We start from the raw sequence: 72,089 nt of genomic DNA on the forward strand, positions 1-72,089 counted from the left end.
TAGCTTACTGCTCTACAAAGGGTTCACATTGGGAGCGCTAGCTTGTCAGCTGAAGCAGATTTCTTACTTTGACAACGTATCTCTGCCTGTTGTCATTATTCAGAATGACTGAGCTGCTAAAAACCTATTGGATGTTTGCAGACGTAGCACCTGCATTCTCAGATTACACAGCCATTATAACACACACATAATGCCCCCCCCCCAAAAAAAAAAACAAAGATTTGGTAACTTTACACTGGTAACAATACGGTCCTTTTCTTCTTTGGCCTGGAGAGCATGATGTCCATTATTTACATAAACAATCTGAAAGGTTGATTATGTAAATAATTTCCACTGAGCATCAGTCTATTTCAGATGAGCTCAAGCCCAGAGAAGTCAGCGGTGTTTCTGGGCGTTGTTGATATGTGACTTCCTCTGTGCAGAGTTCAGCATTAACCTGCATTTGTGGACGCAGTGATGGATGGTGTTTATTGACAACGATTTTTTTTTAAGTATCCCTGAGCCCATGTGGTGATATTCATCAGGGAAACCTGCTGTTTTTTTCAATCAAGTGCTGTCAAAGGGGTCAGAGGTCACAGGCATTTATTGTGTTTTTTGGCCTTTTCCTTTATCCACACAGTTTTCTTTGTATTCTCTGAATCTTTTGATGATATTATGCACTGTAGAGGGTGAAATACCTAAAATCTTTGCTGTTCCTTGTAGAGGAACATATTTTTAAACTGTGGGATTTTTTGCTTATGCATTTTCTTGGTCATGTGGTCTCGACCCATCCTCCCTCATAAAGGACTCGGCCTTTCCTGGATGCTCTGTTTATAACCAAGCATTGTTGCATCATCTGTTTAAGATTTTTTTTAGATTTCAATGTGTTCCTAGTCTTACATTGCAGGTTGATCAGATAAAACTTTAAATATCTTGTCTTTATACTGTTTTTGTTCAAATACAGGTCAAAGTAGATTTACAAGTCACAGCTTTCTGTTTTTATTTGCATTTTACCGACTGTCACAATTTTTTTGGAACTGGATTTTTAATTTAGGCCAAAATAAATCATTAATGAATAAGTCATAAATGAATCTTTTATATGTGGTCACCAATGGCATGTCTTTCTCTTCTCTTGGTAGTCGTCATTTGTGGTGTTTTTTCAATGGATTTGATGAATTTTCAAATCTGTAGCTATTGGTTGAAGGAAAAACCTCTTTGTTATCAATTACTGAGTTAATGTTTGACTAACTACAGTCACAAGGCACATTATACTGTAACCCAGTCTGTAGATACTGCAGTGTAGGTACTTTAAATGTGCACTTAGGACAGTTTGTAAGTTATTTTAATATGTAGTGTAACTGTTTTTTACATTGTTAGTTCATGTCGCTGGTCATATTAAACATTACTCCTCATAATAAATCATTTTAAAGGCAAAATTATTGTTTTTCCTGTAATCTTTGATTAAGGTGTAATGACTTTTTGCCTTTAACGCGTTTTCTGATTTTTAATTAGAAAAAATGCGGCAAAGTATGAACCAGTAATACCATATTTCATTCATAAATATGATACGGTACTGAAAGAGAGTGAGTTATAATTCACATTCACATTGATATTTTAATGTATTTATAAGTAATTAAACATATTTTTAATCATTTTGCGTTAAAAGCAGTTATTCCTTTCAGTACAATCAATTACATGCTTCTGATCAACAAACAAAAGCTGTGCTCTTCTTGGCCACTAGATGGCAAAGTGGTAGGCAGAGGGCTGAGAGTTGGGACAGTCCATGTTGTGCTTACTGGCAGCAGGCTGTGATTTTCTGGAGAAGGAGAAGTAGGCTGCGTGTTTTGATTGACCAGTTAAGCGGTTTTCTCAGTTCCAGTGTTTACAGACACGTGCTTTGCTCGAGTAACTGTTGTCCTCTGTTCTCTCTCCAGCTGTTGGAGCTGTGCAGGTCAGTTAAAGACGATGCGCTGAAAGTGGTGGCGGATTTCAACATACCTCCCTGCTGTATCCAGGCGCCCATCGCTGGGGTGGCCAACCCCAGAGCAGAGTGGGGCTTCTACCCGCAGCCACAGAGCCCCACCACCCAGCCCCACACCCAGCAGAGGGCCACGTCCAAGCTTTGAGCCACCGGACAACCAGGGAGCTCACCAGCGTACTGCCAGCACTGAGACCCAGATATCGCTGTTGTCAGAACAAAACCTCGTATCTCCAAAACGGTAACTTTACAGGAGAAGGAAAGGAACTACTTTACTTTTAATGTAAGTCAATGGAACCAGACGGGCGGCACGGTGGCGCAGTGGGTAGCGCTGTCGCCTCACAGCAAGAAGGGCCTGGGTTCAATTCCCGGCCGGGTGACCAGGGTCATTTCTGTGTGGAGTTTGCCTGTTCTCCCCGTGTCTGCGTGGGTTTCCTCCGGGTACTCCGGTTTCCTCCCACAGTCCAAAAACATGCAGTCAGGCTGATTGGACATGCTAAATAGCCCCTGGGTGTGAGTGTGTGTGTGTGAATGTGTATGTCTGTCTGCCCTGCGATGGACTGGCGACCTGTCCAGGGTGTATCCTGCCTTCCGCCCAGTGACAGCTGGGATAGGCTCCAGCACCCCACCGTGACCCAGAAGGATAAGTGGTCTAGATGATGGATGGATGGAACCAGACATTTTTTCCAAGTCATTTTGGGTCATTTCTGTTGGTCCAATCATGAAATTACACAAAAAGTAAAGGACAGTTTCACATTATGTCAAAAACTGAAAAATGGCAAAAATGGAGATACAAGGTTTTGTTCAGACAGCAACGATATAGTGAAGGGGACATTAGACTCAGTTACAGCTCCGTCCAAGCCTCGACCAGTCTTATTTACTCTCACAGTGGTCAGCGTGAAGATTTATTTAACAGAAATGCATAGAACCACTTTATTTCGCCATTCAGTGAAGATTGTGTTGTGTGCCACAGAATGGTGGTCTGTTGAATAGATTAAGAGAACGTGGTGGGCTTAATTTGCCAATAATAGCATCATTTAAGACCATTCTTAGACTTACATTCTACATTATTAAGAGAGAATCCTGAATGAATCACTGTGGCGAGTTCCCAAAATCAGCGTGTAAATCGGTAGAACCAAAAGATGGTTCTTCAAGAGTTCCTCTGTAGAGGGAATGGTTCCATATAGAATCATGCTTAAAGGGTTTTTACTTGGTGAAATGGTTCTTTAGTTTAATTGGGGAATGCATATGGTTCCATATAAAATGTTTCTGTATAGCACCAAAAAATAGTTCTTCCACTGTTATGATGTCAAGCTTGTATACAGTAGAAGAACTATTTTCTGTATAGAACCATACAACACATTCTTCATCAGTCTATGTAGAACCATCTATAGCACATTCCGAAGAACCATTTCACCATGAAAGAACCTTTTAAGCGTGCAAACGGTTCTATATACACTCTTAAACAATGGTCCTTACACTCTTTAAACAAGGGTTCCTTAGTATATAACAGTGAACACTCAATGAACCTAAGCATGATTAAAGGGTTCTTTGCATCATGAAAGGGTTCTTCAGAATGTGCTATAGATGGTTCTATGTAGAACCTTTTTGAACCCTTTTTGGTGCTACATAGAACCCTTTTTCAGAAGATCCAAGAACCATATTCATCACATTCTTCATCAATCTGAAGAACCATTTCATGACAGAAAGAACCATTTAATCCATCAAAGGGTTCTTTGAGTGTTTATGGTTATTTACAGAACCATTTTCTTTACTAAAAAACCCTTAAAAAGGACCATCTTTTTTAAGAGTGTAGAACATTTTTGTAAATGGTTCTACATAGCACCAAAAAAGGGTTCTGCTGTTGTTACAATGTCAAGCTTGTAACAATAGAATAACTCTTTTTGGTGCTATATAGAACCATTTACAAAAATGTTCTATACAAAATCATATACAGCACATTCTCCATCAGTCTGGAGAGCCATTTCACCATGCGGAGAACCATTCAAGCATGCAGTGGTTCTATATAGAACTCATCGTTCTAAATAGAAACATTCCTTTTACTAAAGAACCTTTGAAGAACGATTTTTTAAAGAATGTAGATCGGTGCCAGTGCCAGTCCACCCAAAATGCAGTCGAAACTCAAAAACAAGCAGAAGAAAAGCATTAAAAGTGTAGCATTATTTATGGGTAAATGGTAAATAGGGATCTAATATAAGCATCTAATAATCATTTTCATTGCTAGTTTGACTTCAGAAACCAATAATTTGTGACTGCATGAAAGTTTACACTTTTCCTGCTTTATATATGTTTATATATTTATATATATAAATATATTACAAATATAAATATAGAGTACAAATATTAGTATTTTACCTGCTTTGTTATCTATTAAAAAGGACTTTTTAATTAGAACATTTTGAGAAGTTTAAGTATTTTTAAATGCATTAATCCATAACAACCCTGGAGGACATTGATGTTCAAGGCTTTCAGCATCACTTAACATAGGTTGTGATGCTTCTTAACACAAGGATCACTTCTCTTTGTCCACAGCCATGTTTTGAGGGTGTTTTTAAGGCCTGACCGCTATTTCGGTTGACCGATGTTATTGGCCGATATTAGCAGCTCGCGGTACTACTGGTATTGGTCTATAGCATTCTGAGTAGCTCCGCCCCCAGGTCTACAGTGTGTAAATCACTTAAGAGTGTGAGTTTGTGCTGTTTAGTTGAGTTTAAGTGTAATAATGAGAACTGACAGTCATATCAGTCAGTAAAGCACTGTTTAACTAACACTACTGGAGTATAAAAATCTAAAATATATATGAATCATTCTACCAAATGTGGAGTTCAAAACACATTTGAGACTTTTAACCGACTTGGACTTTGTTTGAGTGATGATATGCCTTAATTATGTTTATTTTATTAAAACAAGTGATTGAACATTCCATTTTATCACTACCAAAACAATCATAAAGCCGCTGAAACCTTTCAGTTGTGACTTGAAAATGTAGGACAGCATTTTTTGAATAAAGTTAAACATTAAACTTATGATCTGTCCAAACCTTTCATTTCCACTTTAAAAGAAAATAAAAATAATTAAAAATACAAAATACAATGTAAGTGTAAATTTAGGGGTTAGGGTTTGGGACAGACATCTCCCAATAGAAAGTAGCCCATAAAAGATGATTGTGTATGTATTTAGCTTATTACTATCTTTATTAATATCTTGGGTTTGAATAGATCAGAACAAAATCCTGTAAATATCTAAGATCTGAAAAATTAAAATTAAATGTTCATATCGGTTGGGCTCTGGCTTTTACTGGTGACTCCTGCTTCCACACCTGGATTATGTGCATCTGAGTAGGTCCTCACACCTGGAACTCCAGCTTTTATTGCTGAATTTGATGATGACACACTGGAGTATGGATATCTTCCCGCCTGACCTCCATGGGGCCCTAAGCAAAATTCTACAAAAGGGTCCTCCTACCTGACCCATGAGCGATTTGCAGTCGCCGCACAGTCACACCTGAGACCCCATTGCTCCCACTACAGTCCTCCCTTCTTTAAACCAGTCTGCTCCGTCTGTGGCTCTGAGAATAAATAGATCTGAACAGTACAGAATGAGCTACAAACAATATTTCTATATTAATCAATTAATTACTCCTCTATTGACACACTTAAGCACAGCACCTGAAACATCATAGATAATACTATTATTAATATGATCAGCTGCATCAGGCCCATTCACATTGGCTGCCCCAGATTTCCTTTATACATTTTTAAATATAAAATACTATTTAGCCATATTATTTATGGCTCGATTGATTACTTGGTTATCATTTATGAGAGATGTGCATCTATATTGCCCAGTATGCCCAGCTAATTAACACTTTAAACTCAATATTTAATCAATAGTCAGTGTCACTCCATTGCTTTCCATGCTACATTAGTCAGAGCTGTAACTAAACCCTGACTGAGAGTCCAGATCAGGGGTCAGCAACATGCTGCTCTGGAGCTGCATGTGGCTCTTTTACTGTCCTGTTGTGGCTCCACAGCAGAATCAGATTTGTAGGTAAAAATAAAATAATCCTCCTTTACAGTAAAATAAAGCTCTGCTGATCGTTCAACACAGTTTAACAGTAAATGGTCTTAAACTCTGGAGTTAATGTAGAACTGCTAATTCACCCTTTAACCCTGAAGATCAGCGCAGACTGCTGGTCACCATAGCAACACAGACAACAGTCTCTCCTAGCTAGTAGCTAACGAAACGGCAAAGAGAGAGATTTAAGACGAACATCGATAATTTGGAGATGAATGGACTTATTTGTGTTTAGTTGTGTTTACTTCAGCCTCATAAAAAAAACAAACGTTGAGAGACATTTTACAAGAAACTGTTCTACTTTTGAGGAAAAGTTTCCTGCTGGAGATGTGAGAAAAGCGGCTACAGCTGAGCTAAAGAATAAAGTAGAGCAAAGTAAGTCTGAGTTTTGGTTTATATTATATTTTAGCCTATACTAGGACATCATCACATACTGAGACATATTTATGGCCAAGATGGTAAATTGGATATAAAATGTTGTGGCTCCCAAGATGGTTTGATTTTTGTTAAAAGGATAAAGTGGCTCTTCTTAACAGCTTGCCGCCCCCTGATCATCTCTGTGCTGTTTTTAAATGATGAGCTTCTAGGAGTGAGCCATCATGCCCAGTTACTGTCTGGACTGGACTCCACAAAAGCTCCTGCTGCAAAGCGTGAGCTTCATTTCGCAGTGATGTTTTTTTTCAAGCTGCAATCTTTAAACACTTCCCGCTGGCGTTCATCGAATGCAGCACATCAACTTTCATTTGTTAAACGTTGCTGTTATTTGCTGACTTCAGACTCGGAGAGGAAAGAACACATTAAATGAAATTAATAATAATACTCTTTAATATCAATAAATGATTTTAAACCAAATTTCCTAAAATTTAGAGAACTCTCTATTCTCCCATTGCTGTGAAATGGAGAGTTTCCTGTCGGTAGACTGTGATGATGTAAGAGCGGAGGATGATAAATCTATTTAATATTCGCGTCTGCGTAACGACGGCTCACCAGGTTCATATAAGATGTGATATTACGTGGCCGGAGTGTGATTTATGATACCCATTAGTGACGTCACAGAATCTGAGATGATGTAATCTGTGTGGGGCTGCGAGAGCCTCCTCCACTGAACACCAGGAAACCAGAGCGTTTGGATTCAGCCAGGCTGATAAGACTGATATGTTTCGGTTCCTGATGAGCTTCAGAGCAGTTTTACAATCCTGACTCTGGAGGATCCGTCCAGTGTTTGCTTTAGTGCTGTTATTAACACAGTTATAACACATTTAATTCAAATCATGCAGTTTTAATGAGTTGAAGGATCACTTCACATCACAGATCACAGATTAGAGCGAGGACAATAAATGCCAATCATGTAAGCATAACCCGGCTGGACCTACTGGGCAGCATTAATGTGATCAGTGTTAGTTTTATGAGGGGGTTTAAAGGGCCTCTACCTCAGAAAAACACACTTTCCTCACTTTTTTTTAATATTATAGTGTGATATACTATGTAAAATTTAAAAACATACCACTCCTCCATTTCATACATCAAAACTAAACTGCAAAAATAGGCCGTTTTGACTTCACCGCTTCTGTGATGTCACAAAAGACTTATTCAGAGATAAAGCTATCCAGCCTACAGCAGTTTAGCTCTGCTCACTTACACTGATGTTACAAGTAGTGTTTCAGCCTGCACTGCTTTTTAAATGAGGCACGGCCAATCAGAATAGAGCTCATTTGCATATATCAGTCTTAAAGGCACAGTAACAAAAACAGCCTGTTTAATTCTAAACATTGAACATTATAAATGGATCTTCAGCAAAAAGGTAAAATACAAGAAATATGTAAGATATGGGCCGTTCAGGTAATAACACGATTCTGCTTGTAGATTTTTTAAGTACTGCAGAATTAATCTGTCACTTTTTTCTTTCAGAGCTGCTTTATCCAGTAGCTGTTATGTTTAGGCATTAATTTACAGGTTAATTTAACAAGTGAGGTTTTGTTTACCTGTATTTTTGGGGACCTATACCCCAGTAGATTCCATAACGTACAAGTACAACTATCAACTTACGAGGAACGTTTCTTATATTGAAGTCTGTTTTTTTATTTCTGCCTGCAATTTTGTTACACTGATTTTTGATAATGATGGCAAGTAGACGGTAAAATAATTTGGAATCAGGGCGGAATGTGAGTCTTGACTGCACATGCACATGCCAGTGTGATTGTAGATACTGGAATGTTTTATAAACCACTCATAACATTGTTATACACTTTATATATTCTTAGCATGAAGAGATTTTAATGACTTTCTGGCCTGGATTCAATATACACTGCTTCCAAATCCTGTATTTTGTCAAATGCGCTAATTAAAGTGATTTTATCTGTATTAGGAACTACCTTAAGCACAAAGTTATTATTATTAAACATGGTGTGGTTTTCTTGTCGTTCTTATTTACCATTTGAACTGAAAATGTTTTGCATAATCAGCTATAGACACACACAGATATAGCGGTTTTGGTTCTCGGCATCAAATAATAGACACGGTTTTATGCAAATGTTCAGGCCCCTCAGCCAAATGACAGATTTTTTTCATTTCTGAAGTGAAAAGTCTCTTATAGTAAACTATTAAAACTAGTTATTGTGGCATGTGCAAAAGTTTGGACACCTTTCTAGTTGTAAAGTGTCAGAACACAGAAATTGTTAGGCTTTAATTGATTCGTTAGGCCTTAACTGACTTGTTAGGACAGGTCAGGCAGGCCAAGAATTGCCATTAGGAACTGTATCTGTAACTGTAGCTGGATGAGGATCCGAAAATGAAGACAATTGATGCCTACAAAGCGCTTCAGGCTCACAGTTTCCACTGTCCAAATTGTTGTTAAGAAACAGCAGTTCTAGTGATTTTGCAACATTTCTGTGTAATTCAGTGTTTGAGATGTAATCAGAGTGATTGTGTGATTTGGTGTGAAACGGTTCAGATGTCTTTACAGTGGTGCTGATAGGAACCAGGGGTCGCCATGACTACAACACAAATATAGACATTTTATTTACTATCCAGAACCACCAGTGAACCTACACGAGTCTTCTGAGTTTATATGGAATGTTGATGATGGAAAATAGTGGAAAATCTGAAATAATAAGTTTTCTTTGGGGACTATTTTGCCTCACAGCGCCCTGCATGTATCCCTCCACCATGAATGGAGTTTAAGTTCTCTAAACTATCATGAAACAGTGTCTCAGTCATCAGGCAGTGAATTCATAATCCTTTCTGTGAGGGAGCTTTTAGAGGTGGACGTCTGGTTCCTATCACCACCATTGTGAACGGTATGTTCAACGTTACGCTGCTGGGTGGTTCTGGTTTCCGTTGAAAGGCTTGCAATCATTATTACACACTATTATTACATATCTTTACTATTACACACTAAATTCATACTAATATCAGAGCATCAGTGTTATTGGAAGGCCTAAAGTCATTGGTGGGCTGTCAGTTTGAGTCTCTGCTCAGAGGACAGTGGGACAGTGCAGGGCTGAAGGGGGGGCTTCTTAATATTTACCTAGTTCTCAAACTGGATGGAACAGATCTCAGATGCTCAGACGTTTGCAGAAATACATGCAAGCATGACTCAACAAATAAAGTTCGGACGGTCATCTCTGAATATGACTAAAACAGCTCAGACTGTTACATCAAACACACTTTAAAAAAGATGGTTCTTCAAGGGTTCTTTAGTAAAGAAAATGGCTCTGCATAGAACCATGAACACTCACAGAACCCTATGCATGATTAAATGGTTCTTCAGATTGATGGAGAATGTGCTGTAGATGGTTCTACACAGTGGGTTCTTTTATTGTTACAGGATTGACATCATCATTATAAAAGAACCCTTTTTTGGTAATGCATAGAACCATTTTCTGAAAGGTTCTATATAGAACCATCTACAGCACATTCTACATCAATCTGAAGAACCCTTTCACCATGATGTGCTTAGGTGACTAACACATATGACTGTAGTCCATCTGTTTCTCTGCATACTTGGTTACCCTGTTCTTCAGTGGTCAGGACCCCCATGGACCCTCACAGAGCAGGTACTATTTGGGTGGTGGATCATTCTCAGCACTGCAGTAACACTGACGTGGTGGTGGTGTGTTAGTGTGTGTTGTGCTGGTCTGAGTGGATCAGACACAGCAGTGCTGCTGGAGCTTTTAAACACTGTGTCCACTCACTGTCCACTCTATTAGACACTCCTACCTTGTCGGTCCACCTTGTAGATGTAAAGTCAGAGATGATAGCTCATCTGCTGCTGCACAGTTTGTGTTGGTCATCCTCTAGTCCTTCATCAGTGGTCACAGGTTGCTGCCCACAGGACGCTGTTGGCTGGATATTTTTGGTTCTCAGTCCAGCAGCAACACTGAGGTGTTTAAAAACTCCAGCAGCACTGCTGTGTCTGATCCACTCAGACCAACACAACTGGTATGTAAATGTTTTATGTGTATATCTGTACCTACATCTATTTATCTATATATTCACTTTGTATATAAATTGCAGCATATGGGCTCTTTAAAGCTACAGAATAAAGCATTTCAGAAATCGCTGTATTTTGCACACAGTAGCTCTCGTGGAGAGCAGACCTGCACAAGGCAAGAGACTTTTAACCAAACTTGAAACTTTAAAGAGGAATTTCACAGATTGTTCAACATCTTAGGATGATGAAATGCTTAAAGGGGAACTCCATCGATTTTTTGAAATTCCTGCATGATTAAGTGGTTAAGATGTAAACAGAGTCATTCAGAGTGTTTTAGTGTGAAACGCTCCGTTCTAGATAAACTTACGAGTCAGAACTGTTCACAGTGGTGGTGATAGGAACCAGACATCCACCTCTAAAAGCTCCCTCACAGAAAGTTACTACATGAAATGGTTATGAATTCACTGCCTGATGACTGAGACACTGTTTTATAGTAGTTTTGTGATAGCATTTTAATCTATTGATTTTAATATATTCATGGTGGAGGGATACATGAAGGGTGTTCTAAGGCAAACTTATTATTTCAGATTTTCCAGCATTTTCCATCATCAGCATTCCATATAAAACTCTTGTAGGTTCACTGGTGGTTCTGGATAGTAAATAAAATGTCTATATTTGTGTTGTAGTCATGGTGACCCCTGGTTCCTATCACCACCACTGTAAAGACATCTGAACCATTTCACACCAAACCAAACTGAAACAGAAATTTCGGTGGAACTGCCCTTTGTGCGCCACAAGTCCATTTGCGCTTGAACAAACACGTGTGGGCGGGGCTTCAGCGAGGATGTGGTCGAAACGCCCAGCTCCGCCCTGCGCGCGCAGAGAGAGTGTGTGTGTGTGTATATGTGTGGTGTGTGTGTCTGTGTGTGTGTGGGCGGGGCCGAGCGCAGACGGTGTTTGTGGAGAGCGAAGCGGCGCTCAGCACAGAGCTTCAGGCGCGCGGACTGCGAGGAAGCTCCCCTCGGAGCGCACGAGCTAACAAAAGAGTGAAAACACCGCGCGGACCTTCTTTAACCGGACTTTGTTTTTTGTTGTCTCTCCCTTTGTTTTTGTTCTGCGCGCTCGGGGCGGCTCGGCTCCTCCTCCACTCTCGGACCTGCTCGCCTTCTGCCCGGGAGAAAGGCTCTTTTCAGTTCTGACTCGTTTCGTCCTCCGGAGGATCGTCTACATCGTCGGCTTCTTCATTCTCTTTTGCTGGACTTCTGATTCTTTAGGACGGATTTTCAAAGCGTTTTCAACGTGTTTAGTCTTTAACCGCGCGCCTCAAAGGCGCAGGATTGACCATGTCCAGGTAAGTGCGCGAGACTCGAAACCGGCCGCAACTTTCAGGGACTTTTACTGAAGAACCAAAAACCTTGGAAACTTTTATTTTTTTTCTCCTTTATCCTCCATTAATTTGGGCAGCGCGAGCGTGCGCCGCCTTAGTTTGCTTTAAAAAGTCTGCGCGTGCTTTTTCGCGCTTTTTAACATTTGCAGCGCGTTAATTATTTTATTAATTAATTTTAATTAGTTTATTAGTTTATTAGTTTTGGCACCTGAAAACAAATTCGTGCGCTTTAGCCTAATGAAAACAAACAGAAACTATCTCTGCTCTTTCCGCCCCTCACCGGCCCTCGCGCTGCGTACTAAACCCACGCCTCGCGCTACTAAACGGACCTGAAACACCTGAGCACCTGAGCACCTGTCCGGCTCGTGCGGCTCAGTGCTGGCTCGGCAGCTCAGCCCGGAGCTCAGAGTAACTCCTGCAGTCTGTCTCGAGCGCCGCTCGTTTCGTTTAATGCGCGAGTGAAACAGCAGCTGTAAGGTACAGTAACTAAAACACGCGCCTTTGTTTTGGACCGAATGCACGCGACGCGGTGCGGTGCTATTTTTTTCCGCCTGTGTGTGTGTAGAGCCGCTAGGGGGCGCGTCACACTCTCTTTATTTAGCGCACTCGTTTTGTTTTTGGCTTCTCGGCTCTCACACACATAAACACTAACCCGGTCCTGGCTGGAGCCCACACTCTAAAACAGCTGGTTCTGAAGGGTTCTTTAGCAAAGACAGTGGTTCTGTTTGGAACCATGAGTTCCGCTTGAACGCTGAAATGGTTCTCCGCATGGTGAAGCGGCTTTTTGATGGAGAATGTGTTGTACATGGTTCTGTATAGCGCTTTTGTTGGAAATGGTTCTGTGTGGCACCAAAAGGGTTCTGCTACTGATGCGATGTCAAGCTTAGAACGCATTTTTGGTGCTATATAGAACCATTCTCAAAATGGGTTGTGTATGGAACCATATATAACACATTCTCCATCAAAGAACCATTTAAGCATGCAGACTCTTTTATACAGAACATATGGTTCTATATAGAACCAAAAAGCGTTCTGCTATTGTCACCCTTTTTGGCGCCACGCAGAACCACATGCAGCACATTCTCCGTGCATTGCTCTAAACAGAGCCGTTCCATTTGCTGAAGAACCCGTGAAGAACCGTCTGTTTTTAAAGTGTGTACGCTTTTGTAAAAGCCGCGAGCGTGCTGCTGCTGGGCGTCTCGCGCTCCTCTCGGCGCTCGACAGCGTGTGTTTTCTTCGGCGCGCGCTAATGAATCGCTCGCGAGGCGCTTTGTCACGCTGAGGTTGAAAGGGAAAGAAAAGGAAAGAAAGAAAAGGGATGAAAACAAAAGCAGAGCCGGGTTATTTGTAGGGTTTAGTGGGAGATGACGCGGCTCTTTCAGGGATTCTCATCGAAGGAGAGAGAGAAAGAGAGAGAGAGAGAGAGAGAGAGAGAGAAATAAAAATAAAAAATAGGAAGTTGGGCTCGAGCTGTGACGCACTTCAGCCGGCGGCGCCGCTTCAAAGCACCGCGAGTCTCGAGGCCGGCGGTGTAAACACGGCGGAGCAGACGAGCCTCAAAGTTTGGCTTCCTATTCGCCAACTTCGTCTTCGAACTTTCCCGTTCCACCTTAAATAGTGCAGCAGTTACATTAGTGCAGCCCGAGGCGCTAGAATGGAACTGATGCACCATTTAAGGTGGAACGCAAAATTCGAACTCGAAGCCGGCGAATATTTACTGGAGAACTTTTTTTTCACCACTCGACGCCCTGGAACTCTCGCGCACGCACGCGCCGTGCCTCGCGCTGGCTCCAGTGCGCGTGAACCCTCCCCACCCCTGCCCGCACCGCCCCCCCCAGCCCGTCCCGTCCGTCTCTGAGTTTCAACGTCAAATTAAACTGCAGCAGCCTCTACACTCCTAACAACGACTGGTTCTTTAGGGTTCCTTAGAAAAGGCAGTGGTTCTGTGTAGAACCATGATTTCTAAACCATTTGCATGGTGAAATAGTTCTTTAGATCGATGTATATGATTCTACATAGAACCAAAAAGGCTAACAATAGCAGAACCCTTTTTGGTTCTGTATAGAACCATATGTTCTATTTAGAACTATTTGCATGTGTGGTTCTTTGCATGGTGAAATGGTTCTTTGTTGCATGCAATTCTATATAGACCCATTTTGAGGATGGTTCTATATACCACCGAAAAGGGTTCCCTTGGGAACCATATACAACACATCCTCCATCAAAGAACCATTTAAGCACGCACATGGTTCTGCATAAAACCATATGTTCTATACAGAGCCATTTGCATGCTTAAATGGTTATATGCATGGTGGAATGGTTCTTTGATGGAGAATTTGTTGTATATGGTTCCATATGCAACCTTTTTGAGAATGGTTCTGTATAGCTCCAAAAAGCGTTCTTCTGTTGTATACAAGCTTGACATCGTGCCAATAGAAGAACCCTTTTTGGTGCTATGTAGACTTATACACAACACATTTTCCATCAAAGAACCACTTAAGCACACAAATGATTCTATATAGAACCTTTAAGAAAATGGTTCTGTATAGCATCAAAAAGGTTCCAAGCTTGCCATCATAATAATAGCAGAACCCTTTTTGGTACTATATAGAACCATATACAACACATCTACATCAATCTGAAGAAGCATTTCACCATGCAAAGAAGCATGCAAATGGTTCTGTACAGATCTCATGGTTCTAAATAGAACCATCGCCTTTGCTAAAGAACCCCTGAGGAACCATCTCTTTAAGAGTGTAGCTCTTCTTGCCCAATTCACATGCAGAACAGTAATTACTGCTGTTTTGTTTGTCCCGCAGGCGGTCAAACCGGGCCGGCCGCCCAGCCTTCTTAAAGGAGCAGGGGGAGAGCGGTCAGAGCGGCGGAGCAGCCTCCTCCCGGGCCGCCGAGCAGTGCGAGCAGCCTGAGCCCGGCGAGGGGGACCCGTTTAGGGGAGGGATTGCGATGCCTAATAGCCTTCTGGGTTACCAGTCGCGCTCGCCGCTCTTCCGAACCCTCTCCAGGTCCTCCAGCGGATATTTCTCGTTCGACAGCGAGCCCAGCTCTCCGCTCGTGACGCACAGCGCGTCCACACAGACCCCCAGCCCGTCTAGTCAAGTGATCACTCACGCCCTGCAGCGCATTGCCGAGGCGCGAGGGGACGCTCAGAGTTTCGGTAAGAGTGCTGCTGCCCTAACCCTTCAAACTGTTTCTCACGTTTGCGTGCGATGCAGCGTTGTGGCACACGCGAAGAGGCGCACGCATCCCTTCTGTTCACTGGTCTAACCGAGGCTGTTCAGTTTGGAGAACGTTTCAGACCATCTACCAAAATCAGCTTCAGTTCGAAGAATCTGAAACAGCCAAAACATTTACTTAGCTTACAGAAATTAAAGGGAAATTCCACCAAAATTTCTGTAACTATAACTCAGCTTTTAGAGGTGGACGTCTGGTTCCTATCACCACCACTGTGAACAATTCTGACTCGGTAAGTTTATCTAGAATGGAGCGTTTCACACCAAACCACTCTGAACCGCTCTGAACCGCTCCGTTTACATCCATCTTAACCATTTAATTATTTGGAATTTTTGAAAAATTGTTGGAGTTCCCCTTTGAGGTTAGCATCATTTAGCTACAGCTAGACGTTCGCGTTATAGGGTGACAATATAATATCGCGATACTAAGCAAGCAGTGTTCACGCAGTGACCATATCCTAGAAAAGCATGTAACGGTTCTTATCACAATAACGATAAACATCATTATTGCCCCCCAGCCAGAGTCATACAAAAGTCAATGGAAATAGCCCACGAAGGCAGGAATACAAACCTGTAGTGTGTTCAAGCCCTTATGTAATGTGAATGCAGGTCTTTCAAACCTGTTTAAGGTGTTTTGTTGATGTCAGTCAAAAGCTTTTTGGGCTTTGTAGCAACAAACTGTATAGAGGAAAATATACAACAGCTCATGTTTACTCCAGCGTACAGAGGCTTGTGTGCCCTGAGTGCCCTAAGCTTTGGGGATGCACTGATACGGCAGTTGTGGGCTGATATTTTTCATGTACGCATCTGCCGATCCTTATACATTAAAGGGGAATCCCACCGCTTTTTAAATTTTTTGTAGAATTTTGCAATCTAAATATCAGTCCAATATGTTTAAGTCATTATTTACAGATGCCGATATGATTCCGATATCGCCATGCATCCCATGTTTACGACTAAGTAGAGCTGGGCGATTTGACAGTGTTTATCGTTTTCGTGTTAAATTATGTCACTATATGCATTTCTGAGTGAATCGTGGTATCGTCAGTACTTAAAACTGCTTCCCAACTGCATGTTTGATTACAAAGAAGAGTCTCACGTGTCCTAATTTATTTTTAAAGCCAATATCTGCCGATGGGAATATGATTCCAATGTCATCGTGCAAGTAGAGCTGGGCGATATGACAATATTCATCATTATCACGATAAATTATGCCACAATATGCTTTTCTGAGACTTTCGTGGATATCGTCGGTCCTCAACAACTGCACGTTTGTTTACAAAGAGAGCTTCACGAGTCCTCTTTTCTTGGATTTAGCGCAGCACAGCATGTGAAATGTTGAATATTAATCACTAAATTCATAGTTTTTATTACTTTGTTTTTCCAAATTCTCTGATATCAGAAAAAATAAATGTCATGACTAAGCATTTATCGTGAAAACCTCTTAGTATCGTGATATTACATTTCTTCTGTATCACCCACCCCCACAATTAAGCATGTGCGTGCATCTGATGAGGCAGGAGGTCTGTTTAGCTGTTCGCAAACCCGTCGTAAACGTCCTTTTTGCAGCCCTCATGTTTAAACCGTACAGCGAGCCACTGTCTCCTCACAATGCCGAGTGATGGAGTGAGCTGATTTGCTTGTTGTCTCTTTATTATTACTGTTGCGGAGGCTTGAGCCGGGCAAGAGAGGCAGAAGCCCAGTCAAAATAGAGCGCCGTGTCTTTTGTTGTAGGCTAGACACGAGATCTCGCCGTTCCTCTCCCCCCCATTGAGAGCCAGGAGATGGGAGAGGGTGATAAACTGTCTTCCTGTAGCGCCTTGCTAGCGCCCTGTCTCCAAGAGGCCACTCTTAATGGAGAACTGACTTATCAGGGCTCTCATCTGGCAGAGTTCGCCCGCCAGAAACTGCTTGTTTGGATGTCTTGTTTGGCTTCTTTGTGCTCGGATCGGCACAGACCGGATTGCGAGATGCTCGGACAGGTTCAGCGCGATCTGTTGACACTCCTCGACTCCGTCGCACGTTTGAGTCATATGCAAAGGCTCGAATTACATTGTTCTGGTCATTTTCTAAGTGAAAATAAGTTAACACATCCTCTATAGGGAACACACTTGAAGGAAAATTCCAACCATTTTTCAAAGTTTGTGTATAATTCAATAGTTCAGATGTGAACAGAGTCAGTCGGAGTGGTTTGGTGTGAAATGAGAAACCAGCTGAAGTACTGAGGCCTTATGTCCCAGTCCCAGCGTTTATGAGGGGATTTTAAATGGATTTTGCAATTTTTGAAGTCAAGGGCAAAGAGGGGTTGTAAGACAAAGTAGTGTTGTAGACCCCTGATTCTTGTCACCACCACTGTAAAGTTCCCTACAATGCACCACTTCACGTCACACCACTCTGACTGACCTTGTTTACATCTCAGGGACTGAATTATACAGGAAGTTTTCAAATCTGGCGTTATTTCTGCAAGTTTCATTGATTTATTTGATGAATTTAACATAATGGAAAGCACAATATTTAAAATCGAATCTTTTGCCCAGGCCACGCTATGTTTTATTTTTACTTTTTCCAATAAGCTAAACTCAGCGAATGAACATTAACACTGGCTAACATGCGCAGTTCTCTGTAGAGCCTGTTCTCTTCAAAATCAATAAAAAGTTTGACCAGAATGTTTGCATGCGACTCTATTTTTGAATCGGCGCAGCTGGCAATTGTGTTTGAGTCTAGGCTTAAAACATAGGGAGTGGGTAAGCAGCGGCACGGGTGATTTGTTTGACGTAGACAAAGAAGCAGCCGGTAGCATGTTATCGTGTAGGCGCTTGACTAAATTCATCCGTCTGCAGGAGCAGCCATTCAGCTCTCATGCAAACAAATGAGCATGTTATCGCCTGACAATATTGCTGCGTGTGATGTTGGCCTGTGGCGAGCCGGTAATAGCAGAGAAAGTAATTGAGTAATATCTTGAGTGTGATTTATGATATTTTATAGTGAAAGTCTCAATGAGTCGGGCGTAGCTGTGTGTGGAAATGAGTAGCATATGGTCCTAATATGATTGGGCATGAGAAATAACAGTAAAACTAGTTCTCACTTGAGTCATAGCTGGAGAATCAGTGCAAGTTCAGCCAGATTGTGGTTGTATTATTAGCGCTTAGCCTCAGCGCACTCTCTGCAGTGGCGCTCAGACCTGCTGCATGCCTCAGAGTGGCGTTTGCACCACTGTGCAATTGATCTTTATGTCACAATCATCAATGCTGGTCAAATCCAAGAAATCCAAAGTTTATCAAGGCTATAGGAAAGTTTATTATTATTTTTGCCCATTCAAATGTCTTCAGCTAGTGCAGTCTGAATGATTGGCTATCATCAACCAGAAATAACACAGCAGGCATGCTAATAGACTGCGAATGTTATTTAAAGGGGAATTCCACCAGTTTGTTAAAATTAGTGCAAAAATTAAATGGTTAACCATAATTGGTTTGGTGTGAAACACTCCATTCTAGAGGAACTTTCTGAGTCAGAATTGTTCACAGTGGTGGTAATAGGAACCAGACATCCACCTCTAAAAGCTCCCTCACAGAAAGTTACTCCTTATAATGGTTATGAATTCACTGCCTGATGTCTGAGACACTGTTTTCTGATCATTTTCAGAAGAGTTTGGCCTAAAACATAACTTTTGAAATCCATTCATGGTGGAGGGATACATGCAGGGCGCTGTGAGGCAAAATAGTCCCCAAAGAAAACTTATTATTTCAGATTTTCCACTATTTTCCATCATCAACATTCCATATAAACTCAGAAGACTCGTGTAGGTTCACTGGTGGTTCTGGAGAGTAAATAAAATGTCTATATTTGTGTTGTAGTCATGGCGACCCCTGGTTCCTATCACCACCACTGTAAAGACATAAAGACATCTGAGTGTCTACAAAACCATTTCACCGTTTCACACCAAACTCCTCTGTTTACATCTCCACCACTGCTTTACGCAGAATTATTTCTCCTGCATCTGACCGCAGCGTTGTCTTCGTGAGGATATTAAGACTGAATCGCAAGTTTCCATGAAACTAAGCGCTAAGATACAGATCAAAAGAACAGGTCCTTTGATGATGACGCTTTTCTGAAACATGAGCTGCTACTGCGAAAAGTTACGACCCCTGATCACATTTACACCTTAAGACGTGGTCTTGTTTAGTGGAGAACTGAACTGACTTGAACCGCCGAAAACTGAAAAAAGCTGAAAATAAATAAAAGCAATTAACATAAAAACTTATTACAGTATTATTACAGTATGTAGGCTACAGTATGAGAACGGTTGGTCGTCCAAGTCCATGAATTCAATTATTTCATTATTATATTTTACTTATTGTTGTCACTTGGAGTTAGAACGCTAGTGGGGACTTTCTGCTTGCGTCATGTCTGCTTTATGTTGTGTTTTGATGTGGAGTGAAACCTATAGTGAAGAAGCTCTTGGCCGTTGTTCTCGGGCTGGGTGCTGGAAAACTTCACGAGAAGATATGATACAGTACGATGAAAAACAGACACTTGTGCGACAGACATTTTTGGTCAATGTTCACCTTAAAATTAGTTTAGGAAACTACAGTAACAATGAATGAATAGATAAATAAATACGGCCGGGGAGAATGATGAGGCCAAAACCCAAGATGTTGTAAAAAATACCATAATAATGAATAAATAATGCTGAACGGAGCTTAAAAGAACTCTGTTAAAGCTGTGGTTCACTCTATCAATGAGCAACAAACATACAGCACATTAACATCATCCGTTCAGGTTTTAACATCGCCGCAAACACAGAGCAGCTCCACAAACGTGGCCAAAATGCTGACGGTTGATGCTGATAAACCAATAACCCACTACAACCACCAACAAGTGCATCTTCGAAAGTGAAACTAACTAAGGCTGCGTTCACATTACCAGGCTGAAGTGGCACAAATCTGATTTTTTGCCCTAATGTGACTCAGATCTGATGTTTTCAGGGCTGTGTGGACACACAAATCCAACCTGAGTCACTTTTATATGTGGTCCTAGATCAGATACGTATCTGATTCGTGGCCATGTGACCTTAATGTGATGCTCAGATCAGAATCCATGTGCTTTTTCCCCACTGTGCATGCGCCATCATTCAGCGTTACCATGGCAGCAGCGCCGAACTGAAGTTAAAGCCTGTAAACGGTGGAAAAGCAGCTCATCTCACCTTTTTCACCTTCGTCTCTACGTTTCTACTAATGGTTACGCTCAACCAATCAGATTGTGCCGTTGGAGTGAACCGTTGTATGAAGATGAATGCAACCATGGTTGTGTTTGAAATAGCACACAGTGTACTGAATACCTTGTAACCATAAGTTCTATATAGAACCGTTTCATGCTTAAATGGTTCTTTGCATGGTGAAATGGTTCTATATGCACACAAAAATGATGGTCCTTTAGTAAAGACAGTTGTTCTACATAGAACCCTGATCACTTAAAGAACCATTTGCATGCTTAACGGTTTCTTTAGACGGTAAAGTCGTTCTTCAGATTGATGGAGAATGCGTTGTATGTGGTTCTATATATAGCACCAAAAAGGGTTCTGCTAATGTTACAAGTTTGACATCGTAACAACAGAAGAACCCTTTTTGGTGCTGTGTAGAACCATATACAACACATTCACCATCAATCTGAGAATCATTTCACCATGCAGAGAATCATTTAAGCATGCAAAGGGTTCTATGAGTGTTCATGGTTCTTCTAAAGGACGCTTGAAGAACCATCATTTTAAGAGTGGGATACTAGCTGTGGTTCTGAGTGTTGATGCTCTTAACTGATCTGTCCTTCTCTGTCTGTGTGCTCCACAGAATTATGGCCCCCCTATAACCACCATCCGCCCCACGGAGCAGCGCCTGCGGGGGACATGCGACCGGAGTCGTACGTGGCGCAAGAGCTGCGGCGCATCGGCGATGAGTTCAACGAGCTTTATTTTCAGGGGGTGAGTCGGCTGCATGAGTGTGTTGCTGATATGCGAGCGTTGAGTGCTTGAGATCTGCATGATCAAACGTTTGATGTGACACCGGTAGCGGTGGGCGGCTTGGTCCGCGCTGCCTTATCTGTCGGAGCTCGTTGTCAGGAGCTGGAGGGTGTGAACGTGAAGGGACTTTCATGTGTCGCTGCAGGTGAGGGCTGCAGCTCCGGGACTGTTTACCTGCGTTCGTTCAGACGGATTTATGCATTTTCTGAACGTTGCATCACTTCATTTACAGTCGGAAATCAAGGTCCCCTCCGGAGGGACCGGCTCTGATGGGGCGCGCTGTACGCCCCTGCCCTCGCCTCCTTTCCTTCCTTTTTCATAGATTTATTCGAGCTTTCTTTGTTTTTATTTACTGATTTGTCACACGGTGCTTCAAAGGAGCTCATCACACATGTATTATGCCTTTATTATACATCACAGAGCATAAAACGCTCAAGATTATGTTCATCATGAGCTCCTACTTTATACCAAAGCTATGCAGTCTGAAATTAATCTTCAACTACACTCTTAAAAACATGGTTCTTCAAGGGTTCTTTAGTAAAGACAATAGTTCTATATAGAACCATGAACACTCAGAAAACCCTTTGCATGATTAAAGAGTTCTTTGCATTGTAAAAGCGTTCTTCAGATTGATGGAGATTGGAGTGGAGTGAATGTGCTCTAGATGGGTTCTTCTATTGCTACAAGCTTGACATCGTACCTATAGCAAACCTTTTTGGTGCCATATAGAACCCTTTTCAAAAAAAGTTCTATATAGAACCATCTACATCACATTCTTCATCAGTCTGAAGAACGCTTTTATGATGCAAAGAATCTTTAATCATGCAAAGGGTTCTAGAAGCTGGTGAATGAGAAGCTGAATTCAGCCTTGTGACTTTTTAGTGTTTGACAGTGTTTCAGGGTTAAAGGGTAAATTAGCAGTTCTACATTAACTCCAGAGTTGAAGACCATTTACTGTTAAACTGTGTTGAACGATCAGCAGAGCTTTATTTTACTGTAAAGGAGGATTATTTTATTTTTACCTACAAATCTGATTCTGCTGTGGAGCCTCGACAGGGCAGGAAAAGAGCCGCATGCTGCCGACCCCTGGTCTAAAGCGTCACACTTGACTAAGTGAACCCGTATGTTGTCGGCGTATGAGTTTGTATCAGATAGTAATACACTGTGAGCCTTCAGCTTTAGTTCCAGCTGCCTTTCAGTGTAAACATGCTGTTTGATTCTTGGCCAAAATGCGAGTCCTTTATGCAAATGGATTCTTATCTCACAGGGGCGAATCTCGCTCTCGTTCATCACTGTTTAATTTGTTTAGCTCTCTGAAATAGATTAGTTATTGTTTCAGGATACAGTATCTTAAATAAATCAACTCTTTGGCAAAGCATCCTCCATTGTTTTTGGTGACAGCTCTATTAAATGATTATTTACAGCTCTGCCACATTTACAGCTCTGTCACATTTACAGCTCTGCCACATTTACAGAACAGTTTAAATTTTTTGAGAAATTTTACAGCTTCCATTCTTTTCAGGAGACTCACTTTCAGTTCCTCAAAGAATCTGCAGACACACCTCCAAAGTTCAGTCTTAGAAGCTGGTTGATGATTTTCTGAAGTAATCAAACACATTCAGTGGTGTTGAGGTCTGGACTCTGGGGTGGTCAGTCCATCGTTCAGCTTCTTTGTTTGATGTGTCCGTCTCCTTTTCTCAGTGAGGTTCTTCTTGACAGCTACACATCCTTTCAGACCCACAGCGCTGAGTCGTCTTCTCACAGTGGAAGGATGGACAGAAACACCTGTGGATGTTTTCAGATCTGAAGCAGTTTGATTTTCTCCTCTCTCTCAGAGATGAAAGCTTTAAGTGCTGTTTATCTGATGGGGGCAGTTTTGTGGTCGACCAGCTCTTCCAGGTGGTTGTTAGGAGCCTCATATTATCTGGAGCTTTTAATGTTGTGCTTAATGGCTGTTTTGAGAGAGAATTAAATAAGTGAAAGGTGGTCTTCTTGCCTGTTCAATCCAGGGGCGTTTTTTTTTTGCAAGCTTTAGACTAATCAACATTCCAGTCGTTTTATGTGGGTTTCCAATAAATGTGTGATAAATTTGAGCTGAACTAACGTCATATTTTACGCTTTAAACTTTGGTTTGAATGCATATAGATGCATATAGGATAAATATTACACAAACTACAGCTAATGTGGCGGGTAAACTAGTGGGCTCTGTACACATGTAACTCACTAACTTACTCCTAATACGGGGTCTTTATGTGAACACTTACATTACATGAGCAGGAATTAAACCCTACCTTAAGCAGGTGTAAACTGAGCATAATATGAAGCTTTAGGCTAAAACAAACTGTAGTTTTTGAACGTATCCCTGCTGAACACTGTATCCCATAGAAACCATTAAGTCTTTCTTTTGGTTTCTGATGGTTTTGTAGTGTGTTTTAGTTTATGGTTTAACCGGTTACCAATGGCTGGTCTGTATATTGTCAGCGGCCTCCCTTCCTGAACGGTAATGTGTGTGGCATTCTCTGTTTACATCAGAGACGTTAGAAATGAGTTACATGGCACAATCACACTGTCCTACTGCGCATGTGTTCCACTGGCCTGAAACCACTGTAGCTCTGCAGTCAGACTTCTCTCAATGTATCCGGTTCTGCTTTGATTCACTTTTTAGCCACGTTAGCAGTTTAATGCATTCATTTAAGGAGCTCACTTTATTTCACGTATTGCACATCTCGATGTGCGAGAAGCACCAAATGTGCTGAAAAACAGCGCTCAGTCCTCGGCCCAGCGAGGGGACCATAACGTCCATCAAGGTTGTTTGGTTTTTAGTTGTGTTTCATGCAGAATTAGCTCAGTTGTGGCTGAGTGGATTTTCCCCACAGCAGAACGCTGAGTTCCACCTTCTGTGTTCCGTGTTTGGTGCTGGTGTTTGGCTCTGCTCGGCGTGGCTGTGGTCTGGCTGGATGATGACTCTTGAGTCACAAATGTAAATAACGACCACAAATCTCTGACCAAAAGAGCAGATTTATGTCCAAGCTGCTAGAACATATTACACATTTCTCTTTCTGCTGTCACTTAATCATATAAACGCTGTGCAGAGTGAATCATTGTCTGCTTGGTTTGGCCAAACATGTATTACACACATACACACGGTCACAAAACAGCGTCCATCGCTCTTTTGTTCTCACAAGTTGCTTTAAAGACTCTTCAAAACAGGCTGTTTGGTCCCACTTTATATTAGGCGTTTGTTATAACAGTGCAGTTACACATTAACAACATTGTAACTACTGGTGATGTATACACTGTTACAGATGGATAACAGTAGCATAGTTTATGTAAATGCATGCATGTATCAACAGTATTTACTCATGTAATTACACAAGTGTATGTTCATAGCTGTAACAGCATATTTTCTCTTATGTAATTACACATTTGTAATAAAGCAAAGGTAAGTAAATTTGTATAAACAGCTATTTTTCAGATTTTTCATGATTTTTCTAATTACGTACACTCTTAAAAAGACTGAATACGGTTCTACATAGAACCTTTTTGAAAATGGTTCTATATAGCACCAAAAAGGGTTCTGCTCTTGTGACAAGCTTAACGTCTTTACAGTACACATTTAAAAAAGAGGGTTCTTCAAGCGTTCTTTAGTAAAGAAAATGGTTCTATATAACACCAAAAAGGGTTCTTCTATTGTTATAATGCCAAGCTTGTAACAATAGCAGAATTCTTTTTCGTCCTCTATGGAACCATTTTCAAAAAGGTTCTATATAGAACCTTCTACAATGCATTCTCCACCAATCTGAAGAACCATTTCAAGATGCAATAGTTGTGACATGAGAACCAGAAAGTTCTGGCTTTAGACTATTAATGCTATTAGAAGTTTAGTTGAAAAAACAGCAGTTTATACAAATGTAATAAACCTCACCTTATTACAAATGTGTTATTAAATAAGCAAAAAGATGCTGTTACAACTGTCACAGTACATTTGTGTAATTACATGGGTAAAAAGCTGAAGTTGATAAACATGCTTTTACATAAGCTGTACTGCTGTAATCCATCTGTAATAGTGAATACATCACCAGTAATTACATTGTTGTTGCACGTATTGTTAATGAGTAACTACACAGTTATTAATATGAAGTGGAACCGACTTTTTTAAGGTTCTTAAACTTGCAAATCTTTCTCATTCTATAAAGTTAGAATCAGGGATGCGCAGACCATTATGAGAATTGTTGATATCCCATATTTTTCATGTATATGTGCCAATAGTGATACATAAACATTTCATTAAACAACTACATCTAACAGGATTAGCATTATAATGTAACATTCAATTGTGCAGTAAATTATTGTGAATGAAATGCAGTAACCCAGCGTCACCTGTACATTATGCTAATATGCAAATAAGCAAATATGAACATGCTCACAAAGAGACTTTGGCATTAAATTACAATGAGGATTAATGCATTAAGCTTTGCCTTTAATCAAAACTCAGATATTAAAAACATGCATTTTGACATTATAGTAAGAAAGCACTGGCCAGCTGTTTGGGTGAATTAAATTATTAATGTTTTTGAATGTGAGGAATTATTCAGATAGAGAAATGGTCTTTGAACAAACCCTATCATGTATATGAAGTACGAATGACTTTCTTATGTTTTCCCATAAATGTTCTAGATGTACTATTTTACATCAGTTTTTTGGATGCTGTCTATTTATGCATATCGCAGTTGTCGGAAGGAAACCTCGTATCTCCAAAAATGGTAACTTTACAGGAGAAGGAAAAACCATGCTTTACTTCTAGTGTAAGTCAATGGAACCAGACATTTTTCCAAGTAATTTCAGGTTGTTTCTTTTGGTCCATTCATCATGTAATGTACCTACAATGTAAAGAATAACAGGCTTTTTCAAATTATGTCAAAAACTGAAAAACAAAACTGGAGATACGAGGTTTTCCTCCGACAGCAGCGATATGTCCTTGGATACTAAAGGAATTGTTCAGGAAAGATTGAATGTGCACAGTTTTCCACTTAATGTAGATACAGTTGATCTGCTGAGATGTGTTTTGGGTGCAAACTGTGCTTCTTTAGTTTAGTGCTGGAGCTACAAAACTAACGTTGCCAACACTAGAAGTCAATAGTCACCCAAATCTTTTCTGTAAATACATCATCAAAACTCTCAGCTGCTCAAACCTCATCCAGCTCTGTCTTAAGGTGGTTCAGACTTATAGATGTGGTTTAGGACACAGTATGACTCATATGACACGTTCTCGATTTCTAATGTTTTTAATACTCTTCGAGTCTTCTATCTGAACGTACATGTTTATAAATAGAAACAACCGAAATTAGAAATCTATTGCCCATCTGCCTGCATGACGTGCTGTGGTTTGAGTGGGTTGAAAGTTTTGGGGATGTGATTACAGAAAAGATTTCGGTGACTATTGACTTCCAGTGTAAGCCACAATTGCCTCCTAACTCCGGCGCTAAACTAAAGGAGCAAAATTCAGACACCAAACGTGTCTTAGCTGATCGACTGCATCTGGAGTGGATAGTAGATAGCTCATCTGCTGCTGCACAGTTTGTGTTGGTCATTGTAATTGTAGAACTACAAAGTGCACCTATATAGTAAGTAGAGCTGATAAAATGGACAATGAGTGTAGAAACAAGGTGGTCAGAATGCTATGGCTGCTCGGTGTATATTAGCGCAGCGCTGGTGCTAATGGACTGTGGAGCTGGTGGTGGTTTGCAGGAGACAGTGAGAGGCTCAGAGTGTCGCATGGCAGGGTTTGTGTGTGACTGAGACGAGCTGACTTCATTATGTTTACCCTGTGGTTAGACTCTGGGCTCTAATTATCCTCTGGGTCATTCTGCACAGCGCCATGGAGACGCACTCAGAGCCCAGCTGGACCTGCTCTTAGCTGGGGTCAGAGTGGAGCTGGCCCATGACACAGCGCAGTGGCGGCGTTTGGAGCTGCTGTTTGGTTTATTTGTCTTCTCACGTGTCTGTGATGATGTCAGTGCTGGAGGGTTGTTTTGTTTGATGGACACAGGGGTGAGAATCTCTGACCGCCTCACGATTCAAATCGATTCTGACCGGGGCTACGATGCAGTTAGAAAACTCTACACTGTGATGCTTTCTAATATTAACTGATTATAAAAATATTCCCTCACTTTTTTGGAAACGTAGGATTTTGAAGTTGTATATAAACATTGTAAAACGTACCGTTCACTCCCATTCAGACCATACGTGCTTTAAAAACAGCCTGTTTTGAATTAGCCACAAAAACAGCACATTGGAATATATACCCATCTGTTTAGCAGCAGTTTAGCCACGCCCACTCATGCTGAAGTTATAAGGAGCGTTCCAGTCCAGACTGTTTTTTGAATACAGGGCAGCCAAGCAGAACAGAGCTCATTTGCATATATCAGTCTTAAAGGCACAGTAACAAAAGAGAGGGTGGAAACTGGCCATTTAAAAAGAAATGGTGAGCATTTTGGCACATAAATCTACACAAATGGAAAATAAAATACAAAAAAATTGACAGTATGTATTCAGGACATGCTGCGTTTAAACTTAAATAACTTTTTTGAGATGTCAACAAACGTTAATTCCTCCTCAGTCTAGAGAAGCTGAGCTATCCAGCAGTGTGTCATATGTGTAATCTGTGTGTCATATTTCCCTGTAAAATCCCCAGACAGATCTACTCTACTTCTGAACGCACCACACGGCGCATTTTAATGATCAGACTGGCTGCTGCCTTGTAAAACCCGCATCTCAATCAGATAAAGTCGAGAAAAGCTCATCTGTTTATCACTCCCTGTGCTCCACACTGCTGATGCTCCACCACACAACTCCATAGAAATGAATGAGGGGAAACGAAAATGGCCTCGATTTGCTGTGATGTAAAGGCAGCACTACCACACCATCTCCTCTCTCAGCGCCAAGTTGGTCAGTGTTGCTTGAAGAAAAGAAAATGTGAACAGTTTTGGCTGAGAACCTGTCATTTGAGGGTTTAGATATATAGAACTTTGTAAAGGTTTTAGGCTCCTGAGAAAATCAGACGTAAAAGCTGTTTATCTGAGCAGAATGTTTTTATTTACTCAGTAAAAAAAAACACAAATATTACCGTAAATACAAATATTTTTACAGTAAGCAGTGATTTTACATGTCAGTGTGTGAATTTAACCATTTCCAACCCTTCCTCGAGGAAGCCGAGTATTAATGTCATAACAACAACAGTATTAACATCGTAACAGTGGAAGAACCCTCTTTGGTGCCATATACAACCATATACAACACATTCTCCATCAATCTGAAGAACCATTTCACCATGCAGAGAACCATTTAAGCATACATATGGTTCTTTGAGTGTTTGCAGTCCTGTATAGAACCAATGTCTTTATAAAAGAACCCTTAAAGAAGGGCGCTAAGTGTTCTTCTAAGGGTTATTCTAATGGATCTTTATAGCACCAAAAAGAGTACATAACAGTAGCAGAACCCTTTTTGGTGCCATACAGAACCCTTTACAAAAAGGTTCTATATAGAACCATATAAAACACACTCTCTCTCAATCTGAAGAACCTATTCACAAAGCAAAGAACCCTGTAATCATGCACATGGTTCTTTGAGTGTTCATGGTTCTAAATAGAACCATTTTTTACTAAAGAACCCTTGAAGAACCATCATTTTTGAGAGTGTAGTTCACTGTGAGTTCATTAAGTTCTTTGCATGGTGAAAGATTGATGGAGAATGTGCTTTATATGGTTCTATGTAGCACCAAAAAGGGTTATTCTATTGTTACAGGCTTGACATCGTAACAGTAGAAGAACCTTTTTTGGTGCTATACAGAACCCATTACAAAAAGGTTCTCTACAGAACCATAAAAAACACACTCTCCATCAATCTGAAGAACCTGTTCATGAAGCAAACAACCCTTCAATCATGCACATGGTTCTTTGAGTGTTCATGGTTCTATATAGAACCATTTTCTGCCAAAGAACCCTTGAAGAACCTTCATTTTTAAGAGTGTAGCTATCATTAGAGATGCACTGATCATTCATGTTTATGGCCGATTTCTTTAACTCCAAATTGGCTGATTTTTATTAGCTTTTTTCAGCCTGAAGCTCACACTGTGTGGGGTAGATGAACACAGGAATCACAGTAGCACGTTCCCAGCACTTTCTGTTAGCCAAAGGTCCAATGTAAACAACAACATTTGCATTATTTTACATTTTTCCATTTCAAATCAGTTGTGTATTTAAATAACATGAATCAAATGAAGTGTGTAACTGAAAGTAAGAGTTGACTGGCTGTTTAGTGCAATAATATACAGTAGTGTAGTATAATTGAGCTACAACATTTTGGTTCACGTATAGCAGAAGCATTCAAACACAGCGCGAGTGCTCTTCACAGCCTCACCTTACTCAAAACTGCAACTCAGATCTAAAATCAAAACAATGAAAAGCTGATTTGGTGTTTTTAGCAAAAATCTGACGATCCTGGCTGATTCCTCATTTATCAACCAGGGCCTAGTTTGGAAAATCAAAACATTGTGTTGAATCACATGGCTGGTGATGCAAAGTCCTTCTCGTTTTTACTGTATTTATATTTATTTCCATCTGTTCTAATGAGATATGTGTTTATCGCTGTTGTCGGAAGAAAACCTTGTATCTCCAGTTTTGTCGTTTTTCACTTTTTGACATAATTTGAAAATACCTGTTTCCCTTTACATTGTGTGTAAATTTCATGATGAATGGACAAAAAAATGACCTAAAATGACTTGGAAAAAACTCTGGTTCCATTGACTTACATTAAAAGTGTAGTGTGTTTTTTCCTTCTCCTGTAAAGTTACCGTTTTGGAGATACGAGGTTTTCTTCCGACAACAACGATATATTTTCCAATCAAATACACACTTAAAGCCAAGACAAATAGTTCTAAGCATTGTGTTTAGGTGGCTCAGAAGTCCTCCTGGACTCACTTCACGTTTTGTGAGGGCTCAATCAGTCGTGTGAGATGCTCTGCTATAGTAAGCAAGCCCTGCGCTAATGCAGAGCAGACGTCTAACGTCTGCATCCCGGCCCGCGAGCGCGCATGACGGACCTTTGTCAGCGCCGTGCATCAGTGCTCTTTTGTTGTGAAGCCTCTTCCCCCCTGAGAGCGGAACAGTGCGGGTCATTGTAGCTGCTGAGTTTCTACTGACTCACACGGCCACCTTTCAGGAGACGAGCGGAGGCGTTTATGTTCCAACATGTTGTTTGGCAGCATGCAACAAACTCGGTGTCTCCACTCGAACATGTTTCACCACATGATTGACAGCAGAGCTGCTCTCGTCAGGACGGAAATTAATGCTATTGTACTTCAGAACAATCGGCGTCTTTATTGATGGTAATATTGTGAATAACCTGTGAACTGCAGGGATCATCGTCCTGCTGTGTAAATACAGCTTCTCTTATTGGCTTCTATTCATGTGCTGCTTCTGCTACTGGTTCTCTACACTGAGTGGTGGAGATTTGTCGATTTTACCATATAACACTGTTAGAAATAAAGGTTCTGTGCAGGTACATTTTTCATTCATCGAGGTACAAACAGTGTAAATGTTCCCTCAAAGCTCCAACAGTGGTTTTAAGGTCTGATTGTGAACCTTAAATAAGTTTTTCCAGGTGAAAAGTTCGTATTTGTACCTTTTCATAACCGAATGTTTTAAAACAGAACAGTAAAATAAAAGCCTGGAGACGAGACGGGGTGTGTGGAGTCAGTACAGCTTAGAACATATCATTCAGTGGATTATGGTTCAGCTATGTTCCCTGACTAAAGGTACTGAGATGGACCCTTGAGGGCTCCACCCCAGTGACAGTCTAGTGCCTTTGTTTCTGAGAGTGTAAATATGTTGTAACAGAGCTCTACAATGCGGCAATATTGATACGACACACCACACATATCGTGATACAAGCATCACAGTGCAATAATGACAATGGTCAGTGTTCACCTTGACATTTGCTTTGAGACCAACTTTAATAATGAATAAATTAATGAAATGATTCTATTGTTCCAGCATTAAGTATACAACAGAAGAGCCCTTTTTGGTGCTGTACATAACTATTTTCAAGAAGAACCATTTCACCATGCAAAGAATCATGTATGCATGAACTGGTTCTGCATAGTACTCATGGTTCTAAATAGAACCATCCCCTTTACTAAAGAACCCTTGAAGAACAATCTTTTTTAGAGTGTAATGTCCATTTTGTCAAATATACCCACAAAGAATCATTACAAAAGGTGAAACCAATGCGTGAACCCACACCAGAAGGATCTTACACAATGTTGCTGCCAGTTTTTATTTCAATGGTATGTTTTGATTTGCGCTTGCAACAATATGGGAAGGACAAGACATTTGGTGTAGACCATTTGAGTAAACTCAGCAAATAGAATTTTACAGGGTGTATATATATATATATATATATATATTTATGTATAATATACTATATAATTGAGAGCAAATCCAAGCATGTTTGCTTTTTCTTGCATGCAGAAAGCCTAAAGAAAGTGTTTTCTGTTGTGTCACATGGCATTCCTCCACATAAACTGAAAGCACATGCGCTTGAGCCGTTACTACATTTATATTTTATTTATTTTTTTCCTCTGGCAATTGCAGCCATCTGCGATCGTATTAGTGTGTTAGTTAAAGTGCACATCGTCTCGTCCGCGCTGTGGCGGTTAGCCCAGTCTGAGAGGATTGTTTTGCAGAGCTCTGGCTTTCTTCGCTTGTGGCTTCTCTGTTTTTCTTGCATGTGCTCTCGCGCAGCTCTCGCCCGTTGCTCTGTCACACCAGCTCCCATTGTCCCCGAGTAATGACTAAGAGTGAGTCTGATACCATCAGGCCACAGTTTTCTTACTCACCTTTCTCTCTCTCTCTCTCTCTCTCTCTCTCTCTCTCTCTCTCTACAGAACAGCAAGGGTGTTTTTATTACCGTCCACTTGTTTTTAAGAACCATGCAGATGAATTGATCCCATATGGTGAAGATGTGTGCAGATAGACGCAAGTACAGCGACGGAAAACAAAGTCCTGTAGCTGCAGTTTTTCACTGTGTTCTCTCCACAGTGGTGCATAAGCTAATTGAGCTTGATTAAAGGGACGTTCCCCACCCCCTCACCCTCCCCCGTCATTTGGCGCTGTTTTGGATTTGTTTGCTGCTTCTAGAGATGAGCATTAACTGTTTAGACATTCAGACATAACTGTTTAGACCTCAGAATGCTCTTAGTCATGGCTTTCCAACAGGTCAAAGAGTGCATGGAACAAAACTCTGTTTTTGCTGTTTTTTTATTTATTTATTTATTTATTCTTCCAGAATTTGAAAGTGCCAGCTGCCCTTTACAAAGTACTAAAATCTCATGATGAATGGAGCTTCAAAACTAATTCCAGGAAAATCTTTTTTCCATTAACTTCCAAAGTTAAGAACTTTTTTCCTTCTCCTGTAAAGTGTTTGAGAGATGCATGGTGCAATATACAAAACGCAAACATGGATAAGAAACAAAAGCTAGCTGATGCCAGTTCTGCTCGTTATGCATGATGCAAAGTGCTCATTACTAGTGTTGCATTGTTTTCGCTCATTGCGAAATGCCAATATTTTGAGGGGGGGATGCAACCAGCAAGGATCTTAATACATCAGCTTTAATAAAGCATATAAAAAAAACCATGCCAAAGAGCACAGCGACTTTTCATAACTCTGAAACTATTCAGATGTGCCAGAAGTGCCATTCATGCACACTTAGCATGTTTTAATTGTATCACAGAACACGGCTTTCATCAAAATACAGTTTCTAAAAAGTGGAATGGAGTAAATATCAGGATTTATAGGCACCCTTTGAGTGATTTGGTGGGATAAGCTTAGTATCTGTACACAATACATGAGGAGGAAAAGTGATATCACTTAGAGCAGCAAAATAAATTGTATTTTTATTGATGAGTTTTCATGATAAAAGCATTGGTAAGTGCTACAATGACATAACTGATCAAATTATACATGCACAGCACCAGAGAGATGTAATTAGATTGGTGAAGTGTGGCATCTCTGCACTCTCACTTGCAAAGCAAGTTACTTAACCATTCAGCTATACAGCTAACAGCATAATGCACATGTGCACAGTTCATAAATAGGGGTTGCCTAGAGGACGTGTTGACTTTTTTGCTCAGCGATTGTGCTTTAAGCTTGATGACGAATCACTGATCACATGATTATGACACTAACAACATGGACACCTCAGGGAAGACAGCAGGTGAGGAGCCTGGTGATTTGGGGTCCGTATCTCTGGTTTCCTGAAGGCCAACAATGCGATCCATTGGAAAGGGCACTTCATGCTTTACTGACCTGTGGAGTTTGGCTTTTAAAGTCAGTTGCAAAGCTTTCCCTTCTCCTGTGGTTTCATTCATGACGTCATCAGCAATTAGTCAGCGTCAACTCGACTTTCATTACAGAACTGTCAACTTAAAAAAAATGTAAAGTCGTGTAACCGCTACTTAAAACCGCTCTACTAAACTTGAACTGCTAGCATGAAAACATGCTTTAAATGTGATGATTCTTCCCGCGTGAAGCAGTAGTGGCTACTGTTACAACAAACGTGCATCACCATAAGGAAGATTTTGAGGAAATAAATATATCTGTGTTTGCTATTGTAGCTAATATAGAAAATAAATCAATACAAAGGTGTTCATTATAATGGCTTTTATAGAAAAAGCTGAAATGCTGATTCACAGTGCACAAAAATGTGCTTGCAGTTCTCTGTGTTTCATTATATTTATTTCACAGAGTAGTATTATGAATGGTGCGTTTTCTAATTGGTATTTGCTGAAAAGAGTCTGCAGTTAGAGGCAAACTGTTTTATTCAGAATTTATTGCTTCTCATATCTGCAACGTGATATCCAGAAGCATTTTGTGTCCGTACTGCGCAGCCCGAGTATCAGCTTTGTCTTTAACAGAAGTGTAAGTATGATATTTTTGGTTGTGGGTGTTGAATCATTGGTGTTTTGAGGGTAAACCTCAACTTACAGGTGTATTTGGTGCATTAGGTAAATAGAAATGGCTACGCAAAGCTTGTGTTGGCGTGTGAGGCGAAGGTGTTCTTTGAAACATTGACAGAAACCTGTCTGTATCTTGGTTTGCTTGGTTGTGAATCTGCTTTGAAAGTCATTGACTCAAAGTGATATGCGGCTTGGCACCGAATCACTCAGTCTGAGTAATCGAATGTTACCCGAGTGACGTTAGGAATTAAAATGCTCCTTCTGCAAACCCAGTCATTCATGTGGTGCTAATGAGCCTTCTCACTCTTGCTCTCTCTGTCTTTCTCTAGCTCTCGCTCTCCCCCTTCACCCCCTCCCTCCGTCCACACTACAGGGTTAAAGCTCCCTTCATTTTTACTCCACTTCCTCCTCACCTGTTTCCTCTGGCAGCGCACACAATCGCTCCTTGGGCACGTTGTGGTTTTTGGCTCAGCTTTTACTGAATCAAACCTCCCTCTTGTTTTTCACCCTCTGCATTTGTTTATTAAAACCCCTCTTTTAGCCAAACGGCATCGCAGAGGCTAATTCGGACCACATGCTCCGGGTCAACGTCCTCTCCGTTTCCTGTCTTTTTCCCTCCAATCACTCGCACCTGCCTTAATCCAGAGTTAATTCTCTTTTTTTTCCCTTTATGATATCTCCTTGATTGTTACCGGCTTTTTTAGCCAACCTCTTAGCTGCAGGCAGTAGATTCTTATCCTGGAGGTGAGGTAAAGGCGGCCCCCCTGAGCCTGATGTTTTTCACCCTTCTTTTATTCTGTACAGGAAAAGGTTTTTTTTTCTTTTCCTTTTTTCATTCTGGAGTGTGTTTCCTCGCGGGTTCCTGCCAAGAATCCCCAGGGGGAAGTGCCCTGTTCTTATCGCGGTCACTCTGTGCGCTCGGCACGAAACTAGGCCAAAAGCACCAGGCCAAATGAGGCCACCTGGTTCAGCCGGGCTGCTGCCAGGTCTTCCGCGGCCAGTCTGTCTTTAACAAGGAGACTCCGTTTCATTAGCTGGAGTACCGCTGGCTTCTGACGCTGCCAAAAGCCCAGTCTGAGAGAATGACACAAAGCTGGCAGCGAGCGCTAATGGCTTTTATTCCGTACCGCTTCCATGTTGACTCCGAAACATCCTCTTGTGATCTCAGCCTGGCTAATTTGTTGTAGCGGAGCTCTGGGGCCAACCATGAGAATTCCAGGCTGAATGTGGGTGAGAACGTCCACTTCTTATGGTGGGAACAAACCCAGTGTGAACTTTCTAAACCAATCCAACTCCTCCTGAAGGTGGAGCTCACAGTAGGGGGCGCTGGTGCGCTTGTCAACATTGTCTGACGGACAGTACGCCTGTCGCTAGCACATGCATGTAACATAAGTTAGCAGAAAAGTCATCCAAAAAACTCCTGATTTTAAAGGAGCTAGAGGAATTTGGGGGTTGCCCCTAAGTTGCCTCCAGATGTGTATTTTCATTACTGAGACTACACAAATTCAGAAGTAGATGAGCTCAAAGACACAGATGTAAAGTTATAATGTCTTTGAGTTGTACCTGGGTTGTATTTATGATCGTTGGAGTTTATGGACTGCAGGCCGAATTAATGATGCGTGTGTGTTTTTGTGTGAAAGAGTGTTGTGTAAGAGGTGTTTATCATGTTACTGTCCATGCTGGTCTGGAGTTTCTGTTCATGCTTTCTACCTGTAATAACAGAAACCCATATATAGGGTTTACATATAGTGTCCGGTGTATTTCAGTCTGCTTCAGTGGTGAGTTTTGCTTGTAAATTGGTGCTTCAAGTTCATCGTGGCAGTAGCTTGAGGTAACTTTGGTTTTAACAAGACGGCCAAAACAGAACCTGCTATTTAAAAGCTGTATTTGAACGTCAAGACTAGCGCTGTGGAGTCACAGCCACAGCAGCACCACTGCATATATACACAACTACACATATACACCACTACATATATACACCACTGCATATGTGCACGACTACATATATATACCACTACATATATACACAAATCTATATACTCCACTACATATATACACAACTACATATGTGCACAACTACACATATACACCTCTACATACACAACACTACATATATATACCACTACATATACACCACTATATATACACAACTATATATACACCACTACATATATACACATCTATATATACACCACTACATACACAACACTACATATATATCACTACATATACACCACTATATATACACAACTATATATACACCACTACAAAAATACACAACACTACATATCTATACCACTACATATACACCACTATATATACACAACTATATATACACCACTACATATATACACATCTATATATACACCACTACATACACAACACTACATATATACCATTACATATACACCACTACATATATACACATCTATATATACACCACTACATATATATACCACTACATATACACACTACCATATGTACACCACTAAATATGCACACAACTATATATACACCACTACATATACACACGACTATATATACACCACTACATATAAACCACTGCATATATAAAGCATTGCATAGATTGTCAGTGTATTTATGCATTTACATATTTATTTATCAACAGCACTAAATTGAGATTTTTTATCTCTTCACTCCACAGGCAGGCAGAAATGGGGGCAGAGTCCAGCTGCTGGCGGAGGAGGAACCCGCCTTCATGCTGTGGATGGGGCTCGTGATCGGACGGCTATTACAGCTCCTCCTAAGAAGAAGATGATAGGGACCCAGTGGACCCAGCAGACCGATGTAGCACCATGTAAATATTGTACCAAAACCATCAGCAGAACTCGCTCTACTCTCGCTCTCTCTGGGTTTCTTCTCCTTCACCTCTGGAACTGACTGCGTTTCCTCTTCTGACTTCGACATTCCCCGTCCAGAGAGGGCTACGGATCTGGACGCTCTGGGACTGAGTGGGAATTCTGGGACAAAACCTGGAATCCGCAATGTTTCCTGCGTCAATGTGGAAAGCTGAGCCATTAAAACACTGGATAGGGAAGGCTGGACCAGCTTGTCTCTGTCTCTGGAGTTTTTCCCAAACGGAGAGGTGTGGAAAACGTGCCTTCGTCGCCTCCGTGCCCTTATCTTTCTCTGCAGTGTCCACTTGTTGTTTGGTTTATTGGGTTTTAATCTGTTTCGACTAGGTTTAATCTTCCTTTTTTGTTTTTAAACCTCACATATGTTTTGTATTTATTTACCACTTTTGTATTTAAGTTGTTTTGTTTTTTTGTTATTAATATTGAAGTGGATGTTAGTCAGTCAGCTATATTGTGGTTCTGCTCGCCCTTCATCTCTCCATTGATTCACTGAAAATTTGCACTTCTGTTTTTAATTATGTCTCACCTGAAGACCTCCAGGGGGGTCAATGATTTGATTAATAATTATCCTGACGAATTCTCTAGATGGGAAGTTTGTAAGCGCAAAGGAAGCCGGTAGGTCAGAAAGCGTAGATGGCCTTTTTCAGGCTCTCATTCATTTCACCTTTCATCTTGTCAGAAACGTTATTCAGAGGAAGAATTCAGCCTTTGGCAGGAGTGTGATTTTCACACCACGTCGTCCGCCAGAGAAACGTTAGCCTTGGCTTGGTGCCCCCCTGCTTTGATGCCAAAGTCATTAAATGCTGATGGAGGTTAAGAAGCACGGTGCAGCTGTTTTTATCCTCAGTGAAAATGAATGAGGAGCAGCGAGTGAATGAAACAAGAGGACGGACGAGAGATGATTTTGATGAACTTAATTTGGCCTGTAGCGACATTTTAGCCTCTCTAATTCACGTGAGAATATTTTTAAATGAAAAACATGATCAATCTTGATGCATTTGGGCATTTCATCACTTTGAGGTACCAACACTCAGAGATTAAAGGGCCCATAACATAGAAAACCAGATTTTTCTCACTTTTAAATTTAAATAGGGCTGGCCTGAATATTTCCAGTAATCGAGTATTCATTCATTATGTTGAGTCCAGTCAGACAGTCTGTCTCCTTGTGTGAGATAATGTTATAGCACACCTGGCAAAAAGTGGGATATTAGGATTAAAATACAAACGAAAAGCTTGTAAAACGCTGTTCGGGCCAGCCCTGGAGTTTAAGGTCATACGTAAATATTGTTAATGTCGCAAAATGTACCTTTCAGTCTCCACTGCAAAAACCAGCCCGTTTTTAATTCACTGTCTCTGTGATGTCACAAAAACTTATCACATTTGCATATGTCTGTATGTGGGTCATTCTACAGAAACGTCCACTTTTCTGTCTCTCCATAGGAGTCACTGTTACTGATCCTCATTGGTGTTACACGTAATAAAGGGAACACCAGAGACATTTTTAATGAACAATGCATTTTACAAAATAACTGCTACAGAGCATCAAACCACATGTTGTCAATCATGGAATATCCACTAAAATATGGAATTTAATCTGTTTGTATTCTATTTTTTCACAGTGACCTCAGAATAAAGTCGGTCACACCAGTGACTTCAGCTAAAAGCTTCATATGAAATCATGAGCTAAATGAGAAAATCTCTGATAACTGAAAGACACAGTGGACTCACCATGAGCTTTTCTTCATAGATCCTCAGAACACAGGTAAAATGAAGTCAAGTGATGTCATCAGTGTGACTTTTATTTCAAAATAAGAGATTTTTTGTTATGCAGTAACATCAGTGACACGACTCCTGGGGACCACAGCTTTCATTATATATTTTAAAATATTTATTTGGCATTTGTTTTCTTTATGGCATTTAAATCATATATTTCATAGTCATGTATAGATTATTGTAGTTGAAATTGCAGAAAAACATTTTTTTTACTTCACGACTGTGGGGACGAGCTGTTCTGAGGTGCTTTGAATTCTATATGATTGATTTAAAAACCAATATTGCTAATTTGAGGCTCAAGAAGGTGTAATTGTTAAAATAATATTGTCTTATTTTAAAATATAAATAAATTGTAACCCTAACATGTTTTTAAAGTGTAATATATCTGTAAACGCTAGGGACACAAAAATGGACGTTTCTGTAGAATGACCTGTATGCAACCTACAGCAGTTTAGCCCCGCCCACACAAACTGACCTTATAAGGAATGAGGCATAAATCAGGACAGCCAATGACATACATCAGTCTTGTTTATTTGTAAGGGATGAAGAGAGGTCCTGTAAACGTCCCGTTTTTGGTACATAAAACTACACAAATGTTATTAATGAACTTCAGGCGAAAAAGGAGATGAACATGTAGAATGTGGGCCCTTTAAGAGTAATCAGGTGACCCTCATGTGAGGGTATGAAGACTTTTGACTGAGAACAGTCTTAATGACTGATTCTAGAGTCAAGAAACTTGATTTTTGGGAACTAGAATTAGCCTCAGTGACTCAGGGGATCATTCCTGTGGATCTTTCTAGAACAAAATGGGCTTCGTTTCTGTCCATAGCTAAAGGCTCCTGTCGCGTCGGACACAGTCTGCGCATTGCCGTCGCCCCGGTCGACTCAGGTCACTTTCCAGACCTAAGTTCTTGGCACTTAAATGGTGTTGTTTATATGATAGTCATACAGACCGTTGTGCAACTATGTGTCATGTTTTCTCCCACTTTGCCAAATTATCAGAAACAGGCCGTTTTAGCTCGTCTTGACCGTTTCAGGTTCACCAGTCAGACCAAAGACCTATTCCTTCTACGTACTGTATGTAAAAGTTGAAGCTTCCGTCATCTCTGTTGTTCAGTATCTATGCATTATGAACTATCTGAACCCATGATTTACTGAAAGGGGAATTCCACCAATATTTCAAAATTTCGGCATAATTCAGCGCTTGAGATGTCCATCAAAGTTAAAGGTGAAATGCATCAGCTCAGATTTCTTTACAGTGGAGGTGATAGGAATTAGGGGTCTATCGTTCTTTAAAAAAGCTCTTCAAGGGTTCTTTAGTAAAGAAATTAGTTCTATGTAGAACCACGAACAATCAAAGAACACTTTGCACAATTTAAGGGTCCCTTGCATCATGAAAGCGTTCTTCAGATTGGTGGAGAAGGGGCTGTAGATGGTTCCATATATAGCACCAAAAAGTGTTCTGCTATTGTTACGATGTAGCAATAGAAGAACCCTTTTATTGCCACTTTATTTTCCCTCCAAAACCACCAGTGAACCTATACGTGTTTTATATGGAATATTGATGATGGAAAAATAGTGATAAATCTGAAATCAGTTTTCTTTGTGGATTATTTTGCATATGATGTGTCCCTCCACCATGAATGGATTTTAAGTCTGAAACCTTCTCAGTCATCAGGCAGTGAATTCATAACCATTTCTTGTAGTAACTTCCTGTGAGGGAGCTTTTAGAGGTGGACGTCTGGTTCCTATCACCACCACTGTGAACAGTTCTGACTCTGTAAGTTTCTCTAGAACAGAGCGTTTCACACCAAACCGCTCTGAATGACTCTGTTTACATCTCAACCACTTAATTATGGAGAAATTTTGAATCCCCCTTTAAACTCCCCACACATAAAGACTGGGAGAGCTTCGAGCCCCAGTACTTCAGCCGTTTTCTGACTATATTTTGTGTTTATTAATTCCAGAACAAATATTTGTTTTTCACAGAAGATGAATTTTGGGCCAAGCTGAGTTCTGCTTCACTGGACCTCTTGATTTTTAGACGCGTTCAGTCTTGTTGCACTGAGCATCCGCACACAAGCTGATCTGACTCCACCTCGCAGACCCAGTACATTTGTAGCAAAAATCTTGTTTTTCTTTTTATGTCTGTTTTGTTTTGTGTTTTGCACTGAAATCTTGCTGTGCTGAACTTGTGCAATACTGCTGTAAATAAAAGCCTTTTTTTTCATCTTTCTAAAAACGGGTCAATTATTGTCTGAAGCACAACTGTGATTTCTAAAGACGTCGTGTTTTTATGAATGTAACGGATCATTTAGTCTTGAAGGCAGAGCTTTTATGGGCCACAATAACTCAGAACAGATTTCTTTCAGTCAAAGTACTTGGACAACCGAGACTCCATGTGTTATGAACACAATCTGAGACGTATACAGTACGTCAGTTTTATTGCAGAGCATTACAGGTTATAGGTGCTTATATTTGTATTCAATACAATTGTACTCAAACAATTCAGATGTGGTTAAATCTCAGATTTAAATAAAGCAATTAAACACCCCAGAGTAAACACCAGTGAAGCCCTATGTCAAAAACATTATGGGGTCCTGAAATGGGGGGGGTACTACGTATAAAAAGTGTTGTAATTTCTACATGGTAAAACTAAAATGCATAAAAATACGTTTTAATAATAACTGAGAATGTGAATGTTAACCACATGCCACATCTGAAAGGCGGGTGCTGTAAATAGAGGACAAAATAAACTCTAATTACTAAGCAAATTAAAGAAAAACACTTTTTTTTTTTGCTTACAACTATTTATTATTGCTTACAGAGCCTGCAGCCCAGCTGTGTTCTTTTGTCTGCAGCGTCGACCATGAAAGAACATCAGTACTTCACTACTAAACTAGACCTTACAAAATGAACTGTTTGACCAGGTTGGCTTAATATAACTTAATTTCAATATAAAACTGGCCATATCTGATCATAAAGCACGTCAAACGACTGAAATTGCAAACAGCATTCATGTGAAGGTCTTCAATACAGTTATAAAAGCTCCACAAGACGTTCATCTCTCAGAACAACTCATATATTCTCTATGAACAACTCATACAGCAGAGAGCTCATATCCCCCCGTTACACACTGCCCTGACCGCCTGGATCTGCTAGAGAGAGTTTAAAGCTCTGCTGCTGGTTTTTAAAGCTCTAAATGACCTTAAAGCTCCTGACCGTCGGTCTGTTTATGATCTCAGATCTGCAGATTCTGAACTCCTTCAGTAAAACACAGGAAACGTGGAGAGACTCTTTCAGTTATTCTGCTTCTAAACTGTGGAGCTCAGTTCAGCTTTTATTAGACAGTCGAGCTCAGAGCTCACTTTTAATAAACATCTGAAAACGCAGCTTTTTAACTCAGCGCTTCAGTAAAACTCTACGGCTCTTTGGGGTTTATCTTTAATCTGTTATTGTCTAATATGATTTTAGATAGATAGATAGATAGATAGATAGATAGATAAATCGATCGATAGATGAATCACTTTATTAATCCCAGAGGGAAAGTCGTCCATTACAGCAGCACAAAGTACAGTAAGAAGCAAAACAAGAGCAGAAGTATTACACTATTATACAGATGCATAAATACAGATATATAGTAAAATATACTAAAACAACCATAAAATATAATAGAAAATAAGTATAATAAGTATAAATATAAAAAATAAGTATAAGTATTCAAAGTAAACACCGTAAACAGTAACACTGTGAGTGTTTACAAATGAATACTCATAGTCTCTTCTGTTATTGTTAGGCTTTATCGTGTCTGTAAAGCACTCTGAGCCTCCACCACTATGAAAACTGCCCTATAAAGGAATAAATAAATAAATAAAGACAGGCCGGGTTCCACCGGGCTACACGTTACAGACGTGTCTGCACAAATGTTTATAAACAGGTGTGATAATCATCAAACTTCCACCTGCATGGGTCACACGCTGACCTGCGTATTTCAGCACACAAACTCGGAGCTCATTACCTCCTCAGTGAAACGAGGGGGATGATCTGCAGTTCAGGTGCTTCTAAAATGAACTCGGTCATTATTATCAGTGAGATAACTACGACTTTAAAGGTGGACAGAAACACGTTTCTCTTTAGATCTCTCTTCTAAGTGTAAATAAGTTCCAGAGAACACACTTCTGCACATTTTAATACACAATTACTGTTTATTTGCTGAATTCAATGCATTGGGAAAAAAATAAAACATAGAATGTGGTCTGTGGAAAAGTTATGGCATATTATGTATGTAAAAACAGTCAATGATTAGAAATTATGCACAAAAATGTGCAAAAAATGCCATATTTAAGTGCATTCTCTGTGTGAGGATGTGTAAACGTATTTACACTTTAAACACAACTGTGTATATAAATGTTTCTATAGGAACATATTGGTTTTATAGAACATTGTGCTACAGTTATAATTAAAAAGTTTAGTTTCATTCAAAAATACATCCTGAATGTAGAATATTGTAGAGAAAATACATTCACAATTTAACCATTAAGTAGAAATTCATTTTTCAGTGTCAAGAAAAAAAAAGCAGAAAACGTATTTAGCAAATTACACAATAGCTAACTCTAATCTCAGCTGAGTGAGTCAGTGAGTCACTCTTCACCTTTATTCCAGCTTCCATTCTTTTCAGGAGACTCACTTTCAGTTCCTCAAAGAATCTGCAGACTCACCTCCAAAGTTCAGTCTTGCTGGTTGATCATTTTCTGAAGTAATCAAACACATTCAGTGGTGTTGGAACTGGACTCTGGGGCGGTCAGTCCATCGTTCAGCTCCTTTGTTTGGTGTGTCCGTCTCCTTTTCTCAGTGAGGTTCTTGATCAGCTACACATCCTTTCAGACCCACAGCGCTGAGTCGTCTTCTCACAGTGGAAGGATGGACAGAAACACCTGTGGATGTTTTCAGATCTGAAGCAGCTTGATTTTCTCCTCTCTCTCAGAGATGAAAGCTTTAAGTGCTGTTTATCTGATGGGGGCAGTTTTGGGGTCGACCAGCTCTTCCAGGTGGTTGTTAGGAGACACATTTTATCTGTAGCTTTTGATCCATAAAAAGTGGAAACTCTGTTTTTTTTCACTTGCCTTCCTCATGCAATTATCATCTGTATAATCTCTTCACAAAAATCTATTGAAAAATTAATTCATTGTGATACTTTTACTGTATTTATGTTCATTTGCATTTATTGTAATGATATACAGTAATTTGCTTAGGCCATGAGACTTTTGAGAGTGTTGTTAATAAGTGTGATTTTGTTTGTAAAGTCATATATCATTAGCATAAATTCCAATTAACATACATAAAATAAAAATTAACAATCTTTTTTAATTAAAAAAAAAAAGGTAGCAGTATCTACTAGATATCTACTGGTTATCTAGTAAGTTTGTCCAGATTTCTCCTCCAGACATCACACGAATTTGTTCAACTCATCAGCAGCACCTGATTTAACATAATGCAGTACTGATTAGATAAAGCAGGTGTTGGATGATAACTACAAATAAAGACTTTCTCCTTCCTTATGCACGCGGATTATCTCATATCTAATCTCCTCGGAAACATCTCCTGAAAAATGAATAACATTTGGACTGGAAATGAAATGCATGAAGTGTCTTTTGCACAGTACTGTAAATCCTATATTTAGAATGTTGTGGAGGAAATACGTTCAGTTTCACTTTTGCACTTAATGCATTTCTGTGGAGCTGAAATTCTCCACGCTGACACTCCCCCTTAATTTGAGTGTTCGTGTGAAGAGAGAAGTCTCTCTTCCTCCAAACGGCCGGCCTATCAGTGCTCATCTGCAGGACACGGAAAGTACGGTACCTTCCACACAACTTGGCATAAACATGCTGACATAATTATATAGCTCATGCCCCACTGTTCTCTGCTTTGTGCACCGTCCATGTGACACACGCACATACGCAGCAGGAGGCTAGAACAGATGTTAACTCTTTGCAATTCCTTCATGCGGGCTTGACGTTTCCTCTGAACTGTGTCTGTGGCTTTTACAGTAAATGACAATATGACTGAACATTTTGAGCACAACCACAAACAAATGGCTTTTCATGCTCACTTTAAACGACTCACTGCACACTTTTGGACACAGGCAGCTATTGTTGTGAAGGCCAGTTTGCTGACAAACCAAAATCTTTATCCTGGATTGAAAGCAGAAATGTTGTAATCTAGAGTTTAACTCCAGGCCAGGCTGAGGGCTGTAGCCAGAGCGTTTACAGTGGGGTGGCAAGGTTAGACCCACTGATTTGATTGGTATACCAAACCAAAAGTGGTTAACAGTGTTTGTATGTGCGTACATTAGGTTCACGTCGGTGGCAACTCTGTGACCAAAGCAATTTTAAGTGGGTCCAAAGTCTGTAAACCTACAGTCGTATGCAAAACTTTGAACACACCTGGTCAAATTTCATGCCTTGCTGATTGTCCAAGTGAGAATAGGTGAACACATCCTCTACAGAGAACACACTTAAACATGGCGTTTGACATGAGTTTAACAAAGCGAAAAAACGTGTATATGTGTGAATATTAAATGTGCTGTAAACACAGTAAATAGAAGCACAATGAGGATAAACAACTAGGAGTTGCAGCAGTGTTACAGTGTAAAGTGCGCAGTGAGAGTCATTACAGCAGCAGGTTATGATATGTTGCACAGTGAGTATTAACAGGAGAGGAGATACAGTGATGAGGTTCAGCTCAGTTCAGACAGCAGGAGATCAGTACCGTCTCTGCAGTGAGGAGACTCGCTATAGAGCCGTATATCAGTGGGTAAGAAAGATCTCACACGGCCTCTTTAACACAGCGCAGTGTAACAGTCTGCACTGAATGTGCTTCTCTGTTTATCCAGTGTAGCATGCAGGGGGTGTGAAGTGTTGTCCAATATGGCTAACAGCTTATCTACAACAGAGCCAGCCTTCCTAATAAATAAACAGTAATCGTGATTTAAAAAGCGTGTTCTCTGTAGAGACTGTTTTCGCTTATTTTCACTTACAAAATCAACAACAGAATTTTGACAGGGGTGCCAAAACTTTTGCATGCGACTTTAATTATCTCTCTTTCTCTCTAGTTGGGTAGGATGGTCCTCCCTCTCCCTCGCTCACTCAGCGTGATGCTAAACGAAGCAGGTGTCTGATAGCTGATGTCACAGAGTTAGCAGTTAGTGTTCTCCTCCAAGCGTGTTGAGCTCCAGTGATGTCGCATTAGCAATAGATTGAAAAGACGCAGTGGAGCTCAGCTTGGTGGCGTTGTGGGAGTGAGAGAGCTGGCTTGCAAGGAGGAATTGGTTTGTTTGGAATGTTTGAATTGGGGAAAAATGGGGAAAAAGTTACACGAAAAATATTATTATAATACTATGCTTTGAGAATATCACTGATACTGGGTTTCACTCACAAATACGTCACTGTACAGAAGGAGAATGAGTTATTTCTGGTTCTACATTGACAACAACAACAACAACAATGACAATACTACTACTACTAATAATAATAAACTATTTATGGAGCATGTTTCATACACAATGCAGCTCAAAGTGCTTTATAATTAAATAGTAAAATACAGTAATAAAAGCATAAATTACATTTTATTTACATTAAGATTAAATTAAAAAGATGCACTTTCAGTTTTTTCCTAAAAAAGTGTGAGCTATGCTGCCTAAATGTAAGAGTATTGAGTTCCACAGTGTGGAAGCATAAGCAGAGGGTTAACTGTGCACTGCGTTTCCTAGTGTAGAAAGCCACCATTAGCTGCTTCGTTAAGCAGACAAGGTCATCCAGTGTCCACTCACTTGCTGTGCCCAGTGAAGTAGCCTCTCATTGCGAGTTAAACTGATTCCTGAGACTCTAAAACAGATGCTAGCTGCTCTGATGGCCATGACTGAGGGGAGGTAGAGGGTTTTTTCTTAACTGACTGCTTCACTTTGCCATACCGCGATAGCCAGAAGAGCAGCCTGCTTCACGCTAGGGTGGCACTGACCACTGCTGACTCACTCCATCACTGCGGTCTTATTTGGCACTTAGAATAAAGGGGGCAGTGCTGGAATCATAGCAGACAGGGGTGCAACTTTGGCCTAAAACATTGATAGGCTAAAACCTACAACAACATAGGCAAAGCAGGCCGAGTTACCAGAATCTCATGTTATCTAACGCTAATATTCATCATTAAAACACAAAAATGAACAATATTATTAACAGGAGTTACACATGTAAATGCTTTGTAGTATGGAAATATAATGATGTTGGTACAAATAAAATGTAGTGACGTTAGCTGTTAGGCTAGCTGCTTTACTAAGCACTGCTGCACACTGACTGAGGCTGTGTTTGGCACAGCTTAGTTTTTCTTCACTGACACATTCGTCCTGTGTTTGTAATAAAAATGTAATATGACTGGGAGGTTCAATGAAACATTTTATCAACAATATAAGCTACGTGCTTTTTTGACACCATTCGGCCACCTCACAATAATTATCTTGGGTAGTTTCAAAATGTCCCTGCTGAATTCGCAACCAATGATATCAGGAGGCCATCAGTGATAAGTGAGCAAGGTTTTCTCTTTCCATGCCGAAAGCAACAGATATTGACTCAGATTTGCCCATAAATCAGAGACATTTTAAAACACCTAAAGGGGAATTCCACATCATAATTAAATCATTAAGGTGTAAACAGAGTGATTCAGAGTGGTATGGTGAGAAACGCTCCCTTCAGTCAGGACTGTGCACAGTGGTGGTGAAAGGAACCAGACGTTCACCTCTAAAAGCTCCCTCACAGAAAGTTACTACATGAAATGGTTAAGATAATTTTGAAAAGATTTTAGTGTAAAACATTTTTCAAACCCACTTATGGTGGAGGGATACATACAGGGAATCATGAGACAAAATGTAAATAAAATAAATAAACATATTTTTCCAGATGTATGACTATTTTCCATCATCAACATTCCATATAAACTCAGAAGACTCGTGTAGGTTCACTGGTGGTTCTGGATAGTAAATAAAATGTCTATATTTGTGTTGTAGTCATGGCGACCCCTGGTTCCTATCACCACCACTGTAAAGACATCTGAACCATTTCACACCAAACCACTCTGAATCTCTCTGTTTACATCTCATGCACTGAGTTTTGGAGGGATTTTGAAAAATCTGTGGAATTTCCCTTCAACATGGCTAAATGTAATAAACTCACAACCAAGTAACACCAACTTTCTCTTCCTTATTACTGTTCGTAGTAATGATTCTTACATTAGGCTTTTTACTCTGTATAGGAACCCATTGTAAGGAAAAAGCTTAATGTGGCTTAATATACTAAAGCAATGATCTGTGATCACCAAACATCACATATTACTGTTCTACTACCAAATAGACAAGATATATTTCACTGTTGTCGGAAGAAAACCTCGTATCTTCAAAATGATAACTTTACAGGAGAAGGAAAAAACCTACACTATTTTTAATGTGAGTCAATGGAACCAGACTTTTTTCTAAGTAACTTTGGGCCGTTTCTTTTGGTCCATTCATTATGAAATTTACACACAATGTAAAGGGTAACAGTCATTTTCAAATTATGACATAAACTGAAAAACAAGGTTTTCTCCCGACAGCGGCAATATATATCTTTAATGTGTGTAGATTTAACTGCATAAATGGTCTGGGCCCACGTTTTTATTACACACTTCTATAAACTAAGAACAACTCTGAAGTCCCAGACCCAAACCTGGCTTTTAAGGGGTTAAATTAGATCTATCTGGCAGTAGAATAGTGATAAAAGACTAAATGTGAAAGAAATTTGGTGGTTGTTTTAGTGCATTAAGCCTTAGAATGTCCCCATTAATACATTTCCTCATAGAGATGAATGTGAGGAGTGTGTCTGAGATGGCGGCGACTCTGAATGAACTGAGGGGAATCTAGTGCAGCCAGTTTATCTGTGTTTATCTCTTTTAACGGTTTCAGCTTGCACCGTGTTTCCTGGAAAGATGTTCTTTTACTGTACACTGATAACTGCTAGTGCGAGGAAGCATTCACTAGAGTTTCCCCTAACCACCAGCACACAGGTATACGTGGGATTGGAGGCTTTTACATCCTCCCTTATGGCCTTTTGCACAATTCTGAGTCCTGTTCCACTTATCTATTGTTGCTAAATCTGTCTAACTCTCAGCTCAGGCTACCTGGTAGCATCAGTAACGCTCACACTGGCAGATTAAAAGGCTCAGTAGTACAAAGGAAACTTTAAAAACACACAGGAGAAGATTAAAACATTCATTTTTTAAAATCAAACTGGCTTTACAAGATATTCCATGCAGACATGCATGTTTGAGAACTGATGAAGTAGATTCTGTACAGCATGTTTACATTCATGAAAGCTGGTTCAGTCACTGGGCGTTAAAGCTGCAGGTTTTCGTGTCTAATAAGGAGGTTAGCTAATGCTAAAGCTAACACTAGAGTTGATCAGAGCAACGTTAGACGCTGGGGAGGATTCAGTGTCTTTAACACGAGATCTTTCAGCAAACTTTAATGAAACAGAACAAAGAACTGCATTAATATTTATCTTTACACTGAATGTTTTAATCACTGATGTGAGCGCTGGGTTTGATCTGGCTGATTTACCAACAAAACTGTCAGCAGGTAATCTAAGTGAGGCTAACTGGCCAACTAACTTACACTTCTGGGCAAATAAATGGGCCAAACACAAAATATAATGTTTTTTATTATTGGTTTTGGCTGGTCAGAGTCCAGATTTAAACCCTTTAGGGAATATTTGGTAAAACATTAAACACAAACCAGCTCGGCGATGTTTTTCAGCTGTTTGAAGCCGTCAGTGCTGAGAGGTTCTTAACAGAGGAAGGTACATTTAGAGCGGTTGTGATTGGCTGAGAGGCATGTCAGTCATAGTTTTGCAATTTTGTCCATTATTCACTGTCTTGCACAAAAAGCAAGCCAACTAAATATCATTACATAATGAATCTGAGTCAGTTTGGCACTTTGTTTTAATGTCATGGTCTTCTTTACTTCAGCGTGAACTGCTGATGTTTTACCTGCAAAAACCTCTTTTAAATTCACTGAGATCTTTTAGTGATGAAAGACAACTTAATGACCTTCACTGCTACATGCACAGCACTTCTGTACAGAGCCCTTCTTAACCTTCTATTGCATGATGTTGCCTCAGGGCAACATATCCATTTTCCTTACTTTACAATAACATTAAACATCTTTAACGACAATGACAGGGTTAACAATAAAGGGAAGAGTTCAGTTAAGTCTATAAAAAGTACGTATTGGGTCTTACTATTTCTTAGTGGACACTTTTAAACCTCTTTTTTGTGGTTTGTTGCCTAGAAGCAGCACGGCAGCAGTGGAATGGATTTAGCCAGTCACAAGCCAGGTCTCACCACTTCAGGGAACATGACTCTGTATTATTCATTCTCACTGTCGCATAATGTTGCCTCAAGGCAACAAACCCCAAAAAGACCCATGCACACATTATCATTTAAAAATAGGTTTTTGAATGTATTAATTAGGTCAAATTTATGCGAAAAAGTTAGTTAAATATATATTTTTTATTTCTATCCTAACATGTGCAGCAGAGGGTTAACTGCATGTACCTCTTCCCCATGAACTTCCCCATTTTAGGCGAAAACCTTCTCAAAACCTTTTATAAAATGATGTCTCAGACATCAGGCAATAATATAATAACCTTCTGTGAGGGAGCTTTTAGTGGTGGACGTCTGGTTCCTGTCACCACCACTGTGAACAACTCTGAATCATTTCAGATCATACCACTCCATATGACTCTGTTTACATCTTGACCATTTAATTATGGGAAATTTTGGTGGAATTCCCCTTTAACCTTTGCCTTATTCACATCCATCTACATTACTGTTCCATTATTTCTCTTTTTTTAGCTTTTTGTGCTCAGTGCTATGTTTTATCTCTTATTATATTTTGCTATGTAGTTGTATCTGTATTCGTTTACCTTTAAAAACAGTTATGAACATAACTCTAATGTCATTATCATCTATTATTACCAAATACAAATAAACACCTTTATTTCTACAGTTACCTGTATCTGTCTAGGTCTTTAAGTGGCCTTGAGCAGTATTGTTTCAAGGGTTCTAGTAAAGGGTTTTTAAGGGTTCTAGTAAAGAAAAATGGGTTCTATATAGAATCATGAACACTCAAAAAACCCTTGCACACTTAAATGGTTCTTCACATTAGGTGGGATGTGTTATATAAGATTCTATATAGAACTTTTTTGAAAAGGGTTTTTGGTGCTGTATAGAGCCATGTCCATCCATCTGAAGAACCATTTCACCATGCAATGAACCATATAAACATACTAAGCATGCTAGAACCAATTTCTTTACTAGAGACCCTTTGAAGAACCATCTTTTCTAAGAGTGTGTGGGAGCAGATTTCTGAAAGGCTCTTGTTCATGTTGAAACGGCTCTTGCACAAGACATCTTATGATAAAACTCATGATTGGCACACAGGATACGTGAACCTGCAGCGCTCACAATCATGCGTGTGGTTTACATGGTAAAACTTTGGAAACTTTGGAACAGCAAAAGAGCAGAAAAAAGAAAAGCAGAAAAGTTTATAATACATGATACTGAGTTTCAAATTTTCTTCAAGTTTTGTTCACAAACTCCACATTGTGCTCAATCACGATCACAAGTGACTCTGTGGTGAGGAATGTCACCTGGCAGGTCACAGGTTCGGCTGCAGGTCCCTGATTTGATTGACACTCCTAGAAAAATATCTATGCACATCTTTAGATAATCGTCGCCTTTTATTCTCACTTTGATGTTTCTGGTGGCAATGTAGGGGGCCAAGCACGTACAACATATATGTTACGGGTTATCTAGACAGTCAGATTCACTGGAGGCCTCTGAGTCATTTTCATGAACATGACATTTTTTTTAATAACATTGTTATTATTTTGTAAAATTTTTTTTTAGTTCAGCATTTGCAATGACTACAACACAAATATAGACATTTTATTTACTATCCAAAACCACCAGTGAACCTACACGAGTCTTCTGAGTTTATATGGAATGTTGATGATGGAAAATAGTGATGAATCTGAAAAAGCAGGTTTTCTTTGGGAACTATTTTGCCTCAGAACGCCCTGCATGTATCCCACCCATATGAATAGACTGAATACATTTTGGGCCAAAACTTTCTCAAAACTATCACAAAACAAAGTCTCGGGCATCAATTCATAACCGTTTCATGCAGAAACTTTACATTAAGCATTACACCCAATTTATTTATTTATTTTATTATTATTTATTTATTTATTTATTTATTTTGTGGTGGTGGTGGGGGGCGGTTGGGGAGGTGCACAATGTTTGTGATGGACCAAAAAAAAAACAAAACAGTATACAAATAAAAAAAATTAGGCTCAAAATCAAGTTTTTATAAATGTATTTTAAAATATTACTCTATATTTTATTATTAAAATACTTTTATATTAAAACTTTAATAATTTAAATGTAGAAATCAGTAAAATTTTGTTTGTTCTCTAATTGGGTATGGTCTCAAGGTTAGGCTAACCTTCTAACATTGGCACATGTCTTTGGCCATTGAGCCACACTTTTGGGCAGACCTACAGTAAACTCTCAAAGACGTCTGGTTCCCATCAACACCACTGTGAACAATTCTGGCTCGGTAAGTTTCTCTAAAACGGAGCTTTTCACACCAAACCACTCTAAATGACCCTGTTTTTATCTTAATCAATTAACTACACAGAAATTTTGAGTGATCAGTGGAGCTCCCCTTCAACACTTGTATTCAGTAATATATTTTTATTTTTAATAAACTTATTTAATACAAGTTTATTTACTCAAATTTACTTGTGTTTTATGACATCGTCTCTGTTTTGTTATTTTCTACTCTAATCTAATTGTTTTATTCTCTGTGTCATTTACAGTGTAACATTAGCCTTTTAGCTCAGCTGACTGAGTAAGTTTGGGGTCAGCGGGATATTTAATGGCTTAAACTATCTAAACAGACAGACAATTTAAGGTGTCGTTACTGTAACATTGATTTGAATTAAGAAGTTATGAAAAATGTGTTGCAGTAATTAAGTGCTCTTAGCTTTCTTAGCTAACATTGTCCATAGCCACGATGAACCTGAGGCCACACTTTGCTCATCACACACTTTCAGATTTCAGATCTTTCTTCCCTCCTTTAAAATTTCCAGCCAATTAGATAAACTTGTGTATATATATTTTAAAAATTGTTGTTCTGGTAATGATCCCTACAGTTTGAGCTCAGATAATCAAATACATTTAAGAGGAAAAACCCAGCCTTAGATTGTTCTTATAATGCATTTATTATTTTTTTGTTATTGACAACATTACAGTAGTTATTACGGTCGTAAATGTTACAGTAATAAGAAATATTGTCTCAGACACTTTGATTTTAGTTAAAATTGCTTTTGCTTATTGTGTGAATTTGGAAATATAGTTGTTTCTAGAAAAAAATATTATTCTTAATGCAGTTATTATGTAAAATTGTACAGGGAGATTCACTCGAATAAGGCCCCGAATATTCTGCTGTAACTCCTATTAGAATGAAGCAATCTGAACTGAAAAAGTGCACTACATACTTGACGTATGTGTAATCAATTGCATTACATGCTGGAAGTGATCTCCGTTCTCTGCCAGAGCCAGAAGTTGCAAACTGAGGTTAAACGTTGTGACGGCTGTCTGCCGCCTACCTCATTGCTCCGATGCAGGGGCATCATGGCTTGTTTAAAGCTCCATATACTGAGGAGCTCATTGCACGTTGTTTCGTTCAGATTGCTTCATCCTAGCAAGAGTTATTACAGAATATTCGGGGCCTCTTTTGAGTGAATCTCCCTGTAATATCTTTATTAGTTTAGGCCTCCTTCTGTAAATAGACTTCTTAACCGTGCAACTCAGTTTTTTTAGGCAGTCACACTTTTGTAAACACATTTGTAAACATATCTCTTTAATTTAGCTTTTTGAATTGGAATTCTACCTCCCACTTTGTATTTATTAATTTGTTCTTTAATATATTTTAGCCTCTAATTATTTTATAATTAATACTTTTTTGTTCATTTACCTTTTTTGTGAAACATTTTGAGGTGCTACCAATATGAAAAGTGCTCTGTGAAGGACGTTATTATTACTGTTATTATTATTAGTAGTAGTAGTAGAAGTAGTAGTAGTGGTATTAGTAGTAGTAGAATTAAAAGTTAAATTTATTTTTAAAAAAATCATAAAAGTGGCACCCAAATTATAATCCAGGAATTTTGGGTGAAATTTTTATAAAAATATTTGAAAATGTAGATATCTCCCCAACTATTTCCATATTTTGTTAAATATGCATGTATTTAATTTTAAAATGCAACTTTTCTGAAGATTTTTATTATATTTTTACTACATATTTTGTTTATTTTTTCATAAGTCACGTTTTCATGAGATTGACCCTGTGCACTATAAACAGCGTTTGTTTCTCTGTCATGTTACATATTTAGCAGGCATATTTATTACATCCTGATTGAAACTGCACCCCGATCAAAGCAGATTAAGCTCTTTGAAACATGAGAGAGGGCAAATAAACACCAGATAAAAGAGCTCGAATCCCTCTCCGCTCTCCCATCACTGGTATAAACACCTCAGCGAGCGGCTCTGTCACCGCTTCCCGCTGAAGGCCCAGCAGACCTCGAGCAGCCTTTTCACTCTTTAGACCACATCATTCAGGAAATCTGCACTCTCTGCTTGGAAAGACACGCAGGTGCAGTTTCTCTCTTTCACCAAGCATCGACAGGCAGCTCCTGAACTGCAGACGAGAGGCAGCGCGCTCAGGATGCTGTGGTTAAAGACCCCAGACTAATGTCTTCCTCTATTGAGTTCATTCACACAAAACTTTCCATAATACTTCTTGCTCTTCTGATGTTTATCTCTGAGCCCAGCGCACAAAAGCAAAAAAGAAAGTTTCCTCTCTGTTCCGCTGCATGAAGTGGCACCACTGAACCTCGAGGCTTTTTGTTGCACTCTTAAGGCCTCCTTTTCGGTTGCATTTGCACCTGAGAACGTTGGTCATTCGGAGATGTGGAGAGGCACACAGAACAAGAGGCTCCTGAATCTGTTACTGTTTAATGCTTTACAGCATGATAGGGCCTCGGCGGTGAAGTGAGCTCCTGCTTCTGTCCTCAGCGCTGCTCCATTATTCTGCAATGCATTTAGAACTGAAACTAGCTGAACAGCAGCTCTGTTTTCCAGTGAAGAAACGGTAAAAACACTACATGCCTCTGACCTCAAAACATGATGTGCTTTGGTCGTGAAATAACAGGAAAGTAGGACCTTCGTATAATCTCTGCAAATTCATTTCAATGCAGCTCCGCCAGACATACTTCCTATTTCAGAAAGCAAACTGATTTAATGAGAGTAAAAAGTAAAGCACGTCCACATTTCAGAGCCACAGATATTATTATCACTAGTAATAGTGGGAGTAGTAGTAGAAAGGGTGAAAGCATACACACACACACACACACACACACACACACACACACACACATATATATATATATATATATATATATATATATATATATATATATGTATGGGTCATTCTACAGAAACGTCCACTTTTCTCTCTCCATAGGAGTCACTGGTGTTACTGATCCTCATAGGTGTTACATATAATAAAGGAACACCTGAGACATTTTTAATGAACAATGCATTTTACTAAATACCTGCTACAGAGCATCAAACCACATGTGGTCAATCATGGAATATCCACTAAAATATGGAATTTAATCCATTTGTGTTCTATTTTTTCACAGTTACCTCAGAATAAAGTCGGTCACGCCAGTGACTTCAGCTAAAAGCTTCATATGAAATCATGAGCTAAATGAGAAAATCTCTGATAACTGAAAGACACAGTGGACTCACCATGTGCTTTTCTTCAAAGATCCTCAGAAAACAGATAAAAGGAAGTCGAGTGATGTCATCAGTGTGACTTTTATTTCAAAATAAGAGATTTTTAGTTATGCAGTAACACCAGTGACACGACTCCTGGGGACAACAACGTTCATTATATATTTTATAATATTTATTTGGCATTTGTTTTCTTTATGTCAGTTAATTTATATATTTCAGTTAATTTATATATATTATATATATTTATATATATATATATATATATATATATATATATATATATATATATATATATATAGATTATTGCAGTTAAAATGGCAGAAAAATGTGTTTTTTACTTCAAAATATGGCCTCAGCCTTCACACATGACTGTGAGGACGAGCTCTTCTGTGGTGCTTGGAATTCTAGATAATTGATTTAAAAACCAATATTGCTAAATTGAGGCTCAAGAAGGTGTAATTGTTAAAATACCATTGTTTTATTTTAAAATATATATATATATAATATATATATATAATAAATTGTAATCCTAACTTGTTTTTGAAGTGTAAAATATCTGTAAAGGCTAGGGACACAAAAATGGACGTTTCTGTAGAATGACCCAAATATATTTTGTTTTATTTTTAAAAAATGTTGTGAATTGAAAGCATTATACTCTGCATATTAACAGCTCTTATTTAAATGATTGCAACTTTTGATAATGCCTTTTCAGCACAGGGCAAGTTTTATGGCAGCAAGTGAATAATTTAAAGCAGTGACTGAATTATACGCCTTATGATGAATAACCTGAGGTTTTCAGGGGTTAAAGGGAAATTCCCCTGATTTTTCAATATTTCTACATAATTCCGTCGTTACAGCGTAAACAGAGTCATTCAGAGTGGTTTGGTGCAAAACGGAACATATAACAATATTACAATTAGCTTAGAACAGAAGATTAAATAGTGTAAATAAACATTAAATATATTACTGAATACAAGTGTTAAAGGGCAACTCCACCAATATTTAAAAATTTTTGCATAATTAAATGGTTGAGACATTCAAAGTCATTCAGAGTGGTTTGGTGTGAAACGCTCTGTTCTAGAGAAACTTACCGAGTCAGAACTGTTCACAGTGGTGGTGATAGGAACCAGATAGGAACCAGAAGCTCTCTCACAGAAAGTTACTACATTAAATGGTTATGAATTCACTGCCTGATGACTGAGAGGTTGTGTTTTGATAGTTTTGAGAAGATTTTGGTGTAAAAGTATTTTTGAAAATCCATTCATGGTAGCAGGATACATGAAGGGTGTTGTGAGGCAAAATAGTCCCAAAACAAAACTTTTCAGATTTTCCATCATCAAGATTCCATATGAACTCAGAAGACTCGTGTAGGTTCACTGGTGGTTCTGGATAGTAAATAAAATGTCTATATTTGTGTTGTAGTCATGGCGACCCCTGGTTCCTATCACCACCACTGTAAAGAAATCTGAACCATTTCACATCAAACCACTCTGAATCACTCTGTTTACATCCCACACGCAGAATTGTGCAGAAATCTGGAAAAATCTGTGGATTTCCCCTTTAAGACCATATTAAAGTGAGAGGAGATGGGCTGATGTGGACCCTCTGTGTCTATTGAACAATATAAAGCTTCTGGTGGTCTGTCTATCTGTCAGCCTGATCTGAGTGAGCCAGCTGGGAGCAGAGGCTGCATCGCATGGCGAAACGTACGTGCACCTCACCCGGGGTCTTTTATCTCGCTGCCTGTTTGAAGTGGTGAACTGCCTCGTAGTTTCCACTGTGAGCTCACAGCAGGCACCAGCTGAGAGAGGAGAGGCTCCAGTGTGGGCTGCACAGCAGAAAATCAGAGAGCAACTCAGGATATGGAAACACATTGACTCGCTGCTGTAGGAGAGGAACTGTTGGTGAGGGAGCTGTGCACCTTCTCCCACCTTCTCTGTAGGCCTCAGGTTGTGCACGCTAAGATCAGGAAGGCTGTGTCAGCTGACGCCGAATTGTCCGTGGATTTATGAGAGCAGTGCTGGGACAGGGCAGTGGGGTTATTTTGCACAGCGCTCGGTGTCAGTACTGATGAGGATTATCTGAGCAGTTCAGCAGAATCTTAGATTTCTAATGGAGAAAACAGGCGGTGGATTTGGGAACAGAAGGTGCACTCTGTGCCCAGACATCTGAGAGCAATGGGTTCTTAATCACAGCAGTCATGACCAGTTACTGTCTTATTGGGAGCATGTGTGTGAAATAAAACACGTATTAAAATGAATGGAAAGCGGTCAGTTGGCACAACAGGCTGTAAATAATTGATATGCCATATGCTTTTCTCTGAATAACCTTTAATATCTATTTAAAATTGTGTTTGGCAATGCAAATTTAGCCTTAAGTATACATCAACATGCTTTATGAAAACAATCTGTTCAGATATGGTTGAATAAAGAAAATTACAGAGAATGAAACTAATATACCTCACATCTATGTAACTAATACATATATATATATATACATACATATCGCTGCTGTTGGAACAAAACCTCATATCTCCATTTTTGTAAATTTTCAGTTTTTGACAAAATTTGAAAATACCTGTTTACATTGTGTGTAAATTTCATGATGAATGGACCAAAAGAATGGCCTAAAATGACTTGGAAAGACGTCTGGTTTCACTGACTTACATTAAAAGTAAAGTAGGTTTTCTCATTCTCCTGTAAAGTATATATATATATATATATATATATATATATATATATATATATATATATATATATATATATTGAATCATTTCTAGTGGTCCATTACCAATAAATTTCAATACAACATAAATGGAAACTGTTTTTGTTTTTTTTTTAAGACTAAAATGGAGATTAAAAAAAAAACTTCTATTATAATTTAAAATTTTATTTGGCTCGTTTCACAATAGCAACTGAGTAATTTCTGTTTCCTAATTGAAAGTTCCTAAATAATAAACCTTATGAATAATTGCAGAATTATAAAGGTTTTAGGGGGTTAAAGTGAAACTCTCATGATTTTTCTAAATTTCTGCGTAAGTGGTTAAGATGTAATCAGAGTGATTCAGAGTGGTTTGGTGTGAATCGTTCTGTTCTAGAGAAACTTACTGAGTCAGAACTGTTCACAGTTAAAAGCTCCCTCACAGAAAGTTCCTACATGAAATGGTTATGAATTCACTGCCTGATGACTGAGACACTGTTTTATGATAGTTTTGAGAAGATTTTGGCTTAAAAATTGATTCATGGTGGAGGGATACATAACATGCAGGGCGCTGTGAGGCAAAATAGTCCCCACACAAAACTTTTTATTTCAGATTTTCCACTATTTTCCATCATCAACATTCCATATAAACTCAGAAGACTCGTGTAGGTTCTCTGGTGGTTCTGGATAGTAAATAAAATGTCTATATTTGTGCTGTAGTCATGGCGACCCCTGGTTCCACTGTAAAGAAATCTTACAGCAGTACTAAAGCTGCTGATACTCATGAAGGTCACTGTGTCTGTGTTCTTGAACATTTGCGTAACTCATGACAGATTGATTTTTGAAACTGCGGCCTATCCCTGTGTGAATCATCAACACTGTAAGAGGTCAGTTCCTCAAAGTCAGTGTGAGAACAGCTTAATCATGTAACCTGGAGGCAATAAGCAGCACATAATGCATGCAGGTGCGGGAAAATAGACATAACTGGACTGTCCAGGTATGGCTATGACATAAGGAGCAGGTCTCCAGGAACACTTGTTTATCATAATCCACTAGACGAAGCCCAGTAGGGGCAGACGGTGGGAGGAACACTGCATGAGTACGCAGGGCAGATCAGTCAAGATTAAGAAATGTTTTCATCACCAAGAAGATAAAAGCTCTGAATGAAAGTTTCTGTGGTCTTCCTGTGGTCTTCTGAAGTATATTAACCCCTAGATTGCTCATTTGACCCCACAGCTGGTTTAATTAGCAATATCTGTTCCATATAATGACTTACAACATGGTTTTTGCAGACTGTCAGAGCTGTCGAGTAACTTAGGGTCAATTTTGAACGTAAAGTTTAAACATTTACGGGTCTGTGCTTTATGAGCCCTGCCAGCAGCCACATTACACAGCAGCTAACTGCGAAACTGAAGCTGATATACACGTGACGACTTGTGCCAGGATGCTGTTTTTGTCCAGGCTGAGCATTTCACATGACTGTCTTTCTGAGAAATCAGGCTGATCTTTAAGATCTGAGTGACATTTCACTGAGAGATCAAGCTTCAACAAGCTCGCTGAGCAGCGAGTGAGTAATGACGCAGCATCATGAGCTGAGGACTGAGCAGGGATAGTGACTAAGACAGTTCAGTTACAGAAGTGTGATTAATCAGAGTTCAAAGCGCCGCCTCCTACCGTTTCAGGATCAAAGCGTCTCTTTTAAAACAAAGCAAAACGTCACGGCTAAAAACAAAAAACCAAGACACGTCAAACTTCCTCAAATCAGTGGATCAGTAGACAATGCTGACCAGAGAAAATGACATACACAGCAATATATAGATGGAAGGAAAAAGGAGAAGGAAAAAATACACTTTCTTTTAATGTAAGTCAAAGAAACCAGACGTATTTACAACTAATTTTGGTCCATCCTTCATGAAATTTACACAAAATATAAAGACCAATAGGCCAATAATGCCAAAAACTGAAAAACAATAGAAATGGATATCCAAGGTTTTGCATATATATATATATATATATATATATATATATATATATATATATATATGCATGTCATTGCTGTTGAAACAAAACCTTGTTTCTCCAAAATGGTAACTCAATGGAACTAAAAGTATTTGCAAGTAATTTTCTTGGTATATATATATATATATATATATATATATATATATATATATATATATATATATATAGTATGTATAGACAGTCTTAAAATGGTGGTTCTTTAGTAAAGATATTTTATTCTATATTTATTCTATATCTATATAACCATCTACAGCACATTCTCCATCAATCTGAAGAACAATTTCACAATGTGAAGAACCCCTTAATCACGCATACGGTTCTACATACAGTCATTTTCTTTACTAAAGAACCCTTGAAGAACCATCATTTGTAAGTGTGTATATTTAGATAAAACTGTCTTTTACAAGCTTCATGAGTCCATGTTTCATCTACAAAGGCAAAAGAAATTCTATTATATGGTCATATATGCTTTTATATCATAAAGGGTCAGGCATATAGTTCAACATATATGTAAATACTGTATCTGCTGTTTACATATATGTAAGTATCAAAAATCAGACCTATATGCATAATATATGTCTGATATATTGTTAAATGGTAACTTTAAAAGAGAAGGAAAAAAATATACTTTACTTTATATGTAAGTCAATGGAACCAGACATATTTACGAGTAATTTTGGTCCATGCTTTTTCAGTAGATTCCAGTACAGTTATAATTGTTACAACATTATCTGTTTGCCTTTAAGTATTAAATTATTTTAATGTATTAGGGAACAATATTTCCCCCCTATTTCTATTTTAATGATTTTATTGCAGTCTGCATGTTTTTGCAGTTCAGTTCTGTAGTTATTATACTAACTAAACTGCTTTGTGGAAGCAACAAAGACGATGGATGTCTAAATATTCTTATTTACAAAAGTAATTTATTCACAAAAGTCATTTAATTTATAATAAGAATTAAAAATGTTTCATTATGCTGAGTTATTTACATTCGTGCACATGAGCGTTGTACACTTGTATGCAAAATTCAAATTGCATGATTTTCTAAGTGGAAATAATTTACACATCCACTGCACAGAACACACCGTACGTTTTAATGCACAATTACTGCTGGAATTAACATACTGGGAAAAACAGATGATGTGCAAAAGTAATGGCACATTAAATATTTTGTTTATTTTTAATTTCAGCGTATCAAGCCTATATAAATTCAAATGCTGTTATGAAACAAAACCCACAAACCACAGACGTGCAACCTGGTGTGGGCATGAGCTGCAAAATGGCAGAACTCAGATCAAACAAAGACAAACATAAAAAACTGTTAGATTGACCTTGTTTATCTGTGGTCTTTAATTCAAGGTTTACCAGATACAAGGCAAGTTTAAAACAAAACATCTAATTAAAATACATCAGCAGGATATATTCTATTAAAAAATGTTGCAGCTAGAATGTGTGAGTAATATGTGTCAGACACACAGGAATAATGTTTTCTATCATATATTGTTAAATATATATCTGTTACACATGTAAGTTTGTATATGGCTGAAATATATAGCCATATTTAAAAATATTAAGTTAAAATAAGTTGCCTTTGTGTTATTACATCACTGCTGTCGGAAGAAAACAGAAAACCTTGTATCTTCAAAATGGTAACTTTACAGGAGAAGGAAAAAACCTACTTTACTTTTAATGTAAGTCAATGGAACCAGACTTTTTTCATTTTGGGCCGTTTCTTTTGGTCCATTCATCATGAAATTTACACACAATGTAAAGAAAACAGGCATTTTCAAACAATGTCAAAAACTGAAAAACTAAACTGGAGTAGTCATATATGTGTATATTCAAATGCTGTTATGAAACTATATATATATATATATATATATATATATATATATATATATATATATATATATATATATATATATATATATATATATATATATATAACATTACAGGGTTCTTTGCATCATTAAATGGTTCTTCAGATTAATGGAGAATGTGCTGTAGATGGTTCTATATACAACCTTTTTGAAAAGGGCTCTACATAGCACCAAAAATGTCCTATACAGAACCATTTTCTTTTACTAAAGAACCCTTCAGGAACCATGTTTTTAAATAGTGTAGCTATAAACGTATGCAAATGTATATGTAGCTGAAGACGTGTATATATTTAGAGAGAGAAAGAGAAAGAGAAAGAGACGTGGATAGATAAAGGAAGAGATATGAATGTGACCTTTTGCGTTTGGCACATTTGGCTTCATGACATTTTGATTGACCCCTCTTTTTCAGCTTCATTAGTCACTGAGGTGTGAAGACTCCAGTCCATGAAGGCCACTGATCTGCACAGCTGGATTTAGAGTCTGAGAAGTTTCACCTCATCCGTTTGTTTGTGATCTCTCTCTCCTGTCTACACGTTCATGGGCTGCTCTGAGAGTGTCAGAGTGTGATAAACATCACTGTAGCTCTGCAGAGCCACGGTCCTCCAACACCTGAGCACACGGCACCGCTCTACTAATGTGCAACTTTGGAAAGCAAGTGACTGAAAGCACTGTGTCTTTTTAATAGAAGACATTCTCTTTTACCTCCACAGAGCTCAGAGAACACAGTGTCTCTGCAGAATAACCACCCAGCTTTCCCCACACAGAGATGTTCACGTTATGGCAGTTTCTGTGTGTGAGACACGAGTAGAAAATTTTAGCTCAGTCTCTTTATTCACTGCAGACACTGCATTCTACTAAAGTAAACCGAGATCTGCCAGGTTCAATATGTCCTCTAATAATGAGCCTTTCATTACAGAAGAAGCTTCAGCCTGAAGGACAGAACTAGAGCGCTACACACAGTGAATGTGTTGCTGCAAATCACCAAAATGCTAACTTTCTAGGAGAAGGAAAAACATCCTTAACTTACAATGGAAGTTAATGTAACAAGTATTTTTTCCAAGTAATTTTGGACCTTTTCTATTGATTTGTGCTTTATGATATTTGAACACAATGGAAAGTGTAACTCGAGCTCTCAAATTATGCAAAAAAGTGAAAAATGTACAAAAATGTGTCTGCAAGGTTTTTGCACACCAGTGGTGACACACAGAAATGTGTAAATGGTGAGCAGTTAGATCCCATTGTTTTGAAGTAAATGTGTCCCAATATCTGAAAATCAGTGTGGAACATTAAGAATCATCATATTTTCTGCAGTTCAGAACTTTTTAGTGTTTTAATGGAAAATATGATGATTTTCTGTGTGAACAGCTGTTCAAAGCTGTGTTTGCTGGTCATGAACTGCTGAGTTTTTGAGCTCAGAATGAGCTAAAATTGTAACCGAAACAGTCACTACTGACACATTTGGTAAAGTTTGGTAGAGTTATGATTGTTTTGATAGAGACAAAACAGAATGTTGAATCATAATTGAGGTTTAGGGTCACTCAGAGCAAAAGGATTTCAGTCTAAAGTCCAAGATCAGTTAAAAGTCCCAAATGTGTTTCAGCTCTGACTTTGAACCAGTTCAGTAGAAACATCCATAAACTTTTGTACAGACTTTCTTTCTTTTATTTACGTAGGTTTCTCACAGACTTCCTTGTCCTGGAAGAAACATCTGGGAGTTTACCTTTTTTATCCAGAACTTTTGGAAACTTTGTGCACCTAGTTTTGCTTTTGTTTCCGCCAAACAATAAAAGGTAAATGTTCAGTGAATCACGGCCTCATGTTGCTTGTGGTTGTTCGAGATCAGTGTTTGGAGGGAGCAATGTAGACTCAATCCTGTGTAGTGCTACATTCTTAAGAAAGATGGTTCATCAAGGGTTCTTTAGTAAAGGGAAAGGTTCTAGGTAGAATCATGAGTCCTCAAAGAACGGCTTGCATGCCTAAATGGTTCTTTGCATGGTGAGATGGTTCTTCAGATTGACGGAGAACCTGTTGTATATGGTTCTATATAGCACCAAAATGTGTTCTGCTATTGTTATGTGAGTACACTGCATAAAATAGTATTTCAGCATAACCCAGTTAATATATCTAATATTTCTGATCTTAAGATCGTTATAAACTTACTGTACGATTTTTTAACTTATTTCTACATTTTTTGATTTCAGTAAGCTAAATGATCTCATTATACTGGCAGAGAATTTTGCTGGTTTTAGGGATTTTTCTTACAACACACAAGATTATCTGCCAACATAGTGAGATAATTTAACTTAATACAATCATTTAAAAAATTATATAGACATAAGACAAAAAAAATCTGTTGGAAACCATCTCAAAATCAGAAATATTAGATATATTGACTAGATTTAAGATCATTCCACTTGACAAGACACCATTTTTGCAGTGTAGAAGAACCTATTTTGGTGATAAATAGAAACATTGTCAAAACGTTTCTGTACAGAACCGTAAACAACACATTCAATCTGAAGAACGCTTTCAAAAATAGACATAAATTAGGCAGAACAGACATAAGTTAAAGTATGAGAGAGTACACTGCAAAAATGATATCTTAGCAAGTGAAAACATCTTAAATCTGTTTAATATATGTCATATTTCTCATTATGAGATCATTTAAACCAAGATTATTTACATAATTTCTAGACATTTTTACTCGTTTTCCATTATTTTATCTTGTGAAAGTGTCTTATTTCATCTTCTAAGCCGCTTATCCTTCTGGGTCGCGGGGGGGAGCTGGATCCCAGCTGTCATTGGGTGGAAGGCAGGATACACCCTGGACAGGTCACCAGTCCATCGCAGGGCAGACAGACAAACATATACATTCACACCCACGCTCACACCTAGGGTCAACTTAGTGTGTCCTAATCAGCCTGACCGCATGTCTTTGGACTGTGGGAGGAAACCGGAGAACCCGGAGGAAACCCACGCAGACACGGGGAGAACATGCACGGAAAGGACACTGATCGCCCGGCCGGGGAATCGAACCCAGACCCTTCTCGCTGTGAGGCGTTGAGAAATAATCAAGATGATTTTGCTGATTTTAAGAAATAATGCATAAAACAAGAAACATGATCTGCCAATGAAATAAGACACTTTCATATGACAAAATTACTTAAAACAAGTAAAAATGTCTTAAAACGTCTTGTAATATTCTTACAACAGTCTCATAATGAGATCCATGAGATAAACTGACTGAATTTAAGATGTTTTCACTCGCTAAGACATCATTTCTTGCAGACTAAGAATATCTATTTGCATATAAATATATGACAGATTTGTTGTGTTTACATGAGAGCAGGTGTTGCTCTAAGTGGTATGAGGTAGTTTACAACACAATGAGTACAGAGATACCAGGAATAGCATAGACATAGGTCTGTTTCATAGGAACTAAGCTCCAGTTCACTATTTTAATATACTAAGCAGCTTAAACAGAAAGTTCTACACCTTGAATTGTAGAACGTCTTTAAACGTTCTCTGAATTCATTTCTTTTTTTGTGTCTCAGTTTTTATGTGGGTGATTCCACGATTGTTATGACATTTACCTCTAACTGTTATTATTAGTTTTATAATTTGAATCACTTTTTCACCATTGAATGTAAGTAAAAATCAGGATCTCAGGAACAATCTCTGATTTATTCACAGGGTTTCTTTGCTGGCAGTGAATTAAGTGAGTAACAGTGTTGGCGGTAACAGAGTTATCTAGAACAGCATTAGCACATACACAAAATGTGTTTCACTATAAACATAATATAATATATGTGACAGGGCTGTACTTTTAGAGTGAGTCAATATCCCAATATTACTGAAAACAAAGCAAAAAGAATCTAAACATTTACTTTTCTTCTCATGATCTTGATGCTGATTCCTGTTGAACATGTTATTATATATTCCAGATATGTCAGAGGGGTCAATGTGTTCAGGTAACAGGGTTTAGTGAACGTCCAGGGACTAAAACGCACATTTTTCATAACCTGAAGAAGACATTATTAGATAATCTATAGGTCTATTTCATAGGAAATAAGCTCCAGTTCACTATGCTAATTATGCTAAGCAGCTTTGGCACTCTGTTCTAACAGGCAGTGAGAAACAGGCCGCACTGATGTGTTTGTCTGAGCGGGCGAGTCAGAAAGCGGGTTAATTAGCAGCTTGTTGAACTGCCCCTGTAAAGCACCGCAGAGCTGTGAGTTTTAATGGCAGAGCCTGAAGAGGGAAGAGAAACCTCGCGCTGCTGGTAATCCTGACCGAGAGCAAATAAATACATCCACCCTTCTACTTTATTACCTTCCTTTTTCTCTCTCTCTCTCTCTCTCTTTCTGTTTTTTTTCGCTCTCACAGCTGTTTCCAGGAAGGAGGCCGGGGCTGCCGAGGCGCTTTCGGAGCTCAGCTGAGCCGGGCTGGAAGAGGACAGCGGGATCGAGAGCCGCTCCTCCCCGGAGTCATGGAAAAAGTGTGTCACCTTGCGAAGAGTAAACACGCACTCTTAATCCCTGCCATTGTTGGGCCAAATTGATCAACACACCACGTCTGCGGCTCCCTGCTGTCTCTCACAGCATCCGTACGCGCAGGGTAGATTGTAGAAGTGACCGTTTTTTGCGTTGTTTATAGTTTAAAGGGCTCATATCCTAAATTTTCTTGTGTTTTTGTTTATTTCTTTAAATTGAGGTCCACTCATAACACTTGTGTGGTTTTATTTACCAAAAAAATGGTATTAATAGACAAAAAAATGATGCCAATAGATATTTTTGGTAACACTTTACTGTAGAATGCTGTTCATAAGGCTTTATGACCTATACTTTTTTATCCTAATTGAATTTTTAATTTGATTTTTAATTATAATTTAATTTCCAATTAGATTTTTAATTTAATGCTTTTCTGTTTTAAATCTATTATTTAATTGTACTTTAATCATCTTTGACAGCAGTGAATGAAAGGTGCTGTATAAATAAGCTTACCTACATAAGCTTGTCATGACAACTGACATAACCCTACATGAATGTTTATAGACGTTTACTCCAACAGGCGTCACCTGTCATAACAGCTGCTTTGGCTAACTTTAATCACAGCTGGGAAACGTGACCTCTATAGCGAATAAGTATAAGTATTTATATACATGTACATAGGGTTATGTCAGTTGTCATGACAAGCTCATGTAGCCTTATGAACAGGACCCTACTGTAAAGTGTTCGCCCATTTTTAAACCTCTAATTTTTGTTTTTATTACTGTGCCTTTAATACTGATTTATGTAAATGAGCTCTGTTCTGATTGGCTGCCCTGTATTGCACCTTATTCAAAAAGTCTGTGCTGAAACGCTCCTTATATAACTTCACCATGAGTGGGCGGAGCTAAACCGTTGTAGGCTGTATAGGAGGATATATATCATCTGTGACATCACAGAAACACTGGACTCAAAAATGGACTTTAACACTGTTTACATTCTATTTCAAACTCTTATCTTATTTAAATAAAAGCAAGAAAAATTAGTTTTTCATAATGTGGTTCCATTAAACAGAAAGTTCTACACATTGAATTGTAGAACGTCTTTAAATGTTCTCTGAATTCATTTGTTTCGTGTCTCTGAATTTTTGTCTGTTATGACATTTAGCTCTTGTAATTCTTACAACTGTTATTATTACTTCTATAATTTTAATCACTTTTTCATCATTGAATGTAAGTAAACATGCATTAAACTGTTGAAAAATGTGTAACTAGTCTCAAGATTTCTTTACAGGGTATTTTTGCTGGCAGTGATTTAAATGAGTAACAGTGTTGACGGTAACAGAGTTATCTAGAACAGCATTAGCACATTAACAAATGTATTTATTTGATTGAATAAACTACTTTTCTATAATAGATGTGACAGGGCTGTACTTTTAGAGTGAGTCAATATCCCAATATTACTGAAAACAAAGCAAAAAGAATCTAAACTTTTACTTTTCTTCTCATGATCTTGATGCTGATTCCTGTTGAACATGTTATTATATATTCCAGATATGTCAGAGGGGTCAATGTGTTCAGGTAACAGGGTTTAGTGAACATCCAGGGACTAAAACACACATTTTTCATAACCTACAGCAGACAGCATTAGTTAATATACGGCAATAATATTTGTAAATTATTTTAATGATTATATTTCAAGGGAAAATTATGTTATTGTAAAAAACCTGCCTTCTAAGTTCTGTAAAGTGGTTTTATTAATGTTTTAAAATATTCCTCAGTGTCTGCCCATAGGGAAAAATGACATGTGGCAATATTTGGATTTCAAATGCGTGACATATATTAGCATATATTGGCATATATGCTAATAATATATCCACAATATGGAATATATGGAAATATGCTAATGATATATGGAATATATTCAGTATATGGAATATATGAAAATCTGATATGTGGCACTATTTGGATTTCAAATATATGACAAATATTAGCATACATGGATTTTCCTTATTTCCAACATATATGTGACATATTAATAAATTTATTTGAAATTGGTCAATTTAAAATATGGGACATATATTTTGGTCATACATCAACATATATAAACAAAAATGTGTAACACACACAAATATGTATATTTAAAAATACATGTATTATATATTTTTTATTGTTTGCTTTAAAAAATTCCAGTGTTTGTATCAGACATAAATCAGAAAGACAGTATAGATGTGATCCATATATCATACATATGTGTTCACTCATGTATGAGACACATAAAATCTATATATCATGCCTATATGTCCAATATTATTCCTGATCCTTTATGATATGTGTGCATTTATGGCCATATGTCAGATTTAGACAGGGCTGATGATTTAGGTGCACGATTAGCACAGTGCTAACTACAAAGTGTAAACTTCCACTACTTGTTAGCTCCCTGCATCAAGCTATAATGATGCTGCAGTTAGCATTGTGCTAGAAGCATACCTAAATCAGACGCTGGCCTTAAATCATGTCAGCTTTTTAAGTGATCTCAAATAGACTTGTTTACGTTCTGCGTGTTCATCTCTGAAACGCTTTTAAATGTGTTCCCTGAGGGATTTTATCAAAGGATAATGACGACAGTGGCCGTGAACTTGGAGCCCTCTGGAATTTCACAGAGAAAAACCTGTCAGTTCAGTTGTTTTTAGCGACGACGCTGCCACAGCCAAGCTGTCTGGCCTGAAGTGTGAATTGCGGTGCACTAATATGAACCTCCACCTGAATCTGTTTCAACACAATTCTTCTCCCAAACGCGTTACTTCTACTGAAAAATAAAAGAGACCGCAAAGGGCTGGTTAGCATTGGGCTGAAGTCCTAGCATTATCAACAGTTAGCACAATGCTAATCACTGTGAGTGTTGCCATGGTTCCATAAAGTATACTCAAAGTGTACTCAAAGTTTGAAAGAGAAAAATGATAAAGAAATTGATTTATTTCAGCATTATTTCATCAAAATGAGTCGAATCTGGCTAAAACCTCTGCCCTTTACAGGGGAGGCCGGGGCTGGTTGGCACAGTTTTCACCCTCTTCTGTATTCCAGGCGCGCTATATGTTAGGATAACCAAACTAGGAGTGGACGAATGCTGAAAAATGTTCAAAATCAGAAAATATTTGTGGAATTAGACTAAATTTATGTTGTGCATTTGAGACAAAAAGCCCCAACATGGGATTGGCAAATGGTAAAAGGCTCTAGTTTCAAAAAATGAACCAACCAGAGTTTTTAATTTAAAACAAACCACAAATACAAACAATGAGAGAAAGCGAGGCCCGGTTAGCATTGTGCAAACTCTGGCATGATTCATGCTCGCTCGCTCTCATTCATCTTTCAGCACAGTCAGCATTTCTGGGTGAAGTGGTCCTTTTAGGAGCTGCTTCCAATCCCCCCCGGCCCACCACGGGCTCTTTGCGGGAAGGCTTCCTGCTCACCTGTGGCCTGCGTGGCCCCTGCTTCACCCTGGGGCGGCGGCTTGCTCGCCTGAGTGCTACGTACTTTCCAGAGGAGTTAGTCATCCCACAGGCCCTTTCACACCGTCGCCTCAGCGCTCCTCCCGAAAAATCCCCACCAGGTAGTGTCAACAAGGACCTGAGGGCTCCTGAAACGCAGCTCACGCAAACATTTCTGCTCTTAGCTTTTAATGTTCGGCTGCCCTTCACGTACTTCAGGTTTTCACAACAATAATAAAACCACAGTGTGAAAATTCCTCATTTTTCTCTATTAGATTTACACATAAATACGTATATAAACCTTTGTTCATTTATGTACTGATACACAGCAAATAATGGTATTCTGTCAAGAGAAACGATCTTAAATCTACTCAGTATATCTAATATATCTCATGTTGAGATTGTTTAAGCTTATTATAAGATTGTTTAACTTATTTCTAGATATTATTTATTTGTTTCAATGATTTCAGTGAGTTAAATGATTTCACTATGTTGGAAGATTTTGCTTGTTGAAGGAAATGTGAATTAGAAATAAGTTTAGTAATTTTTAATAAGCTTTTAATTTTAACAACATGAGAAATATTAGATATATTGACCAGATTTAAGATCATTCCACTTGACACAAGACCATTTTTGCAGTGTATTTGGTGTCTAGTTGCAGTAAAGTCACTGACAAGTCAAGACATTTTGTCGAGGTCATCCTAGATGCTGTTTTAGATGTATACGTAAATACATGTCATCTATGCAGCCATATGCAAAAATCTGAACACCCTTATCTTAAAGAAAGAATTAAGTTAACACAACTTAAATACTCCAGAAAGTTGGAGTAACTTAATCTGAAAAAATTCAAATTAACTCAAAAATGAACGGTTGAGATAGTAGCTCATTTTAAGTAAGATTGTTTTTTCAGCATATTTTGAGTTGAGGTAACTTTATGTAAATTCAAATTTAAAATGAGACATGTTGACAATAATTAAAATGATTTCACTTGACAAGATACCATTTTTGCAGTGCATGATTTTTTTTCATTTAAGCTTACAATGTGGTCACAGCAGTCGAGAAACAAGTCAACAAGGAAAAAAATCAAAAGTCTGAGCACCCTCGGTCAGATCAGGTGTTGGTGATTTTCTATGTGAAAATAAGTCAACACATCCTCCATATGGCATATGCACATTTTATATTTATTTACTGACTTTAACATATTAAAATAACTTAATATAACTTTTGCACACACCACATTTTACAATTTTAGTTTTATATATCAATATTTTAAATTCCCTGTTTACTTATTTTCACCTAGAAAATCAACAAAACATGTTATTTGGCCAGAGGGTGTTCGGATGTTTTGTGTTTGTGCAATGTTTGTGGTTGGCTGAGGCTCAAAAACACAAAAACATACATAAACAAAACGTGACATAAATAAAGAAGGTAGGTTGTTTTTTAAAGTGTGTTTCATAACATCATATATATATATATATATATATATATATATAGATAGATAGATAGATAGATAGATAGATAGACAGATAGATAGATAGATGGATAGATATAGGCATAGATATATAGGTACACACACACACACACACACACACATATATATATATATATATATATATATATATATATATATATATATATATATATAGATAGATAGATAGATAGATAGATGGATAGATATAGGCATAGATATATAGGTACACACACACACACACACATACTATATATATATAGTACAGTGTAATTATGTTTGTTCTCTCATTAGATGA

At 38.7% G+C, this 72,089-nt stretch overlaps 2 protein-coding genes across 2 annotated transcripts in view; both read left to right on the forward strand.

Moving 5' to 3' along the window:
- acoxl (acyl-CoA oxidase-like) overlaps positions 1–2,267 on the forward strand; it is a 123,052-nt gene extending 120,785 nt beyond the window's left edge. Inside the window, exon 19 of the mRNA XM_036573630.1 lies at positions 1,914–2,267. Within this exon, the coding sequence (XP_036429523.1) occupies positions 1,914–2,105 (192 nt within the window). The 3' untranslated portion in view covers positions 2,106–2,267. The remainder of the gene's footprint in view (positions 1–1,913) is intronic.
- A 9,214-nt stretch (positions 2,268–11,481) lies between these two features.
- Positions 11,482–38,493, forward strand: bcl2l11 (BCL2 like 11). The gene is made up of 4 exons (XM_036573631.1): positions 11,482–11,838; positions 14,694–15,049; positions 20,969–21,099; positions 36,820–38,493. The coding sequence occupies exons 1-4, from the start codon at positions 11,831–11,833 to the stop codon at positions 36,931–36,933; spliced, it is 609 nt and encodes a 202-aa protein (XP_036429524.1). The 5' UTR covers positions 11,482–11,830; the 3' UTR covers positions 36,934–38,493.
- Positions 38,494–72,089: the final 33,596 nt, after the last annotated feature.

Source organism: Colossoma macropomum, unplaced genomic scaffold (assembly GCF_904425465.1).
Source record: "Colossoma macropomum unplaced genomic scaffold, Colossoma_macropomum, whole genome shotgun sequence".
Taxonomy (NCBI): Eukaryota; Metazoa; Chordata; class Actinopteri; order Characiformes; family Serrasalmidae; genus Colossoma; species Colossoma macropomum.

Coding starts and splice junctions, on each gene's coding strand:
- bcl2l11 (XM_036573631.1), top strand. Junction 15,050..20,968: donor AGGGGACGCTCAGAGTTTCG/GTAAGAGTGCTG, acceptor TGTGCTCCACAG/AATTATGGCCCCCCTATAAC. Junction 21,100..36,819: donor ACGAGCTTTATTTTCAGGGG/GTGAGTCGGCTG, acceptor TTCACTCCACAG/GCAGGCAGAAATGGGGGCAG.